Here is a 72,089-nt window from a genome sequence, read left to right as displayed (position 1 = left end):
TCATTGGCACTTATTGTGGGGTGATTGAGTAGTAGGGCCATTATAAAGTGATATTTGTCAAAGAAAAGGGAATTTTTAAGAAAAATATAAAGAATTTGCACGGCTTCTGGCCGGATTCTCCACAAAACACTATTCACTAGAAATTTTTCCCCTTTTCTTCTGCCGCGGGGCGTCACAAACTCCCCTCCTTTAAAGAATGTCGTGCTCGACATTTCAACTTGTACTAATCAGATCAAAATAGTTCTCGAAAGTCGATCACGCATTAAGAATCATGTCAATCTTGCTTATCATAATCAAATACTAATCAGATCAAATATCTCAATGGTTAATCACATACTAAGAATCAATCATCACAATCAAGTACTAAAAGTACTCCAATCCAACTTATCAAATAATCTTTGATCCAATAGATAGTCAGACGAGTAACTGGATACATATACAAAAGGCTCGAAATCGGACTTAAAGTCCCTGATATTTGGAAAAACAATCCAGAACATAACGATGTCTCAGATCAGAAATTACCCCTGGTGGTGCTTGAAAACACAACAAGCTAGCACTCAGCTATACTTCACCAGAAAGTCTCAGGAGTTTGTCCCCGGTGGTGCTTGAAAACACAACAAGCTAGCACTACGGCTAAGCTTCACCAGAGCCTCAGATGCAAGATTTTGTCTATGGCGGTGCTGGACAACACAACAGGTTAGCACAACGGCTATACCTCGCCAGAGAACCTTAGTTCAAAATTTCATCCTTGGTGGTGCTTGGAAACACAACAAGTTAGCACAACGGCTAAACTTCACCAGAGGATCTTAGCTCAAGAAATTGACCCTGGTGGTGCTTGGAAACACAACAAGTTAGCACAACGGCTAAACTTCACCAGAGAGCTTCAAGTCAAAGTTTCATCCCTGATGGTGCTTGGAAACACAACAGGTATGCCTCGCCAAAAGAATGGCGGTGCTTGGTAACACAACAGGCAATACCTCATCAGAGAGGTTCAGTTCAAGAATTTCATCCCTGATGGTGCTTGGAAACACAACAGGTATGCCTCGCCAGGAGAATGGCGGTGCTTGGTAACACAACAGGCAATACCTCATCAGAGAGGTTCAGTTCAACCGCTACAGAGGAGTAGTAGCCGGTCTACAACCAAACCAGTACGAAAATGTTTAGAAACAGAGTCAAAAGCAGGGTTCAAGTATATCGGTTCAAAAGCAGGGTCAATTATTTCAGATTCAAAGAACATGAATACGAGTAGGAACTCACTTGCCTAGCTTATGCCCAGTAATTCACACTCTCAAGCAGTCATCAAACTCAAATCCACATACAGATCATATATGAATCAAGATACTTACTCAAGAGTAAAAGAGATACCCTATTTTCAGTTAGCTCAGGTCTATCAAATGTATGTAAGGGTACACTAGCCGATTCAAATTCAAGTCTCAAATGAGCTCAGTCTAGTCGGTCTTAGACAGTTCAAATATCTCAAATCTTAACATTTACCAGTCGGGTGGTGTAACCTTAATCAAACAGGAAAAATAGAAGAAAAATATAAACCAAAACTTTTCTCAACAATTCCACCCACCACCATAATCTATCAAAACCCTAGCCAAGAATTCAAAACTAAGAAACTGTACAGCTCAGGTCGTACGCTCTCAAGCGTAATTCAACCAAATCATATCTTACACGTACCATTTTCAAGATTCACAACTGACGCTCCAAAAGAGCACTGAACGTACAAACCAATCCCACAGTCCGGCATCCTAAACTTTAAGCCTAGGATACACTACAAAGATCTGAAGCCTAAGCTCTGATACCATTTGTGACGACCCCACCCCCCCTAAGGCGTACCAGAGGGTTTGGCGGGCCGCCTGCCCACCTCTCGCCGGGATTCACTCACTTACTACATTCCTCAAATAAATTACAAGGTACAGCTCAAATAATACATCCAATTCTCCAAATTTACATATCATAAGCGAAGCGGAAACTAATTCTAAGCGTAGAATGTAGATATACATCCGATTCAATTTCAAATATTTATACAGGCCCAAAGGTACATAAACCAAAACCAAATCTAAACTATACAAGATGTACGCCATCCAGCCACACAAAGATCCAAATACAAGTTCTTCCTTTACCTCGATCCCTGTGGGGAGAAGAAGATAATAGGGGGTGAGCTAAAAGCTCAGCGAGTGACCAGTAAAATCAGCAGCCAAGTATGTTTCACAATAAAGCATTGATATGATGTCATGATGCAGTAATCAAATGTTCATTTATTGCTCATGTGAGCCAGTGAAGTTCTTGTACTTAAATATCCAACGCTCGTTTAGATCAGGTAACCGTGAAACAGAGGTAAGGAGCCATCGGGCTCCAAAGAATGTGTAAACAATAGTTGAGACATTGGTTCTAAGCACAAGACTTTCCAAGAACTCATTGGAGCCAAATTATGTCATGGCACACACCCGAACCCCAAATGATATGCAATGGAGTAATAAATGCAAGAATTAGTTCAAAGTAACTTTGGGAACAGTCGAGGGATCACTCACACAAAATATAGTGCTTCAAGTATTCACGTTCAACTATACTCCAGGTTTGAAGTCCAGCTCTGCGATAAAAATCCAATTTGAGAATTTGAAACACGAGTAAGATTCGAAACTTAAACGTTCCGTTCATTAAGAATCAACCAATTGAAATTCATTTGAAAGGCATTCGTGAAACACTTGCTCGCTTTTCAAATCATAAGGTTTTGTAGTATGGATACTTGGAAATAACACTTGAGTTGAAAGTACAAGGAAATACAAGTTTACATTGGCCATTATGTCTTTTCCTCAAGGGTGCAAGTTCGGCCAAGTCCTAATGTATAACCCTCGATAAACAAAGTAGCAAAGGTGCTTGCTAGTTCAAGTAATAATCACTTAACCTTTACACAAGTTACAAGTCTCATTTCCTAGTCCTCGAGTGTCAATTCGGACAGCATGCCCTTTGTGTTTACCTAATTTCCAGCCATTTAGGCTTCATTATTTTTCTTCAACCACAACCCAACATCACACATATAAACAATTCAAGCCAAGAGCCATTCCATAGGCTCACAATATCATAAAAACAAGATTCACAACAATCACAAGTGCAGAAATTCAACTTAGCACAAGATAGATTTGACGTACGAATGCGGAAATAACATATCCGAGGCTACGCTTATCGGATTGAGGCGTAACCTATGCCGTTTCGAAGCTAAGACACAGAGCTACAATGTTCATGAAGGTCACTTAGTCCAGTTCCTAATGTAACTTAGTCAAATCCTCAAATTACTAAACCAGAAACCAATTCGTCGGCTATATAACCGCATTACCCTGTAATGGTCATATCTCAGAGTACAAAAGTCCGAATCAGGTGTTCTTAGGGGAATTTGAAAGCTAAGTCGGAATACTACAACTTTCATGTTTTAGTAAAAAGCTAAATCAGTACGAATCCCAGTCAAAAAACGTGATAAACTGGACAAACGGATCACACGGACTGCTGGGGAAAAACATAAAACAGTAAGGGTATTTTGGACTTTTCATGACCTATGTTGATCCGATTGAGCTGAAATTTTGTAAGCACCTATAAAATACCATTCTATACAACTTTTATTCTTTGACCTAAGGCCAATTCGGCCTCCAACATACAGTTACAAAACCGGACAGAATGGAAGCAAGAATTTCCAGAAATCTGGAATTTTTAGTTTTTAATGCAATCTTCCTTAATTTCTCACTTCAATCACTACCAAAACCCCTTCTATAAACTTAATTACAACATATATGCATCATACACCAAATTGGGCAGAAATTCCTCAAACCCTAGTTCATCATATAAAAAGGGAAAAACTTCCAAAACATGATAGCATCCATGATTCCACCACAAATCAAGTTACTAAGCTTAATTTAAACAAGATTGAAAGTAAAATTTAGAGATATCATCTTCCTTACCTTGATTAGAGTTCACCAAGTGTAGCCCAAGCTTTCTCTTTCCAAAATTTCACCAACAATCACTAACTAATCACTCAAAGGTAAGTTTAATCGGTTTAGAAATTTAATTTGTCACTTGGTTGGTTAGAATCAAGAAGAAGGAATTGTTTCTTGCTCTCACTTTCTCTCTCCCTCTTGGTCGACCAGCTGCTGGAAAAATGAAGAGGAAAGTGCAGAAAATTGGTTTAAGAAGGCTAGTTAATCACTTGGCCAAGAAACTCTAGGGTGGCGACAAGTGTCGCCACCACCACCTTTCATTTTTCTCTTTCTTCCTTGCTATTTTCTAGCCTCAAATTTTCGGTCAAAGCAGCTGCCAAACAAGAAGATATTTTGCTCAAAAGTCAATAAGCTTGTATGGTAAGAAAGTGGTGGTCAAGTGGTGCGTTCAACCGGTAGTGCGCGGGACCCGCCGGTTCGCGCCGTTTTTCTTAAAAACACACGTATTAGGGTTTTTTACTTCCCATTCACTAACCTTATATCATTGCTACTAATCACATATTATTTCTCACTTAAAAGTCATTTTTGATCACCAAATTTGATCCTTACTTCGTACCGAAAATTCATCCGGCGAAAATCGCGTAAACCCTAATTTTGCTCCAATCTTGAAACCAAAAGTGAAACCCTACTTTCTAGGTTCATTGGCACTTATTGTGGGGTGATTGAGTAGTAGGGCCATTATAAAGTGATATTTGTCAAAGAAAAGGGAATTTTTAAGAAAAATATAAAGAATTTGCACGGCTTCTGGCCGGATTCTCCACAAAATACTATTCACTAGAAATTTTTCCCCTTTTCTTCTGCCGCGGGGCGTCACACCCTCAGCCAGCTGTTGGGCTCCAAGGTGAAGCTCGATGCCACCAAGTTCTCCACTAAGCAGATCTCTGCAGCCGGGCTGATAGGGACGTTGTCCAGATCCTCTGGGAGGTGGTGACCCCCGAGCCCAAACTCGACACCTGTAACGCTGGCTTTGCCCCTGTTGTATTTATAGTGCATTGTGGTTTTCTTTTTTAAACTGCCCTGCCTTTTGCTTATCTGGTTGTGTTCGTTGCAGTGAGGAAGCTCTCCAAACTGCTGGGCGCACCCACTGAGGAGGCTACCCCCACTCCCCAGCCAGAAGCAGCCAAGGAGACCGCTGGGGCCGCCTCGACACTGGGGGGCGGCCCAGCCCCCCAGAAGGAAACGCAGGACACCTCCTCCCCCTCCAAGAAGGCTGCCAACAGCAAGAAGAAGGCAGCCGGGCAGAAGAGGGGTCGAGGGGACGAGCCTTCCCAGCCCGGGAAGAAACTCGCGCTGGTTCCAGCTCAGCTCCCTCCACTCGTGCTGGCCTCGGGGGGTCCAGTCCATCTGGGCGTTGGCTCTGCCAAGGAGCATGTCCGGGAGTCGCCTCCTCCGAGCTTGTGGCACTTCCGCCACATAACTCCCTTGAAGTCGGGCCAAACCCCCACGATGCATGACCCCCGCCACTTCTGCCCGTCCTGGGAGCTCTCCATCAACGACCGAGCCCAATTTCCCGAGGTGGCTATTGAACTGCTAGTGGGCTCGGTCCTCCCTCGCGACAGGAGGTGGATGGAGCTGGCCAACTCTTCCGAGCTCCTGGACGCGTACTACACCGCCCAGGCTCAAGTAAGTCCAGCTCGTGGGTTAGTTTTGCCTCCGTGTCTTAGTTAAGTAGCGTGACATGCTGACCCGTTCTCTCCCCTCTCAGGCCAACGCCGCTGGAGCTGCCCTGGCGACCCGGTTCTCCGAGCTATCTCCCGACTTGGAGAAGTTGCAGAAGAAGAACCGGGAGGCGGAGCAGAAGCTTTCCCAGGCCCTTAAGGAGGCAAGCTCTCTTAAGGCCAAACTGGGCAAGGCCGAGAAGGAGCTGGACACAGCCCAGGTTCAGCTCGCCTCCGCTAGGTCGGAGCTCGACCAGGAAAAGGTTGGGGTGGCCAAGCTGAAGGAGGACCACGCCCTCGAGCTCTCCGGCACCGTCAGCCGGGAGCGGAAGAAGGCTGTTCGGGAGTTCCTTTCTTCCGAGCAGTTTGAGGAGGACATCGCTCTCCTTAACCTGCCCATCCTCCAGGTCGGCTTCACACGGGCCCTGGACCAGGTGAAGAAGCTCGATCCTCCTGGCCTCGACTTGGCGAACTTCAAAAACTACAACCCCGCGGTCGAGGAGAGGCTGGACTGGCTCTTTGACGGGTATCGCAAGGGGCATGCCTTGAAGGAACTGGCGGGCCGGGCCGACACCAGGGCCGTGCTGGAGGAGGTTCCCTTGGAGGAGGGCGAGTCTCCCGGCAGAGCTGCCGGGAAGGAGCCGGTGGTCTAGGGCGGCGGCCACTCCAGAAACCCTTTCCGTCTTCTTATAAGGATGTGACCATGTTCCAGTTGAAAATGCTCTTGAAGGTCCATCTGAGACGGAATGGTTCCCCCGCCTGGAAAGCCTTCACCATACGCCTCTCAGCATGTTTAAGGTGTACCTTCAACTCCTGCTCCAGACGAACTACCCGCAAGAAGAAGGCGGTCCGAGCTGTATTCTCTTCATGGCTCGGCCAGGCCTGGAAATTTTGTAATAGATAGGCAGGGAGTTTTGTAATAGATAGGCTTTGAATGCATATATAAAACTCGAAGAGAATTTCCTTGCAACTTTCGCCTGAGCGCAACGCCATGTGCCGACCTCCTGGGCCGAGCACCAAATACGTCACCCTTTTTAATCCCACAGTGGAATTGCCCAATGGCAATCAAACTATTAAAATCATGTGCCGCCCTCTCGGGTCGAGCACCAAATAGACTCATCAAGGGGAGGTGTCAGCCTCCTTGGCTGAGCCCCGAATAGACCCATCGAGGCACTACTTCGAAGCTGCAAACCGTGCCGACCTCTTGGGGTCGAGCACCAGGTTTCGAAGGCCCTTTCGCCGACCTCCTCGGCCGAGCGCCAGGCTTCCGGGTGTCCTGGTCTTGGGACCTGCCGACCTCTGAGGTCGAGCCCCTACTTCGATGCAATAACTCGTGCCGACCTCTTGGGATCGAATATCGGGCTTCGAGCTCCTCTTTCGCCGACCTCCTGGGTCGAGTGCGGAGTTTCCAGAGCCCTTCCAAGCCTCCAAGTTTTTCTCGATCGTGCCGACCTCCTGGGCCGAACACTACACCCGGATTCCAAGTTCCTGGTCGTGCCGACCTCTTGGGTCGAACACTTCACCTGGATTCCTTCTATTTCGAAGCGATAACCCGTGCCAACCTCTTGGGATCGAACATCGGGTTTCGAACTCCTTTTTCGCCGACCTCCTTGGTCGACCGCGGAGTTTCCAGAACTCTTCCAAGCTCCCAAGTTTTTTTCAATCGTGCCGACCTCCTGGGGTCGAGCATCGCCTGGAAGCTTTTAATTTGTACCGACCTCTGGGGCCGAACACTTTACCTCGATTCATTACTACCCCTAGCCCCCCACTAGGACATTTAGTGAGGGAACGCTAAGTGTGCTAGTGCAAGGTGCAAACGTTAAATCTTTAAAAGAAAGAAGTACAAGTGAAATTAAAACTGTGAAGTCGGGCTTTTATTGAATGATAAAACAAAAAATTCGGATTTCAGAGAGAACAGACAATTGAACACCCTGGTCTATCCTACGCTACAAACAGTCGCAGATTGAAGAAGTGCCAAGTACGGGGTACCTCAGACCCATCCATCTTGGCGAGCCTGCAGTAGCCAGCTCGGCTCACCTCAAGGACCTTGTATGGGCTCTCCCAGTTTGGGTCGAGCTTGTTGGAGCCGTGAGTTCGGCTGATGGAGTTCTTCCTTAGGACGAGGTCCCCCGGCTGGTACTGTATTGTTCTTACTCTGGCGTTATGATAGCGGACGAGTTGGCTTTTGTACTTAGCCATTCGTACCGCCGCTTCTTCACGCCTAGCTTCCAGTATGTCCAAGCTATACCGCAGTTCTTCATCATTGGCCACAGCAACGAAGTTCTGTGTCCGGGGCGAGGGGAGACCAATCTCCGCGGGCACCACCGCCTCTACTCCGTAAGTTAAGGAGAACGGGGTCTCGTGGGTGGCCGCCCTGGGCGTAGTGCGGTAAGCCCAGAGGACACTGGGGAGGTCATCCAACCAGCTCGATTGGGCGGACTCCAACCTAGTCTTCAACCCTTGCAGACGTGAAGTGTTGGTTGATCCCGAGCTCAGCGCACCAGCTCCGGAAGGGGTTCTCGGCGAACTGGCGGCCGTTGTCGGATATCAAGACGTGCGGGATGCCGAAGCGGTAGACGATGTTCCTCCAAAAGAATTTTTGAATCGCCTTCCCCGAAATAGAGACCAGGGGCTCTGCCTCCATCCATTTCGTGAAGTAGTCGATGGCCACAACGAGGTGCTCGTACTTTCTAGGAGCTCGGGGGAAAGGACCTAGGAGGTCTATCCCCCATTGGGCGAAAGGCCAGGGACTGTGAATGGGGATCATTTCCCGAGCTGGCTGGTGGCGCAGTGAGGCGTGCACCTGGCAAGCTCGGCATTTCTGTACCAGTTCTGTGGCGTCTCGGAAGACGGAGGGCCAATAGTAGCCCAGGAGAAGGCACTTTTTGGCCAACACTCGGGACCCCACATGTGCCGCACATATCCCTTCATGTATTTCGCGGAGGACATAGTTACCTTCCTCGGGCATCACGCACTTTAGCCAGGGAGATAAGTACAACCTCTTGTAGAGGGTTCCCCCAGCGTATGCGTACTTGGCAGCTCTGAGCTGGATCCGGCGGGCCTCGATTTTGTTCTCTGGGAGGGCACCTGAGCTGAGGAAGTCTATGAGGGGTGTCATCCAGGTGGCCGAGCTGTCCATAGCCAGGACCTGGACCTGGTCGATACTTTTCTGTTTTACCACCTCTACCAGAACCTCCTTATTCAGGTGTGCAAATGAGGAAGATGCCAGCTTTGACAGGGCGTCTGCGCGCTTGTTTTACGATCTTGGTACCCGCTCGATTTCAAAGGTATCGAACAGGGCTACCGCCTCTCGCACTTTGGCCAAATATTTTTTCATGACATCCTCCTTGGTTTCGTACTCTCCGAGGACTTGAAGGACGACGAGCTGAGAATCGCTCTTGACCTGGATCGCGGTTATCCCCATCTGGTGGGCTATCCGCAATCCGGTGAGCAGGGCCTCATACTCGGCCTCATTGTTGGACGCGGGGAAGTCCAATCGGAGGGCGTAGGTCAGCTCTTCCCCGGTGGGTGAGATGAGTAGCAGACCTGCCCCGTTTCCTTTCTTGCTGGAGGCCCCGTCTACGAACAACACCCAAGGCTCCTTCGGCCGTACCTCCTTGTGCAGGGGGCTTAGCTCGGTTAGGCTCAAGCTGGCCCCCTCAGCAAGGAAGTCTGCCAAGGCCTGGGCCTTGATGGCTGTGCGAGGCTGATAGCCGATGTCGTGCTCGGCTAGCTCGATGGCCCACTTGGTCATCCTGCCCGAGATCTCGGGTTTGGTGAGTATTTGACGCAGGGGCTGGTCAGTCAGGACTACAATGCTGTGAGCCTGGAAGTAGGGGCGGAGTTTGCGAGCAGCGTGCACCAAGGCAAGGACTAGCTTCTCCGCCAGCGTGTACCTCGTCTCTGGCCCTTGTAGAGCGCGGCTGACGTAGTACACCGGTCTCTGAACTCCTCCGACCTCCCGCACCAGGACCGCGCTGACGGCCTCGTTACAGGCGGACAGGTAAAGGAACAGAGTCTCCCCTAACTCCGGGGCGGTCAAAGTAGGCAACTCAGCCAGATAGGCCTTCAGGTTGGTGAAGGCTTTCTGGCACTCCTCTATCCAGTGGAAATCCTTAGGCGCTTTCAAGACTCGGAAGAAGGGCAGCCCCCGGACCGCGGAGCGCGAGAGGAGCCTATTCAGGGCGGCCATCCTCCCTGTGAGCCGCTGGACTTCCTTCACGTTCCTCGGAGGGGCCATATCCATGATGGTCTGGAGTTTATCCGGGTTGGCCCGGATTCCCTCTCGGGCACCAAGAAACCTAAGAACCTTCCCGATCTGACCCCAAAGGTGCACTTCTTCGGATTTAGGCGCATCCGGCTCTCTTGTAGGATGTCCAGGATCTCCCTTAGGTCGGGTATGAGCCGCTGGTCAGTTCGGCTTTTGACGATCATGTCGTCCACATAGATCTCCATGATTCTGCCGATCTGATTTTGGAATAACTTGTTGACCAGGCGCTGGTAAGTAGCTCCCGCGTTCTTCAATCCGAACGGCATGGTCCTGTAGCAGTAGGTCCCCTCCTCGGTGATGAAGGAGGTCTTATCCCGATCCTCCTCAGCCATCTCTATCTGGTGGTATCCCTTAAAGGCATCCAGAAAGCATAAAACGTCAAAACCCACGGTAGAGTCTACTAACCTGTCGATCCTTGGCAGGGGAAAATAGTCCTTTGGGCAGGCTTTGTTAAGATCCGTGAAGTCTACGCACATCCTCCAGGTCTGGTCCTCCTTCTTGACTAGGACGGGATTGGCCAACCAGGTCGGGTAGTAGACCTCCAGGATGATCTTGGACTCCAACAACTTGCCGACCTCCACCTTGATCACCTCATTCCTCTCGGGGGCGAAGCTCCTTTTCTTCTGCTTCACCGGCTTGAAGTGAGGATCCACGTCGAGGTGGTGGACTGCCAGGACCGTTGGAATCCCGGGCATGTCCTCCACCGTCCATGCGAAGATCTGGGAGTACTCCCTCAACAGGGACTTCAAGCCTTCCTTCTCCTCGGCTGGCAGCAATGCCCCGATGCGGAGGACCTGGTCGGGTCGTTCTTTTCTCAAGGGAAATTCCTCAATTTCGTCCTGTGTGCTCAACTGCTGGGTCTCGTCCCCCGGAATGTAGGGCTCCAAACAGGTAGTCTGGGCGACCACCTTCTCCGGCCCGCGGAGCGTGGCCAAGTAGCAGGCCCTGGCCACCTCTGGATCACCGTGCACCTCGGCTATCCCTCCTGGAGTGGGGAACTTCACACTGAGATGGAGGGTAGACGGAATAACTCGGAAAGCGTTCAGAACTGGCCGACCCAGAAACACGTTGTACGAGGATTGCTGCTTGACCACCACGAAATTGACAGGGATGGTCCGGCATTTGGGGGCCTGCCCTACCGTGACCATCAGGGTGATCATTCCCTCCGAGCTAATGGGTGGTCCGGTGAAGCCTACCAGAGGTGTTCGAACCGGGGTCAACTGGTCGTCCTTCAACCCGAGCTCCTTGAACAGCCGATAGAACATAATGTCAACCGCGCTATCTTGGTCGACATACACCTTCTTCACCCGATAGTTGTTGGTGACAATGTCTATCACGATGGCCTCGTGGTTCCCGGACGCTAGGGGGACCGCATCTCTTGGTCCGAAGGTGATTTCCTCGTCCATGCGCAAACGTTTCAAGGAGTCATCCCCCTCAGGGGGTGGTCGCCGGTTCTTTCGAGCTGTGTGACTGTCTCCGCCCGTGGGGCCCCCAGCGATGGTGTTTATCACCCCCGCTAGTTCTGGCCGTCCAGGTCGGGGGAGGGGTTCCGAGGAGCGTCATGCCGCTTAGGGCGGTCGCGACGCCGTCCCTCGTGCCTATCTCCGTAGTGGTTGCGCCCGAGCTCCTGACCTGGTCGGCGTACGAACCTCCCTAGAAAGTCGCGCTGGATCAGGTTCTCGATCTCCTTACGCAGGGCCCAACATCCCTCCGTGTCGTGTCCGACGTCGCGGTGAAAGGCGCAGTACCGGTCCTGGTTCCTTTTGTTCCGGGGCGTCCCAATCTTTGGCGGCCGATCTCCCAGCCCTTCCGCCTCCATAACAGCCAAGATCTGTGCTCTAGACCGTGTCAGAGGGGTGTAGCTCTTCTCCGGGAGTGGCGGCGGAGCAGGTGCCTTCTCCTTCGAGAGCCGGTCGAAGACGTTTTTCTTGGCCGGGACATCCTTGCCCTCCGGGAGGTTTGTCCGACCCTTCCGATCTCCGAGCTCACGATCTGATTCCTTCTTCAGGCGGCCTGCCTCCTCCGCATTAGCGGCCGCGTGTGCCCGGGTTAGGAGCTCCTCCAGGTTTGCGGGAGGCTTCTTGGCCAGCTCGTAGAAGAGCTCCTCCACCCTAAGCCCGTTCGTGAAGGCGGCCATTATCACTTTTTCGTCTTTGTCCCTGACCTGCAAGCTCTCCGCGTTGAAGCGGGTCATGAAGTTCCTCAGCGATTCGTCGGGCTTCTGCCTGATAGACATCAGGTGGGTGGCATTTTTCGCATAGGTCTTCGAGGAGACGAACTGGGTGACGAACTGCCTAACCAGCTCGGGGAAACTCCGGATAGACCCTGGTGCCAGACCTTGGAACCAGAGCCGAGTTTTCCCCTTCAGGAACATGGGGAAAGTCTTGCAACGGATTTCGTCCGCAGCGGTTTGCAGACGCATGTGCGTCAGGAAGACCGAGAGGTGGTCTTCCGGGTCAGTGGAGGCATCATACATCTCGATGCTCGGGATCTTGAACCTCCGAGGTAGGGGGTAGTCCTCTATCTCCCTGGGGAACGGCGAGGTGGAGTAGTTGTCCGCGTACAACTGCGGCCGCAAAATCTGCTCGAGCTCGTCCTGGACAGGCTTCAGGTGATGGTGGTCGCGCGGTCGGCTCTTGGCAGACCGGGCGGGGGAGCGGTCAAGATCATTCCTCGCAGGCCTCCTCGGTGAGGGATCCCTCGGCCTGCTCCCCGCGGACCTGTAGCGGGAGTACCTTTCGCTGTCTCCGACTACCGAGGCTCGCGGGCGAGGTGGCGTCCGTGGCAGTTTCCTCTTGGGGGGTTGGTCGCGTGACTCCTCCTCCGAGGGGTCGGGGAGTAGCTCCTTCTCCTTCCCCTTCGCCTTGGAGGTCTGTGCGCCTCCAACTCCATCCCCCTCCTTCGCCTGCCGGATGATGTCTTCCAGCATGGGGAGGTTCTCCGTCACGAACTGGAGGATCTGCTGCCTCCTTTCTCCAGAAAGGGCTGAGCCCCCAACGCCCCGAGACGTCTCGGCCTCCCTTCGCTGGGATCCCTCACCGCCTCCAGGGCCGGTGCTCTCTACCGCCCGCTTGGATCGCGTTCTGGCCATCAACACAATCTTAATTACCTTACGTTCCCACAGACGGCGCCAACTGAAGAAGCACGGAACTTTCCCGGACCGAGCTGACCTGGTGAGCTCGGCGTGCTGATGGCAAGAGCTCGGCCTGAACCTGCAAAACAAACGAGGGTGACCTTACGAGGGGGCTCTGAGGTGGTCCCCGAGGGCACTCCGACGGTCAAGTTAGTTTTCCGGCGAGTAGGGTTCACGGGAAGTAATTTGGTCAGAGTGTATGCTGCGTGTTATTTGCGTACCTTGTCAGAGTGGTGAAAGTTACCATTTATGCCTGTCGAGAGCCTGACCTCCGCACGGTGCGGGACTTGCCCAGTATAGCTTCCAATCCCACACTCAGGGGGATTATCCCCGACCTCTTCGGGACGGATTCTCACACCCTCCAGGAGCCCTAGCAGCGCGGCCCAGGACGGCTGCCCGGGGCCAAGGCCCAGCTCGGCCGCACCTGGGCTGCCACATGTCCAGGCCCAGAACGGGGCCTTTGCAACGTACAAATAAATTAAAATAAAATTGATAACAAAATTGTAAACTATACTTGGTCAGAATTTTAGTTAGCATTAATGACTCGTATTTTAACTAAATATTAATGTATTATGACTCAAAAGAAAATTGACAAAAAAATGACTAAGTTCATCCGTTCAAATTCAAATACTAATAATGCAATTTCTCTCCATTTCACAAACGTTCCATCAAACATTTCAAGGTGGACACTGGCTGTGCTGCACAGCCAGGCCTTACTAGTCTATCTACATAGTACAGCCAGGCCTTACTAGTCTATCTACATAGTATTCTTTGTCTATATCCAGGCCTTACTAGTCTATCTACATAGTATTCTTTGTCTATATCTTTTCTTGATTTATTTTGTCACTGGTCGAAATCTAATGATAAAAGAAAAAATCATGTAAGACTACCGTTATGTTTAATTCAAACTTTTGTACAACAATGCAATGTATAATAAGTTGTACTGTTGTACGAGTATCTACCAAAGCAGTATGCTACAATTTGTTGCGGATATTCAGATAACTTTAGCTTTAATAATATCCATAAATTTGATTACTTCTTTAACTCATTTCAAATGTAACAAATATCACCTAGGAAATAGCAGGTTGGACTTTTAGCTTTGTGTTTACTGACCCCTATTAATTTTTTAGGGGCCATTGAGCACCTCTTTGCTGTTAATATTTATGGTCAAATTCAACAGCCTCGAGCCCCTAAGAGCTACTAACTACTTTCTTGCTCTTGATCAAACTTCCTCAAGCCATCTGAATAAAATCAAAAGGACAAAGGGAGAGACAGTAAAATTGGAAACGTGAAAAGAGAAATACACAAATAAAACCACTAGTTTTAAATTGATAAAGGACCAAAGGAAACAAAATTAGAAAGAGGTTAATTTACAGTGACAAGCAAAACAACCCCAATTTTTAACACTTAAAATTTCATAAGTTTCTCCATTCAAGAGTTAACCTTGCACTAAATTTTGAGAATTTGGTTAACATGTTTAAAACTTAGTTTGAGAATTTGGTTAGCATGTTTAGAATTTAGTTCAAAACTTTTGGCCATGCTAATTCATCATATTGGGCTCTACCAAGGAGATAATTCGGATCCTTTAAAAATAATTTGGGGTTAATTAGGCATTTTTCGAAAGCTTGATAGAAGTTGAAGCATGAGTTGTTTTGTTGCACCTGTTTCCATACCAAATTACGAGATTTGGAGTTAGCAAATTAACATAATGCGAGGTTTTTGCTAACATGATCTTCCTATCAAAATAATCCGAAAAGTGTTTCACTTGCAAATTTTATTCCCATTCTATATTATCTATTATCATATAGGCTCAAAAGTCAAATCAGCCAAGTTCTGGCCTAGTTTTGATCAATGTGTCTGAGCCTCTCTTCTTTCCACTCCTTTCTTGTCCTTTTTCTTTTTACTTTTTTTGGGCTCTTCAAACCATGCAATTGCAGTGAGAAAACCTAATCTAAATATAGATCCAGCAAAAATTTCACAATCTATCCTTGGTTATCTTTTAGTAGATAAAAGGCTTGCACTAATTTTATACGGACCTCAAAGGTAATTCTTTTATACTTTTCTCTATTTTTTTAGTTAATAGGAAAGGACTAGAATTTAAGAAGTGAAGAGAGATAGAGAGAGTGTAGAGAAATTGGAACTCAGAACCTTTAATTCTGAAATCTTTATTCTTTTATACTTTTGTTTGTACAATGATTACAAAATTGTTTTGACATATGGAGCATTTACAAGAATTGGATGTTGACGGACAAAGCCATCCCTATGCATGCTTTGGTACAGGGATGATGGCATGCAGGGGTGAGGAGGGGGGATTTTTCTCTCTTCCCGCCTTGAATGGGGTAGGAGGCAGGGACGCATAACTCCGTCCCATCCCAGTATTAATTGAATATATATAAATAAAATTATTAATGCATCATTTTTCTATTTTTTTGCATTTTATGTTAGATTAAACTATAAGTAATAGTAATATTAATATTAATCTTTTCTAATAATAAAAGTGCCAAGAGGAGGGAGAGAGGGATAAATTGGATGATTTGAAAGAAGAGAGTGTAAGTGAGAGGTCTCGATTTCAAAACCTCCCACTTACATTTAAGAAAAAAAAAAGTACTAAGACAAAAAAATAGGGTGCTCTACATGCACCCGGAAGAGAAGTAGCCTAAGCGGGAGTTAGGACGGGAGATGGGGCAGGTGCGGGGGGTGTTATATGACAACAGGTACAAGTATGTTTATCATATTAACTACTCTATTCGTCTCATAAAGATAGGCCTATTTATTTTTTCAAATAGATTAAGAAATTTAGTTAATGCAGTTAAAATAATTATTTTTGTTCGTGAATTCCTCAAATGCCCCTTATTAATATTAGATCATTCATTCAAAATAAGAGGCACATATTACTATATTGTGTTTGGAACTTACAGTGCTTTAGTTTTTTAATGCAAGAGTCAATCTAATTAATATTACACGTTTGACTAACATGAACAACAAAAATAAAATTGTCAAACAATCAAACTTTTTCAATTTGGAGCCATTAGAAGGCAACTAATATATATTCAAAAATTTGTAATAACTATGCATATTAAATATGGGTATGTTAGTAAAATAACAAACAAACTAATTTTCAAAATTGGAAATAGGCCTATAATTTGGGACAAACAAAAAGAAAAGTGAAACTATTTTTACGGGACCAGGGGAGTATTTATCATCCTTCAAATGCCCCAAACCCTGTAACGATCCTCACTCTGCACTTTTGCTGTAAGCAGGTTTATCATATTAACTGTTTATCTTTAATCAGGTTCAAATATTGCTTTCATGGCATAGCAACCTTGAAGGCTCCTACGTATTTCAAAATCTGAAGTGGAGTGAGTAGTAAAATTATCTGTATCAACCCATTTTGTCATGATTCTATCTAAATAGTGCTACTTCTCAACTTTTTAAGCCCGAGCTCAATCTTTATCTTGGTTGATGAACACCTACTAGATATGCCTAATAATTGATCATTGATCAATGAACAAATTCTAAATAAGATTAAAGGAACTATAAATTTTCACATCGTACACATTTTTTTTTAACTAATTCATGTTTTATTTATTCCCCAAATTTACTAACGATTTCAAACACTACGGTTTTCACTTTAGATAGAAAACTTCATTGGAAGTAGATGCCACCAATCCAGGGGTCAAAAGCCAAGGAGTAATAATAAAAAAATGTTATTGGTTAAAAGCAAAAGAAAAGAAAAGAGTGAAAAAATGCATGTTTGAGACTTAAACACAATAGTTATGCTAATAATATTCCCTAGTGTTACGCATCTTTCTTAACTATTGTTTGAATAGGAGCTATATAAGAATTCTTTTTTAAAAAATTATCTAAATAATTTTTTACCAATAAAAATATTACAATAAATGAAAAAAAGTTTTTCCAAAAAATCTTCATTCATCACTCACTTCACAACTTTTGCCAAGGAGCCAACTAGACAAGAATATTTTACTGTAGTAATGTATGTGAAAAATTTTTACCGTAGATGTTTTTAAAAATATATTTTGAAAAATTTTTAAGATTTAAAATTTTAATGGGGCATTTTTAAAATTGCATAAAACCTTACTACCCCCGCCAACACCCCTTCCCTCCTTTCTCCTCCCTCTCCCCTTCACTACCACCGCTTCCCTCTCCCCCTTGGCATCACCACCTCCCTCCTCTTTTCTTCTCTCTCTCTCTCCCTCTCCCTCTCCCTCCCTTCTTCCCCTTCTCCTATCTCTTTCTCCTTCCTCCCTTTCCCCCCTCCCCTCCCCCTTAGACACACTAGGAGCTTGCTGGCGTGACCTTCCCATGACCATTCTGGTCACGATCAGATCTGGTTGCGACCAGAAGGTCACGGCGCGGCTAGCACGACCTAGTTGTGACTTGGTCTTGGGAGAAGGGAGAGTAAAGAGAAGGAGAAGGAGAGGAGGAAGGAGGGTGAAAGGAGTGGGAGATGAGAGAAGGCCTTCAGCGAGTGGCAGTGGAAGAGTGACTGTGATGCTGGAGGAGGGAAAAGGGAGTGGTAGATGGTGGTGATTCGAGGAAGAAGAAAAGGTAATATAATTTATTTTTATTTTTTGATTTTTTGTAAGTTATTTTTGAATATAAGGAGTGTTTTTGGTGGTGTTTTTGGAGTGTGTTATTGCAGATTTATAGATGAAAAATTAGTATTTGAAAAACACTCAAATCCAAATAGAGCCATAATTTTCCTATTAAGTCCAAACTTCAAGGAAAAAGTGAAAATTTATTAAAATAAATGATGAGCACGGGATATGCATATAACAATTAAAACTGATTCCACAGTTAAATTTTATATTTACAAATTTCTAAATACCCCACATGCGATTTTCTATAAGTATACAGATCGAGATTGTGTATAAGGTATAAAGAGTTAAACTCACAGGGAAGAATGGACAACAATTGGCACTACTAAATATTCTCTATTATTTAGACTATCAACAAATTGAAGGAAATAAAATTACACTAAAATGTGCTAGAATAGAGAACAAAATTTTCTTAGGTCATGGTATTCTTAATTACTCATGCAAGTGCAATTTTTGGATCATTGAGTATTACTATTTTTGTTAGTTATAGCGTAATTTCCTCATGCATATGAAACTTACTCTTGTAGTGAATCAACTATACTTATAACTAATTCATACCTACTCTTATAGTTATGAAATTAGTTACAAGTTCATTATCTCTATGAAATTATATGAAATGAATCACTAAAATCACAAGATGTACCTCTACTTTCGTGAGTGTATCCCCTAGGTTTAGCACTTTTTGAACTAGTGTTAAATCCCAATTTTCATTGTTAACTTAACACCTTAAGATTATCACGATTAATGGGCAGTTAATCATGATTAAAGGAGTAAAAGTGCTAAATAACTTGCTCAAAATAATGGCATCAAATAGCCAAGAAATCAACACAATACAACTATAGAAATTTCAACTAAAACCCAAGGCATAAACTTTAGAAACACATAATAAACATAAAATCCAAACTTGTATATTAACCAATTTTAAAATCAATTAGAAAGATAAAGAGTTGGAAAGGTAGAGTAACCCTTGTCACATGAGCTCTCTCCTTGCCTTCTTCATCCTCCAACTTTATCTTCATCTAGCTAACACAAAGAAAGGATAAATTGGCTAAAACTAACTATCCTACACTACCTAAACTAAGAGTTAAGAAACTACATTTTTGTGGTATTCCTTGCCCATCTCAAAAACTCTTTTAAAATGGAAGACACAAGCGCCTGTCTATAGAGAAATCTTTCCTCTTAGTGTCTTCCTTCCAGTGTGAACATTGGATTCAAATGTCAACAATTTTGGCTCGAAGCTAAAACTCATTATTATGGAAGAAAAAAAGTCAATATTTGTTGCTAGAATCTTCATTTTACAGCTGCAAATCTTCTGCAAATTATCCCTCCAAAGTTGTGAAAGAATGGAGGTGAAAACAAGTTATGCAAGTGGAAGCCGTCATTGTTGACTAGAATCCCTTTGCAATCCCTCCAAAATCTGGCCGGATTCCTTGGAAGATTTCTCCCTTGTTTTGTTCAAATTTTGATTCTTCAATTTAACTTCCTACCACAAATCCCTCCAAACAATTCCTCCAAAATTGGCAGGATTGTTCGAAGGGATTTGAGTCGACTTTTGCTTTCAACAAGTTTCTTCATTTTTCTTCTTTTAGTGACTAGAAATACTTTTGAAACTCATTATCCTTGTGAATTTTAGGACTTCAATCATCATAATGAAGCTTATTTCTTGTCCAAAACAAGCCCATTTCCAACTCCTACAAAAAAAAATAAAAACAAAAAATATGCAAGTATAAGGGACAAATTCTCAATTAAGCATTAGATTGCACTTAGAACCAATTCTAGCAAAAATTGATCATTTTCTTCCTATAATATTGCAAAAGTGACTAAAAGTAATATAAAATGTCATCCAAATACATTACAAAATAGTCACTTATCAATAAAAATAAAAACATTAAATGTGAAATATAATGAAGGCCAAAAATAAAAAATAGTAGATATGTGCAAAAAAAAGTTACAATAAAAGTTTGCAGAATTACAATATGTAGTGTTAGAAAAGAAAAGAGAAAAAAGATAAGTGATACAAAAAAGGGGCTAATATCTAAATCGCCAATAAACTATTAATACTGTATAGTATATTCTTTCACTAAAAGAAAATTTCAAAAACCTCTGGTTTGTAACAATTTTACTAGCTTTCTCTGAAGTTTACAAAATTACACAAACCTCGTTTGAAGTTAAGGTTTTGGTATCAAAATTAGTCCAAGTCAGAAAAAGTAACATCAAAAGGGTACTTTAAGAAGAGAGATGAAATTTTATTCCATAAATACCCCTTATGCATGTATATATGTTGTGTTAGTAAAAGAATAAAAATAATTAATACGCACATATCTTTACATTAAAAGTTCACATAAATTAGACAATATAAATAAGTAACAAAACTACACTATGATCACAAGATTCAACAAAACAGACTAGTCATCTCTTTTAACATGAGATTTACTATGATTCTTTTGATTTTGAACAATTTTTTTTTTTGAAATTTTGCCATTTTTCCCCCTCCATTCTTCTTTACTTCCATGAAATTACTTTACAACTATAACAACATTAGGAGTTTCAAAGAAAATTTCCTCATGAGTAACCTTCTTTTGCCTAGTGTTTTTTTCCTTCTACCAAAACCCTTTTTTCACATTTTGTAACTGATTTTTGGTTATTGTCAAATTCTATCAATCACAAAACAGCGCCATTTGGTGTATCAATTGGAATTATTTTCTAATTCCAAGTCATCATTCATCATCAAAGAAATTTTCAACAATTATTTCCATTAATTAGTTACTAATAGTTAATTAGCACAAGTCTCACATTGCTGGAGTACTATTATCTAGCGTAGTTGGAACTATTCCCCAATCTCCTTTTCTTTTCACATGTCCCAGCAACCAAGATTCGACATTGTACTTAATTTTGAAATAAGTTGTTCGAATTTCATCTATGTAGCTTATTTGTTCAATCAAAAAAAAAAGTTAATTAGTACTCTAATTACTCAATCATTAAATATTAGTTTGTAATAAGACATAATGTCTTAGGGTATATGAGTAAGTTCTCCCCATGTGATGTAAGTTAACTAGGATCACAATTTTGCCAAGGCAGGTAAGTGTGATTTTACAAACCTTAGGAGAGACCGGTGAAATTGTTAGAGATCTCAAGGAAGGTTTATGAAATTATCGCTTTCACTACACTATGTGTTGACCTTGGTCGATCAATCCTTGGTTTTGATGATTAACAAACCAAAATGTAGATTTGGGCTAATGTTTTTATGTGAGCAATTTGTTAGAACAGATTCTTGTGGCACAAAAGAAGAAGCAAAAACAGGGCACTCATGTCGGACGTCCGAAAGGAAGCTATCGGACGTCCGAAAGGATGAAGAACATCAAGAAGGAAACTCTGTCGGACGCTCATGAGGAAGCATCGGACGTCCGGAAGGATCGGACTCACGCCTCGGACGCACATCGATCGCATCGGACGTCCGAGAAATTTCGCAAAGATTTGATGACTCTCTGACGACGTTCGGACGCAGGGTTCGGACGTCCGACAGGTGGTTTGGACGCAGGGTTCGGACGTTCGACAGGTGGTTCGGACGTCCGACAGGCCAACGGCTAGTTTTGACAGCATTTAATATTTGACCGTTGGAGAGTCTTTTGGAGCCATTTCTCACCTTCTATAAAAACCTCAAAGCACAAGAAGACAAAAAACTTTTGCCAACACAAAATACAAGCTTACAAGTGAGATTTTTGAGTAGAAAGATTCTTTGTTGGTTGTATAAGGGGTTGGGAAAGTTGGGTTGTGAGGTTGCTCAAGTGAAGGTTACTCTCTAGGAGGAGTAAAACTTTGGTGAAGGTGAACCTATCACTTGAAGTGGTAAAACCTTGGTGAAGGTTGCCTCATTTGTATAAAATAGTTCTTAATTGGGTGAATGATCTTTCAAGTGTAGGTTGTTGAGGGTTAACTAGAATTGTTGTAAAACTCCTTGGCTCAACCAAAGAGTGTTTGGAGTGAGGAAGGAGTGAGCCTTCACTTGTACATCTTGGTTAGCATCGCCAACTATTGAAGAGGCTATTGGATTGATATTTGGTTTGCATTTCTTATCTTTTCTCTTTAATTAAGTTTTCTTTATTGTGCTTAAATTTGATATATCTTTGTGCATCATTGTGATATTGTTTGTACTCATTGGGTTGCACCAGGCCTTACAATTGGTATCAGGGCTTGGTCTTTTTTGATCAAGTTTAACCGCTTAGAGTAAAGATCATGGCAACCATAAAAGTTTCTTTTTTAGAAGGGCAATCTATTGATAGACCACCTATGTTTAATGGTTCTCATTTTAGCATGTGGAAACAAAGAATGATGATTTTCTTACAATCCGTTTATATTGAATTATGGTATGTGGTAGAAGATGGTCCTTATGAAGCCAGAATAATTGACTCTACCACTAATTTGAGTAGATTAAAGACTAGACAAGAATTGAATGAAAAAGACAAGATATATCTTTCTTTGAATGCCAAGGCCATGTATATATTGTGCATTGCATTAGATGTAAATGAATCTAGTAGGATTAAAGGTTGTAAATCAGCTAAAGACATTTGGGATAAATTGTGTGAATTTCATGAAGGTAACCAAGATATTAAAGAACAAAAGAAATCTTTACTTGTTTCTCAATATGAATTTTTCAAAATGCATCCTCTTGAAAATGTTGATAAGATGTGTAGTAGATTTTGTGACATTATTGAAGATCTTAAATTGCTTGGAAAAGAATATTCTTTGGGTGAGAAAAATAGAAAGATTTTGAATGCCTTGCCAAAAGAATGGGAAAACAAAATAAATGCTATAGAAGAGGTAAAGGATTTAAATTCTATGTCCATTGAATCTCTTGTGAATTCCCTAACCTCTTATGAATTAAAGCTGAAATTCAAAGTGCAAGAGAAAGAAAATGCAAGAATGTATAAGAGAGGCATAGCTTTTAAAGCATCTCAAGTGGGGGATAACCCATCCTTCATGGGTAATGAAAACATGGAAGTGGACAATGATATAACTCCTCACATCAAAAGTTTCAAGAAGATTTTCAACAAGAGAAGTTCAAGAGGAGATTGCAAAATTACATGGAATGAATGCAATTCAAAAAGAGAAAAAGAAGAGTTGGCACAAATGGCACTAATGGCCTTTGGAGAAGATGAGGTAAATTCTTATCACTCTTCTTGTGATGAAAATAATGAAGATGATGATGTGAAAATTCTTATGATTAAAATGCATAAAAGTTTGAGAAAATCTTATGCTAAAAATAAAGATTTGAAAACAAAAATAAATGATTTGTTGGAAGAAAACTCCAAATTTTTTCAAGAAAACAAATGTTTGAGAATGGAAAATGATGATTTAAAAAATCAAAAAAAGGTTTTTGATTGCAAAAATAATTTGAAAAAGAAGTTGGAAGAGAAAACAAAGTTTTATGAAAAAATGTTGGAGGAACAAAATGTGTTAAGGAAAAGAATTAATGACTTGAACGAGTTTCTCCAAAATGAAAAACAAAAGTTTTCTCAAACAAAAGAAAGAAAATATTTTCAAGGCACAAATAAGTTTGCTATGATAAGAGGTAAGAAAATTAGCTGCATTAAATCCACCTATGTGCAAAATACTTCTATCATGTGTCACTTTTGTTGCAAATTTGGACATATGCAAAATGATTGCTATGTAAAGAAAAATATGAGAAAAGGCATGAAATCCATGTGGATTGCTAGATCATGTCGTATTAACTCCCAAGGACCCTATAAAGAAAGGGTACCAAATGAAATTTCTCATATTTAGGTATATCATGAAGATTTGATCCAAAAAGTGCTATATGGTTGTAAGTACAATTGAAAATTTTGATATTCAATATGGTCTTGATTTGAAAAATAAAGGGGGAGTTTGTTTTTTTGATTGATGCCAAAAGGGGGAGTAGGATTTATTGACATTTCTTTGTATGTTGGCACTTTCTAAGGGGGAGCTTTATTTGAACTTATTTGATAAAAGAAATCTTCATTTTGTTTGTCATCATCAAAAAGGGGGAGATTGTTGACCTTGGTCGATCAATCCTTGGTTTTGATGATTAACAAACCAAAATGTAGATTTGGACTAATGTTTTTATGTGAGCAATTTGTTAGAACAGATTCTTGTGGCACAAAAGAAGAAGCAAAAACAGGGCACTCATGTCGGACGTCCGAAAGGAAGCTATCGGACGTCTGAAAGGATGAAGAACATCAATAAGGAAACTCTGTCGGACGCTCATGAGGAAGCATCGGACGTCCGGAAGGATCGAACTCACGCCTCGGACGCACATCGATCGCATCGGACGTCCGAGAAATTTCGCAAAGATTTGATGACTCTCTGACGACGTTCGGACGCAGGGTTCGGACGTCCGACAGGTGGTTTGGACGCAGGGTTTGGACGTTCGACAGGTGGTTCGGACGTCCGACAGGCCAACGGCTAGTTTTGACAGCATTTAATATTTGACCGTTGGAGAGTCTTTTGGAGCCATTTCTCACCTTCTATAAAAACCCCAAAGCACAAGAAGACAAAAAACTTTTGCCAACACAAAATACAAGCTTACAAGTGAGATTTTTGAGTAGAAAGATTCTTTGTTGGTTGTACAAGGGGTTGGGAAAGTTGGGTTGTGAGGTTGCTCAAGTGAAGGTTACTCTCTAGGAGGAGTAAAACCTTGGTGAAGGTGAACCTATCACTTGAAGTGGTAAAATCTTGGTGAAGGTTGCCTCATTTGTATAAAATAGTTCTTAATTGGGTGAGTGATCTTTCAAGTGTAGGTTGTTGAGGGTTAACTAGAATTGTTGTAAAACTCCTTGGCTCAACCAAAGAGTGTTTGGGGTGAGGAAGGAGTGAGTTTTCACTTGTACATCTTGGTTAGCATCGCCATCTATTGAAGAGGCTATTGGATTGATATTTGGTTTGCATTTCTTATCTTTTCTCTTTAATTAAGTTTTCTTTATTGTACTTAAATTTGATATATCTTTGTGCATCATTGTGATATTGTTTGTACTCATTGGGTTGCACCAGGCCTTACACTATGTTCATTTTATAATTGTTTGGTAAATATTTCAATTATGAAGTCAATTTTAATAGCTTATATTACAGCTTTTGCCTAAGATTAGGTCATCATTTTTTTTTTACTTAACCCTAAAATTAAATGGTTACCAAGAGCCTTTCTTCTTGTGGTGCGAGAAATGCTAAATCCTAGATAAATTCTTGTAGTCAAGACATGGCAATATTATGCTGTAAATCTTCCTCACTATTGAATGGATTGAAACTAATTTTTAAAAAGATTTTCTCAAGGTTTTCTAAACCCGTTTCTACGAATTTTTTTTATATTTTCAAATGTATTTTTATCTCACAAATACCATATCATAATAAGTTTTACTATAATTAAAACTAATTTTTTCCAAGTAAACTTCAATTGTCAATGACTCATTTGAACAGTTTTTACCATGGAGGTTACTAGACATGAAAAGAAAAACTAATTTTCCCAAATAAGTTTCAAATTGTCAAACACTCGCTCCAAAATTTTTTTGCCACGGAGGCAAGTGAAGATTAAGAGAAAAACAATTTTCTTATTTAGTCCGATTTTTGGTATGGTGAAAGATGGAAGTTTAAAAAAATAACAAACAAAAATATATTGGATGTTTGCTATAATAATTTGCAACTTATGCAGAATATTAGAAATTTCAAATGTTGATCGTTCATTGTACTGATGTTTATAACTCTCTACTAGGGGAAAAAGCCCGCGCCATGCGCGGGAGTTTAGTACCTATAATTAAAGATAGTTAATAATTATTATTTAGTATTTTGTAGTATAAGAATTGAAGTATGATAATTTTATTATGTGATATTAAACAGAAAAATCATAAATTACATATTGAGTAAAAAATATAATATGCACTGAAATATAATTATAAAACACAATTAACCACTTTGCATCTAATCTAATAGAATAAAAGATCTACTTATATCTGCTCATGTACTTTAGGGATATTAAAATTTGTTGTTTAGTTTGAATTTGATTTTGATATGAGGGCAATCCAGGGCAATCCACCTCATTATCTTGTCATATAAGTGAGATTTGAACAATTAGCATACTTGAAGAAATCATTGCTAGTGGAATTTCGATTTTTGCAAGCCAAATTCTTTGATTTATATTGATTCCAAGGGCATATCATCATGAAACAGCTACATTGACCAATCAATCAATTATGATTTATTGTATGATCCATGACATATAGCAAAGCATCTCCTTCTCATAGGGGTTCCAATCACAAAACATCAGTTTTTGACCTAGTTGCAAAGATATACAATAACTAACATGCTAATCTAGATGAATAATTACCTCAAAAAAGTACTAAAACATCTTAATCCACTCAATTCAAGAAAACAATTAAAAGTAATGAAGTACATACTTTGGATCTACAGGTAGGCAAATCAAATGAAGTGAAAAATTGCCTAAATGGAATCATCAATAAAGTAACAAACAATTTAAAAATTACCGTAACTAATAGTTAAAACAACAAAAGAAGTAGATGCAATCTATAAATGAAAATTTTTATGATGATAAACTTATTCTAAACCACAAATAACAATTATAAATGTGATCTCCTCCCTATCAAGCCTATCTAACATGGGCAATTGAATTAAAACACTAAAAAAAGTGTTGCACATACAACTTGTAAGATTACAGATTTCTTACAACCAAAAAAGTAGATTAGCTAAAGAAAACATACCTATTGAAAAAGATGTTGCAAAATGGGAAAGAGGAGTAACTAATATAGCAACATCTGAATTCAATAGACTACATGATTGTAGTGGAACAAAGTTGTAAGTAAATGAAATGAATTTGAATAGATGGGGGTTACTATGGTAACGGCCAAGAAACCAAACTTCTCTACTAATCAGTATTAATTGTGTCTTAACATCTATATATCATAAGTTTGCAAATAACTGATGAGAAAGGCTTTAAGAAATGAAGAGACTTGGATGTTAATCCAATTAAATGATTAAAAGGATTTTTATGTAATTTCACTAAAACACAAGCTGAATTCAATTGTACCCAATGTTTAATCGGATATCGAATATTGCCACATGTTAAACTTACCCATAACTTTAAATGTCTGACAGAACATTTAAGTAATTATAAAAAAATCAAATTAGCTATAATAATTCATATTCAATACTTTAATTGCACTTCAAATATTCTCATATTCCCAAAGTAGCCCCACCCTTGCGGTTGAAATCTTTGTCCTAAACTCATTCTTATATAGTATAAGGATATAGTATTCTTTGTCTATATCATTTCTGGATTTACTTTGTCATAGGTAACAGAATCTAATGATAAAAAGAAAAAATCATGTAAGACTAATAAGACTACCATTATTGTATAATAAGTTGTAACGTTGTACGAAAATTTACTAAAGCAGTATGTTACAATTTGTTTCAGATGTAATGAATTCAATTCTGAAAAATAATAACAACTTTAACTTTAAGAATATCCATAGATTTGATTACTTCTTTAACTCATTTCAAATGTAACAAATATCACCTAGGAAATAGCAGGTTGGACTTCCAGCTTTGTGTTTACTGCCCTCTATTAATTATTTAGAGGCCATTGAGCTCCTCCTTGCTGTTAATATTTATGGTCAAATTCAATGGCCTCAAGCTCGAGCCCTTAAGAATCACTAACTACTTTCTTGCTCTTGATCAAAGCTCCCGAATTATCTCCTTAACTGAATTTTAAAGAACTTTAGGGATGCTAATTATCATCAGGACTGCATGCAAATCAACATCTGTAGTTTATTATAATCCCTTATTCAATTCTGGAGTTAACAAATTTTTTTCCCTAAAAAGTTGCTTCAACACCTTAGTAGTCGCATGTACTCCAAGGGTCAATTTACATTGCTGGAAAGTGGTTGAGGAAAATTGAACAGATCATTCTACACAAATGTTTCCGCTTCAGTATTCTGTTGTTCTTCTGTTATCACCCTGGCGTGTTACTAAGGTTGCATATTACTAGCAGAAGTTCGGACTTTTTGCAAGTGGTAGAACACAAAGCTGGTTATGAGCACTAAAAGTTGTATCCATACCTGTTTTACCATAAATTGTTCATAAAAAACCGACAGGAAACTGGTCATGAGTTCTACAAGTTTTGCTGATTATAATTTGTTGAGATTCTTAATGTCTCAAGGGATAAAGCGTTAGTCATGCTTCGCTGCTTCATTAGCTACAAAAATATCGTTCTTTCAACTAAAAATGACGATGCTTCGGTGCTTGCTGTGAGGTTTCTCTGGCAATTCAAATGGTTCATGACTTTTAGACCATGGAAGTGGCCTAAAAGGAGACAGAGGACAAGAGCATACACAACATCAAGAAAATCTTGAGCCATCTCAAATCATAAACAGTTCTGCATCACCATATGCTCGATGTATAAGCAATTAAACACGACAAATAAAAAGCAACCTCAACATAACAAAATCACAACAAAATCTAGTCATTAACAAGCTCCCGTTTTCCATGTCCCGATCCAAAAGCAAGATATGAAAATTGCACATTGCCATAGTTACGTAATTTCCCTAGCTATTACTAGTATCCAGAACTACTTTCAACCTGCGTTTTGTCACTATTACTAGCAACTATTCTGGAGTTGGATTATGTTATTTCCTTGGAACGGCATCAACTACTCCCCATTGGCCGATCACAATTTATTCAAACATTTTCCCAAGCTTCACCAGCAGACCTCCAAACATTTTTTATGTGAACACAATCTGGCAGTCGTTATTGCATCTCTTGAATGACAATATTTTGCTGCGAGCTCCAAAGTGTCCAAGCACACCAACAGTCATCTTTTTTAAAGCTTTCACATTCTGCAAAATATAGTCAATGAGCTTGAATTCATATTCCTTGCCATTGAATTTTCTGATTTTTACTTCCCTCAGATGTTTCGGCAAGCATAATGGAACAGGCTCTGTAGAAAGATACTCAAATTTCTTGTCTTCAGCAGAGGATTCAATCCTGTCATCCCAAAACACCTGCCATTTGGAGAAGAATTACGGACTGGAATATCTAATCGAATACATTGGTGTGAGAAAAAAGGATCATTGGGACTCACTTCATCAAAGACCAGCACTTGAAGATTAGGTGCACTCTCAAGTAACCAAGATAACATCTTCCAGCACGAGTATGCTTATCATAATATTTGCAGACTTAGCTCAAGATAAGTCAGCTTTTCAAAAGTTGGCAGCAACTTTTGAAAATAAAAGGGTAACTTCAGGAAGAAATGAGAAATTTGATTAGACAAATAAACACTTGGAAATTTGAAGCTCCAGTCATTCTCCAAATCATAAAAAAAATAATTTGAGTTATGCAATAACCAAAGAAAAGAAAAGAAACTACCTCCACCGTGGTATCCAGCAAATAAAGTGATACCACACTTTGTGACCAATTCATAAGCTCAAATGCAACCTCACAGCGCAATAATTGTTCTTGATCTGATGTTTTCACAATATAAGGGCAAGAAACTGATATTCTGGCTTCGACAAGCCACTTGTGGTTTGGAAGAATGTGTACTTCAACTACATTGCCATCAAAGTTCAAATGTTGAAGCTTTGGGGCATTTATACTTGTTTTACTCTCTCCATCAACGTCGCATTCCAAATTTACAGCACTGGGGATGCCCAGAACAATGTCCCAATCATCAGACATACAACGGAGGCAGAGTTTTTGCAGGGAAGGGCTTTTTATCAAAAGGGTCTTAACTTGATCCTCTGGAAATGTTAAACAGTCAAAAGACAGTTCTATGAGCACGGGACAACCCTGAATGAGCCTGGGAGTAGACAGCTCATCTGTCAATATATATTGTGCCAAATGCAGAACCTTAAGATTCGGCAAAGAAACTGTTTCCGGCACATAGAAAACAGTAAAGCGAATTTCCAGCTTCATTTCTACAAGTGTTTTGCAACTGAAAATTGCTGGACACGACAAAATTCCCGGAGGAGACAATGCATAGGAACGATCATGTCCCACAAAAACCTCAAGTTGTTGGACTCCACAGGAAATTGCTGCACATATCAGAGAGTCAATTGCCACCCGAAAAATCTCAAGAAACTCTTTCAGGGAAAGATGGAATTTTCTCAAACAATACGGTTTTCGCTGAAGAATCAATCGATGACAACAATCTACCAATCGATCAAACCGTTGATAATTGGGACCCATAATGTCTCGAAAAGAGTGATCAAATTCCAGATGAATATTGGGAAGTAAAGTGAAAAGGTAACGCCATCGAGTGGATAGGATGGAGGTGGCTGCAGCTTTCTTTGTTGGAAGAAAGGAAAGGATATGACAGAGAAGGTCATTTGGAAGAGCACTTATCCGATCAACATGATCAACTTTGACATGATTTTGCGACTGGACTTTGACAGTTTTTTTCCTTCGATTGCTCCGAATTCTTGGAGCAAAAAAGGATCTCCGGATACGAGACATTTCTAGCTACATATAATTTGACCAAAAAGAAAGTGCGAAGATATGTGAAAGCTAACTCGAAAAAGAAAACTCAAAAGAATTCAGGGGTAGCATTCTCTAGTTGTTTTGTACAATCCAAAAATTCGCTTCAACATTTATAGGCACTCTCGTATTAATGTTTCTAATCCGCTTTGTCTTCTCTGTTACGGGGAACTGAAGAGCTCACATCACAAAAATGTGGAAATATGTGACTGTTATTGATTTTTCACAAGCACAACTGCATGATATATTAACTGCAATGTATAGTTTAGCCTTACATTTAATGTAGCTCAACTATGTAATTGCAATGTGAAAGTGCAATTATGTATGCCTTCCCCCAACCACCCGGGGAAGTTTTGAGATTCTATTTTATATTCCCTAGGAAATTTTGAAATTTTTTATCGAGGGTACTTCTCTTGCCCCCTTAGATTTTGATAGAATTCCATTTGCTCCACTACACCTAACTTTCGGATTATAACAAATTTAAACTACGAAGTTCAATTTGTCATTAATTGTATTAGGTTTACATGTTGACTTGTTAAAATTTTTTCTATTATGTCAACAAAAAATTTGTTCAAAACTAAACTATATGCACATTTCAATTTACTATTTAACTTTTTGATTTACAAAATTTTAAATTAAAGCACTTTGTCCTGAATGCAGATGATCCGTTATATATGAATTTGAAGCTAATAATTAAGTTTGTATAATTTCTAAAGTTCTTTTCTTAAACATATAAAACCAATATATATCTAATTAGCAATATTATATGAATATTTTTTTAGTTGCATTTTCTCATAAATGATTGCTTTTCAAATTTGGGATTAGAGAACACTAAAATTATTCTTTTTAGAAAAAACAAAGTGAATAGTATTTTTTTTGTTCTTAAGATTGTAACAGCAAGAAGATAAAAAATTGAGTAGTAAATCACATTTTAATTACTGAAAATGCTAGACCCAAGACCTTGGCCAGTGGAGTCAAGATTATATAGGATTATTACTATTCAGTTTAAATTATATATAATGTACTTTTTTTTTATTTTTTTGCTTTGATCTTATCAATTTTTTGGTTTAATAACAGTAAAACAAATTGTATCAAAAGAGAGAGTTTGACAGATGTTGGGATTTAGGAATGGCATGTAATAAGAGGTGAGGACTTTTCAAAAAATTAGGGGGCCAATGAAAAAAATAGGGGTGTTTTTTTACAATATTGGAGGGGGATGGGAATTGACTTGTTGACATACAAATTTGATTTAATTTTTTTGATTCTTTACTTTGAGTTGCAATCAACTATCAAGTTTGGATAGTTAACTCAAAAAAAATAAAATAAAAGAATGGTAGTGACTGAAGCTAAAACAGGCCACCCAAATTTTTTTAGGACAAAAAAATGGCCAAAAATTAAGAATTACACTTGAAAGTGATAATTCTTTATACATAAAGTGGCCCCCTCCATAGAAAAAAATTCTTGGCTCTGTGACTGGTGGCAATACATCTATTGCATCTCGCATATCTCATTTTTGTAACTATTAATAGCATGTTGCTTTGAAAAGTAAATAAATTGAATGAAAATTTATTTATCTATTTATATATTAATATAACTTTGAATATTAGGTAAAGTGTACCTCTTTTGGTACTTTCTTCCAAATTTTTTCTAATCTACCTTTTATACTTTATTTATTTATTTTTGGTTTAGGCATAATTATTAAAGTTAATATTATAAACACTAGCAATATATATAGTGTCATAGTTGGATGATACTTTTGCAAAATTTAGATTTTAAATTTAATTTCAGATTAATTGTTACACATCTAATGGAGATAGTATACACATTGCTAATGCATGGAAGATTAATCCTTATTATTAAGCATAACAATCACTAATATCATAAATAAGCCATATTGAAATATAACATTTTAAAATCCTCTAAATAATCAAACTTTAAATAATTCAAACATTTGTTCAATAGTGAAGTCTAATTCCAACTTTAATCAATACTGAGTTTTTTATAATCAATGGAGAAATCTTTGATAACAATGAATATGGATTGTGTTCAATCAATACCATGGTGAAAATCAGCAATACTTCATTGCACAATTCTTTCTTATTAATCGCTTAACCATGATTTTAAGTTACCAAGCAAATTTTCACACACAAAAAGAAAAGAAACAATATACAACTTTTTATCACCATAGTTTAGTTGATGTTGCTATCAACGTTTTGCTCAGCAAATTATTTGTACATATAATTTCTTTCCTATACGAGTGTTGCTCGGATCCTTCATTAAAGTCAATCAACTATAGTTGTTCAAAGCAAAACTGATTTTGTAGCCTCGCAACTCATGAATTTGTTTTTCCTCTTTATGGAATATCTACTATGTCTAAAATCCTTTATATCAAGAGTTGAAAAGTACACTAAGTATTATTTCTTAAATTTATGATCAATTTTTTTACTTAGTTTTAATTGCCTTAGTTAGATGAAATAGTAGTGTTTCGAGTTTTGTATATCAATTTTATAACTTTCATTTGGTACATATAAAACTTACAACCACAATAGGAGTGTTTAAAAGATTATATAATTCCTTGTGCATAAGGTATACAGGAAACTTTTTCCATTCTAATTTGGTATTAAGTTTTACAATCTAAGTGCAAACTCAATTATCTATTTAGTCATAAGGTGTAGAGATAGTAAATTGAGCAAGTTATGAGAATCTTTTATTAATATTATAATTATTTCTATTTTGTAGATATATTTCAGCATTGATTTTCATATATTTTTCTTTCTGAGTATTTGCAAATAAAATAAACTGCATTAAAAGATTCTCGTTGCGTGTTAAAATGAAGTATAAACATTAAAACGAATTTATTTACACACTAAAATGCATCATTTATACTCTTACCCCTATGGTTGCTCATTGATATTTTGCAACCTAAATTTTTTCATTTTTTCGCAATCTTTGAATTTCAAACGTTAAAGATCACATGATATTTGTTGTTATCTTGACCGATTCAACTTCTTTCTCCCACTTGGCAATAATCTCGATGCATATTAATTATGCATTTATCTTCCACTATAAACTTATAAATCCAATTTGAATGGCTATCTAAACATGGTTTCAAACACTTATTACATTCACATTAGTATATCATAGCATATACTCCCTCCGTCCCACTTTGATAGTTCTATTTTTCTTATTTGTCTGTCCCAAATTGTAGTCCACTTTCCGATTGAAGAATGTAGCTGTATTTTAATTTCTCTAAAATACCCTTATTCAATGTAAGTTGTTACTATAAACCTGCTACATTTAATACATTTAGATTTTCCAAGCTTATTTATATCAGGAGGGAAACAAACTATGTCATCATTAGCTACAAACCATGAGTGAAAATTTCCAAAACCAACCATATTCCCACAATTTTTCTAATGAAACTCCAACAAAAGAATATGATTTCGAGTTCCCATAAAGTTGTACTCTAATTAATGTGAGGGTATTTTAGAAAAATAGCTACCTAAATTGATTGTTCCAACAAAGTTAACTACCTTTTCTTAGACTGTGTGAAAAAAAAATCAGGACTATCAAAATGGAACGGGGGAGTACAATATTAGCATAAAGAACAACTTGTTCTAAGCTTTCATTTCTGACAATTAACCCACAATGGTTGGATAAATAATACCTTCTTAAAGTTACGACTGACATGATTACTGTATCAACTCCTGTTTCTAATCTATCATGTCAAGTCCTCCTCTTTTTTTTTTTTCACCTTTTGCGTTATAATTGTAATTTGAAATTTCTACTTCAAGATTACTAGTAAATTTAGGCAACTTTTAGTTGCTGCTGATTTGTCTATACTTATGTTCGAGTTGCTTTATAATGACACGTACTGTTTTTTTCAAACATCATTGGAGAGCCACCAAACTTTTCATTTTTAATTTTTTATTATTCATGTAGAAACCAAAAATTCTATAGAAAAATATGGGAGATATATTTCACAAATTCAATATGATGAAAGGCAATTTATGTGACGACCGCACCTCCTCCCAAGGCATACTCAAGGGTTTGGTAGATCGCCTGCCTAACTCTCGCCAGAACTCATTCATTCATTCAATCAACTTTCAAGATTAACCATTCAAACCTCCAAAATAACATTTAAGTTTTACAATTCAACCAAAATGCAAACTTATTTACAACCCAAAAGCCAAATGTGTGATACAACATCAAATGTCAAAATACATCATATCTACCAAAAGAATAAGTACAAAAGGGTTATGCACTCTAGTTCACACTTAATTGCTCCGGACCTCCACTTCTGTAAGGAAAACAAAACTAAAGGAATGAGTTAAAAACCTAAAAGCCCAGTGAGGTTCCCAAACAAGCAATCAGGTAGAGAAACCATGAAAGTATTGCATTCAACAGTTTGAACATTTTGCACAATAATAAACAGTCATTCAAGAAGTAAAAATTCATTCATTGGAAGGATACATGCTCATTTGGAGCCATTCATTCAGTTATTCAGTCTCCGGACATTTCTCTTATTCTTCCGACATTTGAAAACATTTAAAGTGAAAACTCCTTCAGTATTCATTTCATTCAGTCGGTCATTTCATTTATTGCATTTCATTCACTGGCCAATTCTCCACCAGATTTCATGGTCATACTCGAGTATACCAAAACACTATTCCAGGGTCACCAGTCGCCTGACCGAGTCCGCTTCTAACTCAAGCCGACTTGCAACGAAGGGCAAGGGCCCAGTACAGCCAAAGGCTTATATTCATGCACAAGTAACATTCAATCATTTGATCATTAAAAATTTCACGTTCACTTAGGTCGAGTGCGATAAAATACACACTCGCCTATTGAAAATTCATTTAATGACCATTGAAAAGCATTTAACATTCAAGTAAGCATTTAAAACAATCCACATAGACATTGGAAGCATAACATGCAAGGAACACTCACCTTTTAAAGTAGAGCAATGCTAAACGCTCAACTCTGGGTCATGGTCGTTCCCACCGTTAAACCCTAATAGTAACTAAGACAAGATGTCATGGTCTGATCATTCAAAACTTAGGTTAATAAGGTGCTCACTTGCCTTAATCATGAGCCATACGTCTATCTAAATTCGACCTCTCAAAACACACCGGGTTCAAGGACAAATTTGAAAGTGCAACTCAAGGAAAAAAAAATCTAAGTGTATTCTAAAAGTGAGGAGAGCAATTTAAGCATCCAAAATCTCACAAAAATAAGGTTTAAAACCCAGAAAATGTTTTCCAAGTCCCATTCAATCCATTTGATAAAATTTCCAACTATGGTGACGTTCTTTGAAAAAGCATAACTTGAGTTCCGTAGGTCAAAAAATCACAACACCACTAGAAAATAGACCCAAAATACTAATGGATTTTAGAAGATATTTTCATGAAATTTAGCTCATAGGTTAGTCCAATTTCAGTTCAAACTCACTGCTGTTTCATGTGCAAAGACAGAACAGTCATGGGTTTTCAAGAAACTTTGCATATTTTCTGGTATTTATAGGAGTTGAACCAACCCTTGATTTTTATATCGTTGAAAGCCCTATGAGTCTAGTTTCAAACCCAAGAAACGGAACTCAATTCCGACTTTCCTATACGAAGTTATAGTTAATTTCCAAAAGCGGCGCAAGGCTTCTTGCGAAAATTTTCCAGCAAACTATTAGTTTAAAAAACTAGGTTTTTCTTTTCTTAAACCTCTTTGTTTTGGCTCAAACTAACACACATACAAAGAAATAGCTTGTAACAAGTGTTTTGAGTAAAATCTTATGCAAGAGGAAGACAAAAATGCCCTAAATTCACACATCAAAATCAATTCCACTCACATGAACAACAAGAAAAAACGGCAAGCATCTCCCCTATTTTTTCCTAATTTTTCCTTCAATTTCCCAGGTTAAGCTCCATGGCAAAACAACCCAAACAAAGTCCACAAGTTATAAGGAAAAAGGGGTTCTTATACTAGGCCACCAAACCAACTAATTTAATCTCATCTGTAACATATAAACATCACATATCAAGGCTGGAAAATTTTCTACTAAAGTTGGAATTTTAGAACTAAAGCTGGAAATTCCTATTTGGAAGCTTAAAAGTCACAATAAAGCTACAAATCTTCATACAAGTCCACAACAAAGCTAGATACCATCATACCATAGGTGAAAATTAAAACCTTAGGCTAGAAATTTCACCAATCTTCACAAATCTAGGTTATCTTCCATAAAATTTCCAATTTCAAGTCATCTTCCCAATAAATTGCAAGATAAGAAAGATAAAGAAAGTTTTCCAACTTAATACCTTCAAACCTCCAAGAGAAAATGAAAAACCAAGGCTTTTCTCTCCAAGCAACTCCACTACAAGCTTCCTTAGCTCCTTGTTGCAACTTTGTTCAGAGTAAATTAGTGATTTCTATTGATTCCTCACTCAAGCAAGACAAAATCAAGATAAAACTTGAAACTGTCTTCTCTCTTTTTTCTCTCTTTTGGTCGGCCAACAAGGAAGAAATATGAAGGGAAGTTTTATGATAGGAAAGATAAAGATGGAAGGAAAGCTTTGGTAAAAAAAAAAAACCTTGATTGCCAACACTTGGCAATCAACCAATTTTCCTCTTTTTTTTTTTTTTCTTTTCCTCCCTTTTCTTGGTCAATAATTTTGGCCAACCCTAGGATAAAATTAGAGAAAGCAAAATGAAAGGAAAATAAGAAGAATAGGGAAAGAAAGTCTTGGTCAAATGGCATCTTCGACAAGTAACAAACGGCGCGAGTCGGTTCAACCCTATTTCTTTGCCTTTCTTGTACTTTTGTTTCAACTTATGATTTACTAATGTACTATTAGCACTTTTAATCACATACTTTCTCCTACTTAATACCCGCTCTTATCTATCAAATTTAGTACATACATCTCACCAATTGATCACACTACCACAATGTACCAAACCCTAACTTACACTAATTTTAAAAGTAAAAGTAAAACTCTCGACTTTATTATTTATTACAACTAGTAATGGAAGTAATTAGTATTAACAAAATTATAAATTAACTTTTTCAAAATAAAAGAGACTTATAAGAAAATATAAACAAATTTTCAAGTCATCACAATTTACACATATAAAAATATGTGTGGGAGAAGAGGAACAATACCAACAATAATCTATTAATTACATCATAAGAACAAAACTCTTAATCCTTACTATTCTCAATTAAACACAATAATATAACTTCATATTTATAAACTAGATGACTTGATAAACAGGTCTTATACCACGAGAAAGTTCCTAATAAGATACCAATTCCTAAACAATAGAACTACTATAATTTGACTCCAATAGAATTACTAAAACCCTAATTTGACTAAAACTCTACTAAACAATAATATGAAAATTTCTAATTATGAGTTTTGATTTAACATACCAACGTTGTCTCCCTTAAATCAAACTCTCTAATGGATCAGTTTCACCACCATTACAGAGAGATCAGGTTCACCACCATCACAATCAATAATCTCCCTTGATTTTTGGGGCCGTAATATTCCACGCACCTGTATAAATTTATCTCATCACTCAACATATTTTTCACTTGTAAAAATAATCCACACTTTTGGATAGACTATTTTCGTCACCCAATTTGATGTTAATTTATTGACAATTCACTTTGTGATTTTTATAATCACAATTCAATTGATAGGATTTTTGTTCGATTTCTATCGTAACATCCACAATCAATCAATCAATCAGACTACTCTCGAACTAATCTTATGATCCAATCCTTACAAACTAGACACTCCATGACCAACCATGTGATCTAACTCGATCAACGAATTTTTTTGCAACAATTTTTATACTCTAACTCTGATAGCGGAAAACAACCAGAACTAACGCTCATAATCGAGTCAATTTTTCAGCATCTACAGGCACCACAAGGTCAATTTCTTGAAACTAGGGCTCTGATACCAGATTTAGAATCCAAAAATTCTATTAGAAAAATACAGGAGATATATTTGATAAAATCAATATGAGGGGAGGCAATTCACACATATAAAAATACGTATGGGAGTAGAGGAATAATACCAACAATAATCTATTAATTATATTATGAGAACAAGGCTCGCAATCCTGACCATTCTCAATTAAACACTGATGGGTATTTTACATACATGCAAGTTAAAAAACCGAATTACACCCGTTCACTGCAAGTATACAGATCAACTAGTAGTTTAGGGTATATATCAGGTCGATCCCACAAGGAAGATTGCAATTACCGGTACTACTAAAGCTTCTCTATTATTTAGACTATCAATGAATTATAACAAATTTTACCTACTCAAATTATACAAAATAACAAATAAAAGCTCCTTAGGTTGTGGTATCCCTAACTACTCATGCAAGTGCTATATTTGGATCATTAATTACTACATTTAGGCTAATTATGGTGTAATTTCCTTATGCATTTGAATCCTACTTTCGTAGTGAATCAATTATACCTATAACTAATCCATACCTATTTTCATGGTTATGAAATTAGCTACAAGTTCATTTCTTCAATGAAATTACATGATATGAATCACTAAAAACCACATAAGTGCACCTCTACTTTCGTGAGTGTACTCCTTATGTTTAGCACTTCTTGAACTAGTGTTAAATCTCAATTTTCATTGCAGAAACAACACCTTAGATCATCACAATCAATGGTACCAGATTAATCATGATTTAAGAAGCCAAAGTGCTAAATAACTTGCTCAAATCATAGCAATCAAATAACCAAATAATAAACACTAACAATCATAGAAAGTTCAACCAAACCCAAGGTATAAACTTTAAAAACACATATTAAACACAAAATCCAGAACTTGTATATTAACTAAACTTGGAATCAAATACAAAGATAAAGAGTTTGGAAGGAATACAACCCTTGTCACATGAGCTTTCTTCCTTGCCTTCTTCATCCTAATCTAGATAATAAACAAGAATGGATGAACTATACTACTCTATACTAAGCTAAACTAATACTAGGAAGATGAAAGAGCTACATTTCTGCAGACTCCAAGCTTCTCCCGTATGTCTCTCTATCTCTTACTCTATCATCCCCTCTCCCATTTTGCAATGAATTTGGCTATTTAATGATGAAAGGTGGTCAAGAAATGAAGCTTTACACTTTCTCCTTACAGCTGGTAATGTCTCTCACATGTCTAGCATCACATGTGAGTTGGTGGAGGTGAAATTGAGTTTTACGCGTATAAAGCAGCCTTTTCTGACCAGTGATCCGAGCTGCTACAGTGCCTCGGATCCACTAACCCAGAAACAGCCGAGGGTTCGGATGAATAGTGGATCCGAGTGTGGATCACTTGCTCTGTTTTTGGCCCAACTTCAACCGATCTTTTCTTGATGTTAGAGGCTGAACCAGCTCATGTGTAAAACACGAAAGTTGTAGCTTTTTGAGTTATCTTTCCAATGCATCAAGAATCACCTCATTTGGATCTGTGTAGGCTGAGATATGACTAAAATACCCTTGTCTGCTCATTGCCCTGTTTCAGCTTCGACCAACAGAAATTAGCTAATGTAATTCGGCTTTTTGATTTTGAAAACCTTCAAACTGGATTCAGATGTCTTCACCAAAGTTGTAGATCTATCTCTTATCTTCAAATGGGTTCAAGAATCATCCCAATCCGATCATTGTAACTCAAGTTATAGCCGAAATACGAAAATGTGTCAAAACTGTCAAAATACACAAAATCCAAGTAAAAAGTGATAAAAACCTCATTTAATCACTTAAAAGCATTTTTCACCAATTATAACCAAAATGATTCATATTCTTCCAATAATATAACCAAAGTGACTAAAAATAATATATAATGTCATACAATTATTACGTAAATTAGTCACTTATCAAACACAATAATATGACTTCCTATTTATAGTCTAGATGACTTGATAAACAGGTCTTACATCACAACAAAGTTCCTAATAATATACAACTTCCTAAATAAAAACTGCCATAATTTGGCTCCAATAGAATTATTAAAACCCTAACTTGATTAATACTCTACTAAATAATTATATGAAAATTTCTAATTTTGAGTCTTGATTTAATATGCCAACATTGCCTCCCTTAAATCAAACTCTCTATTGGATCAGGTTCACCACTATCACGGAGAGATTAGATTCACCACCAACAAAATCAATAATTACCAATGATTTTTGCTGCTATAATATTCCATGCACCTAGACAAATTTATCTCATCACTAAACTTACTTTTCACTTGCGAAAATAATTGAAACTTCTGGATATACTGTTTCCGTCACCTAATTTGATATCAATTTATTGACAATTCTTTTTGTGATTTTCATAATCACAATCCAATGACAGCATTTTCTCTGATTTTTGTCGTAACATCCGCAATCAATCAATCTAATAATTCTCGAATCAATCTTATGATTTAATCCTCACAAACTAGACACTCAATGACCAACCTTGAGGTCTAACTTGATCAACTAATTTCTTTGGAACAAATTTTATACTCTAACTCTGATAGCGGAAAACAATCACAATTAACCCTCATAATTGGGTGAATTCTTCAATGTCTACAGCCACCTCAAGATCAATTTTTTGAACCTAGCGCTCTGATACCATATGTAGAACCCAAAAATTCCACTAGAAAAATATGAGAGATATATTTGACAAAGCTAATATGAGGGGTAGGCAATTTACATACATTAAAATATGTGTGGGAGAAGAGAAATAATACCAACAATAATCTATTAATTACATCATAAGAACAAGACTCCCAACCCTCATTCTTTTCAACTAAATACAACAATGTGACTTCTGACTGATTTATAGACTAGATGACTTGATAAATAAATCTTACACCACAAGAAAGTTTCTAATAAAATACTAATTTCTAAACAATAAAACTACCATAACCAGACTCCAATAGAATTATTAAAATCCTAACTTGACTAAAACAGTACTGAATAATAATATCGAAATTTCTAATTTTGAATCTTGATTTAATATGCCAACATTATCTCCTTTAAATCAAGCTCTCTATTGGATCAGGTTCACCACCATCACAGAGAGATCAGGTTCAGCACCATCACAATAATCTCCCCTAGCTTTTGCTATTTTAACATTGCATGCAACTGAACAAATTTATCTCGTCACTCATCATATTTTTCACTTACAAAAATAATCTAAACTTCTGAATAGACTGTTTGCATTGCCTAATTTGATGTCAATTTATTGACAATTCACTTTGTGATTTTCATAATCACAATTCAACTAACAGGATTCTTTTCCGATCTTAGTCCTAACATCTGCAATCAACCAATCTAACAATTCTCGAATCAATCTTGTGATCCAATCCTCACAAATGAGACACTCCAAGACCAACCTTGTGGTCTAATTCGATTAACTAATTTTTTCACAACAATTTTTCTACTCTAACTTTGACAGCGAAAAATAGCCATAATTAACAATCACAATCGAGTCAATTCTTCAATGTCTACATGCACCCCAGGATCAATTGCTTGAACCTGGAGCTCTGATACTAGATGTAGAACTAAAAAATTCTACTCAAATAATATGGCAGATCTATTTGACAAAACCAATATATGGAGGAGGCAATTTACACAGATAAAAATATTTGTGGGAGAAGAGAAATAATACCAACAATAATCTATTAATTACATCATAAGAACAAGACCCTCACTCCTCACTCTTCTCAACTAAACATAATAATATGACTTCCTATTTATAGACTAGATGACTTGATAAACAAGTCTTACACCACAAAAAGTTCCTAATAAGATACTAATTTCTAAATAATAAAACTAACATAACTTGATTCCAATAGAATTATTAAAACCCACACTTGACTAAAAAACTAGTAAATAATAATATGAAAATTTCTAATTTTGAGTCTTGATTTAATATGCCAAAATTGCCTCCCTTAAATCAAACTCTCCATTGGATCAGGTTTACCACCATCACAGAGAAATCAAGTTCACAACCATCACAATCAGTAATCTCCCTTGATTTTTGCTGCTTTAATATTACACGCACCTAGACAAATGTATCTCGTCACTCATCATTTTTTCACTTGTGAAAATAATCCAAACTTCTGGATAGACTATTTGCATTGCCGAATTTGATGTCAATTTATTGGCAATTCACTTTGTGATTTTCATAATCACAATTCAATTGATCGGATTCTTTTCAGATCTTTGTCGTAACGTCTGCAATCAACCAATCTAATAATTCTTGAATCAATCTTATGATCCAATCCTCACAAATGAGACACTCCAAGACCAACCTTGTGGTCTAATGTGATCAACTAATTTCAATTTTTATACTCTAATTCTGATAGCGAAAAATAGCCATAATTAACACTCATAATCGAGTCAATTCTTCAATGTCTACAGGCACCTAAGGATCAATTTCTTGAACTTGAGGCTCTGATACCAAATGTAGAACTCAAAAATTCTACTAAAATAATATGGAAGATATATTTGCCAAAACCAATATAAGGAGGAGGCAATTTATATACATAAAAGTATTTGTGGGAGAAGAGGAATAATATCAACAATAATCTATTAATTACATCATAAGAACAAGACTCTCAATCCCCACTCTTCTCAACTAAACACAACAATATAACTTCCTATTTATGAACTAGATGACTTGATAAACAAGTCCTGCACCACAAAAAAATTTCTAATAAGATACTAATTTCTAAACAATAAAACTAACATAACTTGATTCCAATAGAATTATTAAAATTCTAACTTGACTAAAACACTACTAAATAATAATATGAAAATTTCTTATTTTGAGTCTTGATTTAAGATGCCAACATTGCCTCCCTTAAATCAAGCTCTCTATTAAATCAGATTCACCACTATCATAGAGAGATTAGGTACACCACCATCAGAATAAAAAATTTCCCTTGATTTTTGCTGCTTTAACATTCCACGCACTTGGATAAATTTATCTTGTCAGTCATCTTATTTTTTACTTACGAAAATAATCTAAACTTTTGGATAGTCTGTTTTCGCCACCCAATTTGATGTCAATTTATTGACAATTTACTTTGTGATTTTCATAATTACAATTCAACTGATAGGATTCTTCTCTGATTTCTGTAATAACATTTGCAATCAATCAATCTAACAATTCTCGAATCAATCTTATGGTCCAATCCAGACAAACTAGACACTCCATGACCAACTGGTTGATCTACAAAGGAGTGATTAGGGCAATAAAGGGGAGAAAAGAGCTGAATTGAGAAGGAAGTTGGTTGAGGCATATAGAAGAGAGGAGGTGTATTGGGTTCAAAAGGCTAGAAGCAACTGGTTAAAAGAGAGGGATAAAAATACAATGTATTTTCTTGCCATTGTTGAGGGTAGAAGGAAGATGAATAATAGCTCAACACTGCAAAAAAGTGATGGAAACTAGTGAAATTCTATGGAGAAGGTTGAGGGAGCGATTGAGGAGTATTTCAAGAGTCTATTCACTTTTTTCTAATCCTCAGAATTTTGATTCCATTTTGGATGGAATTCCTCAGTTAATTACAAACCAAATGAATTCAAAGCTCATGAGGCCTATATCTGAAGTGCAAAATAGAAAAGCTGTGTTCTCCCTGAAACCAAATAAAGCTGGACCAGATGGTATGGCTCCTATTTTCTTTCAACAGTTTTGGCAAACCATCAAGGTTGCTGTTATGAATGCCATTTCCAGCTTCTTTTATTCAAGAAACCTTTTAAGTGCCATTAATGATACCATGATAAATCTCATCCCTACAGTTGATCACCCTATTTTTGTGTCTCAATTCAGACCAATCAATCTATGTAATGTGGTTTATGGAATCATCTCAAAGATACTAATTAATAGACTAAAACCTCTGCTGAAATTTTGCATTAGTATGAACCAATCTGCCTTTATCCCAAGAAGACAGATCATTGATAATATCATAGTTGCACATGAGTCTATTCATTGTTTGAACAATATGAGGAGTGAATCTAATGCTTTTATGGCCTTAAAACTTGATATGTCCAAGGCTTATGATAGAGTGAAATGGCTGTTTGTGGTGAAAATAATGGAACAAATGGGTTTTTGTCAAACTTGGATCAGGTGGATGTTAAAATGCATGTCTTCTGTGACTTATTCTTTTAATATCAATGGTGAGAGGAGAGGCTTTGTGAAACCAACTAGAGGAATTAGGCAAGGAGATCCCTTATCTCCTTGCCTATTTCTTTTAGTTACTAAAGGTTTTTCTAACCTATTGAGAAAAGGAATGCTAGAGCACAGGTTGACTAGTCTCAAAGTAGCACATTCTTGTCCTACTCTGTCTCACCTATTTTTTTACGGATGGCACAGTTATTTTTTGTAGAGCTAATAAGAAAGAGGTTGAAGAAGTGATGCAAATACTAAAACTATATGGGGAAGCTTCTGGACAAATTGTCAATGCTGAGAAATCCTCAGTCTTTTTTTGTAAGAATATAGAGGAGAATAGGAAACAAGAGATATTGAGTATGTTAGGGGGTATGAAATTAGTAAAACAAAGCAAATATTTGGGTCTCCCTGTGGTTATTGGAAGATCAAAGAGACAGGCTTTTAGTTATATCAAAGAGAAAGTGGTTAGCTGAATGGGAGAGTGGAAGGAGAAATTTCTATGTCAAGCAGGAAAAGAAGTTATGTTGAAATCAGTTATATTGGCTCTTCCTACTTATGCAAGGAGTTGCTGTAAATTGCCAAAAACATTATGTATGGATATCTGTAGAGAAATGGCAAAATTCTGGTGGGGTGATAGTGAGGAGGCAAAGAAAATCCATTGGATTGAATGGGAAAAACAGTCTGAAGTTAAAGGAAAAGGGGGATTAGGGCTCAGAGACATTCAGTGTTTTAATAAGAGGCTATGTTAGCTAAGCAGCTTTAGAGATTGTTCACAAATCCAAATCTTCCTATTAGTAGGGTGATTAAGGGTAGATATTTTAAAGGAGCATCTATAGGCAAGATAAAGGAAAGAGGTAGGGATTCTTGGACGTGAAAAAGTATTCTCAGTGCTAGGGACCTAATAGAAAAAGGAGTAAGAAAGAGAGTTAGAGATGGAAGCACCAGTAATTTTTGGAAGGATAAATGGATAATGAATAGTGGGAATGGAATGGTGCAATCCACTAAACCAGAAGGATGTCAGATATCAAAAGTGTAGGAGATAGGGCAAATGGAATAAGGACTTGATGCAGACATTGTTTAGTGTGGAAGATTGTTCTAGGATAAGGAGTATCCCACCTAGTACATGTGGAAGCAAGGATAGACTAGTTTGGCCAAGGTCTAAATCTGGCCAATACACAGTCAAGACTGGTTATGTGCTGGCTAAGGAGATGAAAGACAGGAAAGGGAAGATACAGTACGAGAGGGGAAATAACAGCAGAAATGAGGAAAACTCTGGTGCATGGAAATTTTTATGGAGCTTAAACATCAAATGTAAACTGAAACATTTTATATGGAAATGTTTATGGAGAATACTGCCAGTTAATGAGGTTGTAAAAAGGAGAACTGGGCAAGGAGATGACAAATATGTATGCTGTGAAGAAAAGACAAACTTTGGAACATATGTTGTTTTTTTGTAGGCACGCAAAATTAATCTGGAAAGCTGCACCTATTAGATGGGATGGATTACAGGACTTCAGACATAACTTTTGGCATTGGTGGAACAGTCTTATGGAAGCCAAAAAGAGGGTTGAGGGAAGGGACCACAAAGCTCTCTCTATAAATATTCTCTGGTAGGTGTGGAAGTCTAGAAATGTTATCCAGTTTAATAGGGAGGAAAGGTGTTCAGGGAAAGCTGTGAATAAGGCAATACAGGAATGGTTAGAGTATAAGAATGTTGGTACTGAAAATGGTATTAACAAAGAAACAAGAGAAGGTAAAGCTATGGAGGGTGGTAGGTGGACACCACCACCCAAAGGCTACATAATGATGAATACTGATGTAGGTTTGAACACACAGACAGGGAGAGTTGGCTGGGGGATTGTTGCTAGAAAGGAGGATGGGGGTTCGATTGGAGCCCGGGTAGCAAGTGAAAGCAAGCTTGGTGAACCACCTGTGGAGGAAGCATTGGTGATCAAATAGACTTTAAACATAGCAAAGCAAAATGGTTGGAGAAAGATTATGATACAATCAGATTGCAAAGGAATAATTAACAAGATTACTGCAAAAAGTGCAGAGGATCCAAGCACCGAAGTCATTCTGTTTGATATCTTAAAGATCAGTCAAGTTTTCACTGAATGTTCCTTCTCCTTTATCAAGAGAGAAGGTAACTATGTAGCTCACCACTTGGCAAAGTTTGCCATTAACCTGATTGGTGAAATTGTGTGGAAGGAATCCTTTCCTGAATTGCTGACCAGTTTAGCTAGAAATGATGTAGGAGCAAGTGCTCCAGATATGTAACCTTATGTTTGTGATCAATGAATTTGTTATCGTTTGGAAAAAAAATACTATGCCTAAATTTCATACTCCAATTTGCTTAAGAACAAACATCAACAACTTATAAAACAAAAAAAGACTAAAAATACGATATGTCTAAACGATAGATACCAATATGGGAACACCTAAATATCTGGAGAATGGATCATGTTTTAACTTGTATCCCTCCTTGCATGTTTTAACCTTTCTTAAAGGAATAAACAATAGTAAACACAGCAGATTTTCCACCAGGTTTTTGAATCCATTTCATTATTATGCTAGCTGAATCACAGTTAAAACCATATGTTGGAAATTTGAGACTTTGTCGCACATTTTTCAATCCTTCGATTAGTTTGGTTTTCAAAAAGCTCAGTGTTGCTAAAGTCAATCTTGCACTTCCCGTTAAGATGCTCTGTTGATATTAAACAATCCTTTTATTTGGATCTAATTGAACAAAGAGGGACGAAGAAGAAAGTTTCTTCCCATGGTGTCAAATCTAAAACCCCCAGTACTTATGGGTGAACTGCATTTTGTATCTGAATCATATGATAGCATTAATCACAAAATACATATTTTTCTAGTCATACTTGTAAATACCGAATTTTTTTGACTTTGTTGTCTTCGTTAATAACCTGAATTGGTAGATTTAACATGATGTTAGTTTCCATTCGCTCCTTTTGTTTCAAATTTCTTGTCTTGACATCAATCCTATGGGTCACAATTACTATCGTTCAGTAGCGCACCCAAAAAAAAATTTGTGTAAAGATAGCCAAACACAAAATACATCAAAACGAATTAATGCACTATCTATTTTAGTACATGCTTGTATACACTAAGGAATGAAAAAACACAATCTTTTTTATGAGAAAGAATCCTTCCTTCACCCTTAGGTATGAGAAAAAGATAGAACTCAAACAAAGAAAATAAAGTGTGATAGAGAAGGCAATCATACATTTTGATTCTATATTTCTTTGTAGAAATGAATGGATGGACTGACTTTCTTCTAAGTTATGAAGAGAATGAGTATAGTAAAGTAGTTATATAAAGGTTATTATAACTTTATCCCCTTTCAACTATATCATTACTATCAATTTACCCCATAACATTACCTTTTAGTCTTTTCACTCCATAAGTAATTCAATTCAGCATGCTAATAAATTTGGGATAAAAATATACATTTGTTTTATAGTATTACTACATTGTTATTATCACTTTATCCCTTTAAATTATAATGATGAATTCACCTTATTTTCTAGACATTAGACCTCATTGTTAACCTAACATGTATGTTCAAAAATTTTAAATGTGTTTATCCTTTTTATATATAATTAAAAATAAAAGTTGAAGAGGTTATTTTTCCTTTCTTTTCACTTTAAGAGTTGCAGAAACGTAAAAAATAAAAGGATTTTCTCAAATTTCTTTTTTCACACTTATTAATACTAGAAAAAGAAAAAGAGATAGGAGAGAAGGTGACAGAAAATTAGATTTTGTAAAGAAAAAAGAAAGAAAGAATGTAATATTATCATATTACTTTAACATTGTTGGGACTAGGATTAGAATTGGGTGGTAAACAGAAAAGTAAAGTAATTTTAAAATAATAAAAATATCAAATTCTTCTTATTTCTATTTTTTTGAAAAAAAATAATTGACCTCTCTCTCTCTCTCTCTCTCTCTCTCTCTCTCTTTCTCTCTCTCTCTCTCTCTCTCTCTCTCTCTCTCTCTCTTTCTCTCTCTCTCTTCCTCCCTCCCTCCCTCTCTATCCCCCCTCCTTCCCTATGTTTCTATTTTTTTTTTCAATATTAATAAGATTACCGAAAAGAAAGAGATTAATGTTTGAATTTTTTATTTCTTGACACTAAAATTGAGAAGAGTCACTCAAAATTTTTTATTATTTTCATTATACAGAAGGCAGGGCACTTTCTTCAAAATTTTTAACTTACTAAGTTGGTTTAGTGGTGGGATATATTGTTTAAAAAATAACACTAGAGAGTAAATTGATAATAAGGCTATACTTGTGGGGATAAATTGATAATAATTTTAAAGGCTAAACAGGTTTTTTCAATTGAAATAACAAATTATATCAAAATTGGCCATTAGTTTAGTAGTAAAGTGACTAAAAAGTAATTTTAAAGGAGAAATTAATAGTGGCACTAAATCTTAAGGGGTAAAGTGATAATAACCCATTAAGGAAAAGAGAAATTGAATCAAGAGAAATTGAATTTTACAACTTAATTTTTCCATCAATTTTGATAGTTTTCGTTCATGATAGTTGCCAAATGAGGTTTGGAATTGTTATAGGTGATGACTAGAACCAACCCACATGACAGGTGATAATTGGAAACTGATTTCATTCATGATAGTATGTTAAATGAGGCTTGGAAATTATTGCAGTGATAATTGGAAGTAACTTGTGACACTGGCCACCAAATTCCACCATTGAAATTGTAACTTTTTCTACTTTGTTCAGCCTGTATTCATGAATGCACGATTATAGATATAGAATATTGGATTAGTTCATTGCCAGAAAACTCCATTTGCCAAAGACATCCTGAATATATGTCATTAATGCGATGGATTGGTTTTCCAATTTATAGCTATACTACAATAAAAGTACGATTTCACATTTGATGATACCTTGACCATATATTTTAATGACGGTTGTGCGTGTAAACATAAACCCCTTTTCAATATAGTTCAAACTAATTACATATTATGAACATTGTGTTTCTAGTTTAGAAATATACATATTTTTAATTTTTTAATAAATAAAATATCAAAATTGAAAGGAAATTATATGATTATTGAAATTTATACGGCAATGCTTTAGAAAACTAAATGAAGAATGGAAGAAGAAATTTGTTTTCTTGATCATAACTCCTAGGAATTTTTTCGAAAAAGCTTTTGATGAAAATTCCCTATTTAAGTATAGGAAATTTTCTTATTAACCAAGAAGGGAAAGAAACTATTGGTGAAATTTTTAGAAAATAATGAAGAATAGGAAAAAAGTTTCTTATTCATGGATAAATGTTTATTTTCTTTAGAAACTTAATAATGCATGCTTAATTAAATACTATCAAAGTCAATACTTTTATTTTCTCTTTTCAAGTCTTAACAAAGTATGGATTGAAAATTATTTTGCAAGATTACATGTAGACAGACATGCTTTTATTGATCACACGACTATTGCAAAACCATTACACTTTGTCATTGATCAGACAACCACTGTAATAATCCGGGATTCGTTTTCTATCTTTGAATGTCGTAGGACGAAGAAACAAGTAATAATTTCAAAACTCAAAAGTAAAGTTTCAAGGCATATGCATTACTATACAATTTTTACTTGGATCAATTTCCAAGCCTCAATAAAATCTCCAATTATACTTGACTAAAAAAAAAATTCTTTGAATTACAAAGTTTAACAAAATGAATGCAAAATTAGGTGGAAAAAATTTGTGGGATTAGTATTACAGCACAAATATTTTTGTACCCAGGGTGCGTTCTCTGTTTCTTGAATTTATTGTTTTTCATGTGTGTTTGATACTTTTACTATATTCTATTTTCTTGAGAATTCGAAAAGAGAATTCGTCTATTCAATTTTCTTGAGAGTTCAAAAGACAATTGGTCCAATTTCTCCGTTCTTTAGTTTCTTCTCTGTCTTCTCTTTTCTTCAACTTCAATCAAAGATAAAGAAATATAGGACCAAAACATCCCATTGCCTATTCTATCTCCTCTCTAATATGCCTAGGAGTAAGTCTTTTTTTTTTTTTTTGAAATTATCTTTTCTGTTTTATTTTCTAATACATGCTAGCATAGGGGTGCAAACGAATCGAATCGATTCCGAGTAGTGCTATGCTTGAACTTGCACTTGACTTGATATAGCACTGTCAAGACCGAGCTGGACTCGGTTGAGTTTCAAATTCTATAGTTTGAGTCCGATTTGTTAAGGTTTCTGAGATGTTCAAATTCAACTCGTTTTGGCTCAATCAACCTCGAGCCTACTCGATAAGGCTTGATGAATTATCAAGCTTAAGTAAACATGATCGATACTTGACTCATTTGATTAAACAAACCACTCAAGAACGACTTCAACTCGGTCAATGTTGAGTCGAATTGATCATTTGATCAATTAGTTTGCAAACTGTTTGGTTCATTTGCACTCCTATGCTAGCATGTGCTGAACGTGAGGATGCATTGATTTGGATTTTTTTAATTTTGTGTTTAGCTATTTGTAGACACAATTTTTTAGTTGCTGTTTCAATTTACTTGGTTGGCTATTGGAGAGTGGCTACCGTGATCAAACTAATTCAAACTTTGGTCAGTTCATTATCCTTGTTGCTGAATTTTAAATCAGTACAAAATCAGCTTTTTTCTGTATAATTCATGTATTTTCAGTCCCTCTTTTAGGCAGAGAATCCAGAGTCCATTCTCTCCTTGTTACTCTTGTTATGGTTCATATTATTGTGCTGAAATCTGTACTACAACGTTGAGAGATCATCTGAAGAAGTACTAAAATTCTGGAAAGTATCAATAAAACTCAAAGAAACTGGGCAAGTTCCAATGGACACAAAGGACTCATCGCGTCTACAAATTACACCTAATAGGCAAGAAAGAAGAGATTCTTCCAGTTCAATTGCTGCGAGACTCAAGGATGAGGGGAAAACTGATATGAATAGTATATGACTAGTCCAATGGACACCAAGGACTCATTGAATAGGACCAAGAGCAATTTGAGCAAGCCTCTGAGTTCATGGTCTTGTTTGGCTCGAAAATCTTCACAGGTCACTTGTGGTGCTTGACGTGCATGCGGTATACATATTTTAAGGGCTCATTCCACAATCAAGTTTTACATTTATAACATTCTAAATATCTCACACGCAATTTTTCTGCAAGTATACAGGTCGTAAGCGAGTAAAGGGTATTAAGGGTCGAACCCATTTAGACCATCACAAGTACAAGAAATTAAGTCTACACTATAAACATGAAGTAAAAGTAATAAAAATAATACCAGAAAACTCCTAGAGGTATGGAATTTCTTACCACTCTTGCAAATGAAGTTACTAGTTAAATGAATGTTATTATCTAGGCTAGTCATAGCGTAATTACCTAATATATATGAAACTTACTCTCGTAATGAATCAACTATACTTGTAATTAAGCCATACCTACTCTCGTGGTTATGGAATTAACTATAAATTCATTTCTTCTATGAAATTACATGAAACAAGTCATTAAAGCCACAAAGGTGCTCCTCTACTCCCGTGCATGAACTCCCTAGGTTTATTACTTTCTTGAACTAGTGTTAAATTCCAATTCTCGTTACAAACTTAAGACCTTTAGATAATCATAACTAATGGCCGGTTAATCATGATTAGAAAAACGAAAGTGATAAATAACTTGCTCAAAATGATGATTAAATAACCAAGTAAACATCACAAATAAGATACAGAAAGTTCATCCATAAATCTAGGTATAAACTTTAACTACACATGAAAAACATGAAAGAAAAGACCATACTTGTGTTATAACTAAACATAAGATTTAAATATAAGAGTTAAAGAGTTGAAGAGATGGAACCCCTGTGAGGATCCAAAAATTTTCTTATTTTATCTCATATTATTGGTTTATTTAAATATTTATTCACCTGTTTTCTCCAAATAATTTATTTCAACCATTTTAAAACCATTTACATGGAACTATGCCTTACTTAGATTTTTAAAACGTCTCGTTAGCAAATTTAATTTTCGGAAGTTCGTTTAATAAGAAATAGTGAAAACACATTTTTCGAGGCTGTATTCGATCTGAGAGTACAATGATCTTGGAGAATTGAGGACTCATGCGTTCATATTAAAATAGTGATTTTAAAGATTAATTACCCTAGTATAAGTTACTTATCTTATCTTTACAAGAATTTCTTTTAAGTTTTGGTTTATCGCGCGCGAATTGGAAGTTCGCGTATATCGAGCTGGAACGGCTAAGTGGAGATTTAAGAAACTAATACTAAAATACTAAGAGTGGATAATTATAATGTTAAAGGTAGTACATTAGAGGTTTAGTGCACAAGTGAAACAAACCCAAGAGAAAACGGACACGAAACGCGTGCGCGTTCATAGTTGAATTTTGCTTAATTTTAACCACAAAACCCTCAAGCTTCTCCAAGAAGCTTCACTCATCAGCTCACCCTCTCTCTCCTCTCACCAAGACTGGCTGAAATTCTCCAAGGGAAGAAGAAGGAAAGCTCTTCACATTTTCACTTCCATTCTTGTATCAAATCCTTCACAAATCATCATACAACTTCTAAACCACTTGAAGATTCACTTAAGCTAGAAGAGGGACTTCATCTTGCCAGTTTTCTTAGGAGTTTTTGGAACAAAAATTTCTGGTTTTTCTCTTAAAGCTAGGAGGTAATCATCCAACCTTTTATCCTTGGCTTTAATAGGTTTTAATCTTAGCTTTGGAGCTTGTAGCTTCATTATTGTTGTTGTTGCTTGGATTGGAATGGTTGATGTGGGCTCTATGAATTCCCACCTTGGTTGTATGGGCTGATATGATGAGTTAATGCTTGATTTGAGTTGTTTAAGTGTTGGTTAGGATGATTATGGATATAGAATCAAAGGAAAGTTGAAGGAAAATTTCATAGGAAAGATGATTGAAATCTGTCCTGTTCTTGCCGTGGTTTTAGTTTGAATTTTTGATGCTCAAATGACCTTGAAATTGATTTATATATGTTGTGTATGGTGTGTATAAAGTTTCTACCAAAAATCATTCAAATTGGTTGGATAAAAATTGAATTTTGGCAAGAACAAATCTGGAAATTTGTGTAACAGTGGTCCTCTAGCAGTGTTCTTTGAATGAACATATCTCTCTGTCCGGAAGTCAGAATTGAGTGCTGTTAGAGGCATTCAAAACTAGATATTCGTAGTTTTCTAATGGTATAAAATTCACTTTCTGGTTCGAAGTGAGTGAGCCATAGTGAGCCGGCAAAATTAGTGCCCTGTTCTGTTAGCTTATCCGAGAGAAAGGTAGAAACTGCATTTTGTGGCTCTATTTTCTCTCACTTAGAAATTGATTTTGAAAATGGCTTGTTCTGATGAAATGTAACCTTATGATTCTAGTTTCCAATGCCACTAACCAATCTTAATTCTAAGTTGTACCGAGTGAGATATGGTTTAATTTTTGAACTGCGACAAAACTAGGAAACCCTTCTTTTTGACTGCCCAACTGATTTGGTTGCTTGTGGGAGTTTTATTTTGAAATTTTGATGTCAACCAACTGCCAATTGCTTATAAAATGTTTCTTGGACTTTGGTTTCACAAATGAACCAAAATGGGACTGATTTTATAGGGTAAAGTGTTTGAAAAGTAAAGAAAATCAGAAGGCAAATTTGCCTTGGGAGATTTCTTGAACTTTGGTAATTTAGTTAACTACCTTCTTGTATGAGTTTTTACATGAAATTTATATAGAATTAGCCCTCATATGGAAGTTAAATTTTACCAAATTTGGTGTTATTCTAAGACTATTTCGATACCCAAATGATGTCCCAAAGTTCACTTTCAAATATGGAAAAATTCACTGTTTAGTAGTGGCAATTTACCAACTTTGAGCTGCTATATTTTGGCACTCAAAAATCCAAATTTAGTTCCATTTGTTGAGTTTGAAACTTTGTTTAGAACTCTTATTGTAGTATGAATTTCAGAGGCTAGTTCACTTTCTGTAAATTTTGCCGAATTTCCAAAATTTGCCAAAAAAAAAGACTAAAACTGTCTTGTGTGCTTATAGCAGCCAATTTTGAGCTGAAATTTGAATGTCTTCCTTTTAGAATCTTGGAAAGGTATCTTACAAGAACTTTTAGTATTTTAAACCAAGATTCCAAGGGTATAAAGTTTTTCAATTTTGGACCTATCGAGTGCAAGTTCTGATTTTTCTAATTTAGCCGTGCAAAACTGAAATTTTCTGATTCGATGGGAAATGAGTTTTTGGAAACTCTTTCCTATCTTTTGATATTGATTGACTGTTTTAAACTTGGTATCATGAAGGAAATCAGTTTTTCCTTGTATTATTAAACCCCACTTTTGAGCCCCGATTTACAAGTAATTAAGATTCTCTTTTATGATATTTTCTTAGTATTGTACAAGTGTACAATCTTCCTTGTTAATAAAGGGTTTATAAGTGATAGTGCGTGATCGTAAATAATTATTTACTCAGGCGCTCAAGGGAACCTTCAAGAGGATCTCGAAGTGGATGCTTAAGAGTTATTCGAGCACTTATCCCCTACTTTGACTTAGTGAGTGTCAAGTGTGTGAAAAATTGCTACGTGCTTAATTGTTATTATTGATTGAGTATTTTGAAAATGCCGAGTCGAGTGTGTACTTTATCGCACTCGTTCTCGTTTAAGTGAAGTGTAATTGAATTGCTTGAAGTGAATTGTCAAGTGTATTAAGTGAAGTGTTGAAATGGTTAAAATTGCTATGGTTGCATATGTCGTTGGAGTGAATCTCCTGACTTATAACTGAACTGCTTGCATGTCGTTGGAGTGAATCTCCTCGACTTATAACTGAACTGCTTGCATGTCATTAGATTGAATCTCCTCGACCTATAACTAAACTGTGGGGATGCCCAAATCTCAATTGACCGACCTTACGACTCGAGCCAGCAAGGGATTGGTCGAGAAGCTTGGTGAACCATGAGATAATTGTAAGGTAGATCTATTGAGAGATCTGGCTTGGCTTACTCACGTAGTAGTGCCTTTTATTGATGTTCGGGTCGGGTGCGGTGTATGGTGGACGGAATTGACGTGTAAGTGGAGTTCTACGAATTTAAATACCAACCCGGTTGACAGAGTGTCATCGCGGGGAGGTAATTGATTGAAGCTTGGCAAAGCTAGTGGAACTTAGAGCCTGTTTGTAACTTGAGTTTTTTTGGAGTTTGTCTAAAACTTTACTGTAGTGCATTGTAGAAGTTTTTGAAAAAATTTTGTAGAAGTTTTTGTAAGGTGAAAATTTTTTTTTTCTTTTTTTCTTTCTCTTTCTTTTTCTTTTTCTTTCTTTCCTTTTTCTTTTCTTTCCTCTTATCTTCTTCTTCTTCTTCCTTCCCCCTCCCCCTTCCCCGTAACCTCTCCTCTGCCTCCCACCTCTAGCACCTCCGCCAGCACCACCTCTGTTCTTTTTTTTTTTTGTTGCTTTTCTCCTCTCCCCCCTCCATCTCCCTCCCCCGCCACCGCTTTCTTCCCCTCTCCCCGGCCACTCCCAAACTTTTCCACCATTCCTTTCCTCTCCCCTCTGCCCACCACCCTCCTAGGCCCTGTGACGACCCCACCTCTCCCTAAGGCGTACCAGAGGGTTCGGCGGACCGCCTGCCCAGCTCTCGCCAGGACTCACTCACTATCTCAATCGAATCATATACATACATCCATGAACCATAAATAACATTCACAATTCAAACTTATGATTTACATGATAGGAGTCGGGTACAAAGTCTTAATACACCACACTAATTCAAAACGTATACAATCCAGGTACAAAATGTTCCATTCGAGGAATAGCGCGAGTACAAAAACCAAAATTCAAAAGTCAAAACAAAAGGCTACACTAGTCTTTTACAAGTCTCTCGCGTTACTCGTACCCCTGTAAGGAAAACAAACTAACGGGGTGAGCCAAAGCTCAGTGAAGTTCCCAAATATCAAATTGGTCAGCAACCAAGTTATAGCAAAATAAAAGTGAAGTGGCGAGCAAACAAGTCAAATCAAGGCAATAGTACTTCAGCTAGTCAAGTAGTATTAGATGCACATTCACATATAAGGATATGGTATTCATGTTACGGCTCCATTCCAGCTTGGTCAAGTGGTAGTTGACACTCCGTCAACTTTCAAGTAATTCCAAGTCCAAATAAACTCCGCTACACGCCAATTTCCGTCCACCGATCAACCCCCTATTCCGGGCCCGCACGCCATATAAACATGGGTGGTAATACTCGAGTATACCGTTAGTCGAGGAGATAACACTCCACTCGACATTACAAGTGACCCAGGGTTTGTTATCTAATCGACCAGGCCCTTGCCGGCTCGACTCGATTAACTAGCCACAGGGTTTCTGGAATTCCAGGCAAGATATAATTCAAGTACATGTACAACAAGTCAAGTATAATCAATAGCAAGAACAGGTCATATTAGGGCAAGTGCGATAAAGTACACCCTTGCCCTTTCATTCATTGTCATGTAATCACGCAAGTCAAGTAGGGAGTACACATATCAAGTACAATCGGATATTTGGAAGCACTCACCAAAATAGTGCTTCTAGTGCTCGTGTCTTGGTGGTACTCCGAGTTGGGAGTCCAAATCTGCGATAAAACTTAACTTGAGAACTTTGAAAATCAACCAAGGTTTGAAACTTAAGTGTTTCGTTCAATAAGAATCAAGAAATTGAAATTCACTTGAGAAGAGTCGTGAAATAGTTGCTCGCTCTTTAAACTGAAAAATTTAATAACATTTTTGCTTGAAGATGACTCTTGAGTCAAAAGTGCAAGTAAAACGGTTTCATAGTGTTTCATATCGCTTTCCTAAGGGTACAAGTTCGGCCAAGTCCTAACATATAACCCTCGATAAACAGGTGGCAAAGGTCCTCGATAGTTCAAGTGATAATCACTTAACCTATACTCAAGTCGCAAAGATAGTTTTCTAGACCTCGAATAAAAATTTGGGCAGCATGCCCTTTGTGTTTACCTAATTTCCAGCCATTTAGGCTTCAATATTTTTCTTCAACAACATCCCAACATCATACAAATAAGCAATTTATGTCAAGAGCCGTTCCATAGGCTCACAATATCACAATAACAAGAATCGTATTAAGTACAAGTGCAGAAACGCAATTTAGTTCAAGACAGATTTGACGTACAAATGCGGTAATACCATACCCGAGGCTACGCTTTTCGGATTAAAACGAAACCTACGCCGTTTCGAAGCTAAGACACAGAGCTATAACATTCATGAAGATCACCTAGTCCATTTCCTAATGTAACTTAGTCAAAATCTCAGATTACTAAACCGGAAACCAATTCACCGGCAGTTTAAACGCATTATGCTGTAACGGACCTAACTCAGTGTACACAAGTCCGAATCAGGTTTTCTTTGAGGCGTTTTAAAGCTACTTCAGAACACTACAACTTTTATGTTTTGGCCCAGAGCTAAATCAGAATGGATCCTGATCAAAAATCGTGATAAACTGGACTGAACTGAAGAAACGGACTGCTGGGAAATTCTTAAAACAGTAGGGGTATTTTGGACTTTTCACGTTCTGCGTTGCTCCGATTGAGCTGAAATGTTATAGGCACCTATAAAACATCATTTCCTACAACTTTCCTTCTTTGACCAAAGGCCAATTCGGCCTCTAACATATAGATACAATTTCGGACAGAATGCTTGGGAAATTTTCCAGAAATCTGGAATTTTTAGCTCTAAGTGTAATTTCCTCAAATTTCTGGTTCTAATCACCACTAAACAACCTTATATAACTTTAATTGCAACATTCATGCATCATACATCAACTTGAGAAGAAAATCAGCAACCCTAGTTCATCAACTAAATTGGGGAAAACTACTAAAACTTGCTAATCATCCATAATCTCACCACTATAATCAACTACTAAACTTAATTTAACAAGATTAGATGTAAAACTTGGAGAGATAAACTCTCTTACCTTGATTAGAAGTCCCTAAGAGCAGCCCCAAGCTTTCTCTTCCCAAATTTCCACCACCAATCACTAGATAATCACTCAAGAGTAGGTTTAATCGGTTTACTTTGTGGATTTTCTCACTAAGTTGTTGGATTTGGAGGTGAAATGAAGAAATCTTCCTTGGTGTTTTTCTCCAAGCTAAGTTCGGCCAGCACCAGCAGAAATAAGGAAGAAATGGCTAAGTCTTGAGGTTATATGGATGGAGTTTGGTCTTGGTAAGAAGCCATGAGGTGGTGACAAGTGTCACCACCACCACCCTTTCTTTTTTTCTCTTTCTTTCTTGCCTTTCTTAGCCACCAATTTTCGGTCAACATGCTGCCAAGAGAGAAGATATTATGTACAAAAGTCAACAAATTTGTTGGGTAAGAAAATGGTGGTCAAGTGGTGCGTTCAATCGGCAATGCGCGGGACCCGCCGGTTCGCGCCGTTTTTCTTAAAACTCACGTACTAGGGTTTTTACCTCCCATTTACTAACCTTATATCATTGCTACTACTCACATCTTATTTCTCACTTAAAAGTCACTTTTACTCATCAAATTGATCCTCGGCCAGTACCGAAAATTCATCCGGCGGAAAAATCGCAGAAACCCTAATTTTGCTCAAAACTGAAAACCAAAGCGTAAAACCTTATTTTCTAGGTTTACTTACACTTAGTGTGATATAATGAGGTAGGGGGCCTTAATAAATAATAATTTTCAAATAAAAGGCATTTTTGAGGAAAAATGTAGGAAAGTTGCGGGTCCTCACATCCTCTCCCCCTTAAAAGAATTTCGACCTCGAAATTCATACCTTTTGTCGCGAACAGGCCAGGATACTTTTCTTGCATATCCGTTTCTAACTCCCAAGTTGCTTCTTCCACTTCATGATGCTTCCATAGTACCTTTACTAAAGGAATCTGCTTGTTTCTCAAGTCCTTCACCTTTCGATCCAGTATTTGAATAGGTCGTTCTTCATAGGTTAAAGACTCGTCAAGTTCAACATCTTCGGGTGGCAAAATATGAGTCGGATCCGGATGGTATTTCTTAAGCAAAGCAACGTGGAAAACGTCATGGATCCTAGATAAGCTAGCTGGTAACTCAAGTCGATAAGCCACCTTTCCTATTCGTCGTAGCACATTGAAAGGTCCTATATATCGTGGTTGCAACTTTTTCCCTTTTCCGGATCTAATCTTTCCCTTCAATGGTGTGATCCGAAGAAACACCTTATCTCCTATTTCAAACTCCAAGTCTTTCCTCCTATGATCGGCATAGCTTTTCTGACGGCTTTGGGCGGTTTGAAGTCTCTGGCGGATCACTTTCACCTTTTCATAGGCTTCCTCAACCCATGGTATAGTAGCTGGATCTATGACTTTTCTCTCCCCTACTTCATCCCAATGGATTGGAGATCGACATCGTCGTCCGTACAAAGCTTCATATGGAGCCATTTGAATAGAGGAATGATAACTGTTGTTATACGCGAATTCAACCAAAGTCAAGTATTGGCTCCAACTTCCTTTAAAATCCACAATACAGGCTCTCAGCATATCCTCAAGAGTTTGAATAGTTCTCTCAGATTGTCCATCAGTTTGCGGGTGATACGCTGTGCTATAACTCAGCTTAGTTCCTAGAGCCTCTTGTAATTTCTGCCAGAATCGGGATACAAACCTAGGGTCTCTATCAGATACAATGCTCACTGGTACCCCATGTAGTCTCACTACCTCATCCATGTAAATTTTAGCAAGTTTCTCCAAAGGATATTTCATATTTACTGGCAAGAAATGTGCAGTCTTAGTCAATCGATCCACTATTACCCAAATGGCATCATGCCCCTTTTGTGTTCGTGGCAATCCTGACACAAAATCCATCGTTATGTGCTCCCACTTCCACTCAGGGATCTCTAAAGGCTGTAACAAACCTGACGGCTTTTGATGCTCAGCTTTTACCTGTTGGCACGTAAGACATTTTTGCACAAACTGGGCAATCTCCGCCTTCATTTTCTCCCACCAATACAGATTCCTAAGATCTTGGTACATTTTATTATTCCCTGGGTGCACCGTATACCTAGAGCAATGTGATTCCTCTAAAATCTCCCTTTTCAATTCCTCATCCCTAGGTACCACGACACGATTTCGAAACTTTAAAATTCCATCAGGGCTTAGATTAAAATTAGGTAACTCCCCTTTCTTCACTCTCTCTACCCACTTCTGCACTATTGGATCCTTCACTTGGCCCTCTTTGATTCGTTCCATCATTGCCGATTTCGCCTCAATATTTCCAAAAACCACATTTTCCGGTTCCAAACGAGGTTTCCACTCACATACATCTTCCAATAGGCTCCACTCTCTCACTATAGAACTTGCTAGTTGAGCCTTCCGGCTTAAAGCATCTGCTACAACGTTGGCCTTTCCAGGATGATAGTTAATTGTACAGTCATAGTCCTCCAAGAACTCTACCCACCGACGTTGTCTTAGATTCAACTCCTTCTGGGAAAACAGATACTTAAGACTTTTATGATCCGTAAAAACCTCAAAAGTTACACCATAAAGATAATGTCGCCATTTCTTCAAAGCGAACACTACAGCTGCAAGTTCTAAGTCATGGGTCGGATAATTTTGCTCATGAGTTTTTAACTTTCGGGATGCGTAAGCAATCACATTCCTATTCTGCATCAACACACATCCTAGCCCTTCTTTCGAAGCATCGGTATAAACCGTATAACTATCCTTCCCACTGGGCAAAGCTAAAATTGGAGCCATCGTCAATTGTTTCTTAAGTTCTTGGAAACCATTTTCACACTTAACGTCCCAAATATACTTTCCTTGTTTCTTGGTCAGGTTAGTCAAGGGTCCTGCAATTCTCGAGAAATTCTTTATAAATCTGCGGTAGTATCCTGCTAGACCTAGAAAACTTCGCACCTCGGTGGGATTTTCTGGCCGTTTCCATTTAGCCACAGCTTCCACTTTTGCCGGGTCTACCGCAAGGCCATCTTTCGAAATTATATGACCTAAAAACGCCACCTCTTCCAACCAAAATTCACACTTACTGAACTTAGCAAACAGCTGGTGCTCTCTTAGGGTTTGCAATACTATCCGCAAATGTTGTTCATGCTCCTCCATTGACCTCGAATACACCAAGATATCATCAATGAACACCACTACAAACCTATCCAAGTAAGGTTTGAACACTCGATGCATCATGTCCATGAATGCTGCTGGGGCATTGGTTAACCCAAAAGGCATCACAGCGAACTCAAAATGCCCATATCGAGTGTTAAATGCCGTTTTTGGCACATCCTCCTTTCTAATTCTCAACTGATAGTACCCTTGTCGCAGATCCAACTTGGAAAACACTACAGCCCCTTGTAATTGATCAAATAACTCATCTATGTGGGGCAAGGGATATTTATTCTTAATGGTTACTGCATTCAATCCTCGATAGTCAATGCACAACCTTAAACTCCCGTCTTTTTTCTTAACAAATAGAACTGGAGCTCCCCATGGAGACTCGCTCTCATGAATAAACCCTCGTTCTAGCAAATCTTGCAGTTGCACCTTCAACTCCTTGAGCTCAGCAGGTGCCATACGATAAGGAGTTTTAGAGATGGGAGTGGTTTCGGGTACTAAATCAACCTTAAATTCAATCTCCCTTTCGGGTGGCAAAGACTCCAATTCTTCCGGAAATACGTCCGGGTATTCACTGATTACTGGCATGTCTTCCAACTTAGTCTTTTCTCCCGGAGTGTTAATTAGGAAAGCTAGGTAACCACGAGCCCCACGACTAAGCAATTTCCTAGCCCTTATACCCGAAAGAAGTGCAGAAGAGGCTATCATACCCCTCACATCAAGCTTTAGAGTTGCCTCCCCTGGTATACAAAATTCGACCACTTTCATCTTACAATCTACCCGAGCATGATAGTGAGCTAGCCAGTCCATACCTAGGATAACATCGTACCCCTTAATGGCTAGACTAATGAGATCCACTACCAATTTCCGTTCGCCAATCCAAATATCACAACTCCTATACACCTCATTCGCAAGCAAAGTTTGATTACCTGTAGGTGTTCTTACCTCTAAGTCATAAGGTAACCTTTCAACTTTCGAGTCAATTCCAAGCATAAATGCAGGATTAACAAAAGAGTGAGTAGCACCAGGGTCTATTAAAATTCTAGCTAACCGGTGAAAAACAGGGATTGTACCTTCTACCACCTTGGTTGGTTCAAGCACAGTTGTTTGATCTAGCGAGTACACTCTGGCCGGTACCCTCGACCTAGCCCCTCCAGCAGTAGTCGGCTTTGGGTTTGACCTGGCAGTCGACTGAGTGTCACTGATTAGCGGACAGTTGACCATCTGATGATCCGCACTTCCGCACCTCAAGCACTTCCGAGCCTTTCTCCAGCACTCGTCTTCAGTGTGGTTCAATTTTCCACAATACCCACATGTCACTCGGGGAGTGGAGGTTTGACCTCCCTGAGTAAAACCTCTACCTTGACCTCTACCACCTTGGCCTCCCCTCTGGGCATTCCCTCTCGGAGCACTACCCCTAAACGTGCTTGAGAATCGTCCACCTCCAGCTCCACGACCGGATTTAGCAGGTGGCACGCTCCGCTCGCTTCGTACCGACCCTTGGGCTCCACTAGGTGCCCCTTTCCGCTTAGCGTGGAAATTCCTTACTTGCGTCCTAGCAGTTTCTATCCTCATGGCCTTCTCCAAAACCTCCGTAAAAGTATTGATTTGGACCGCTGCTAAGGCTTCTTGTAACTCCACATTTAATCCTTATATAAACCTCCGTACTTTTCTCGGCTCCGTAGCTATCAGTTCGGGAGCAAATTTAGACAATTTGGTAAACTGAGTCTCATACTCAGTTACACTCATCAGCCCTTGACGGAGTTTAATAAATTCATCCTCTCTCTTCTCCTGGACGATGGGTGGAAGGTATTTTTCGTTGAAGTCCCGCACAAAGTTTAGCCAAGTCCATGCAGTTCCCTCTCTCTCCCACTTGGCCCTTACCACATTCCACCAGGCCCTAGCTGGCCCCTCGAACTGGAATACAGCAAATTGAACTTGTCTCTCCTCAGCATAGTTTAGGGCAGCAAAGATATTTATCATGGCCTCCAGCCATTTCTCAGCCTCATATGGGTCTGGTCCTCCTAAGAATTTGGGTGGAGAGAATTTCTGGAATCTCTCCAAGGCTCTATCTTGCCCCGAATCAGGGTCTCTAGGTTGATTTACAGACCCTTGACCCTGTTGCTCCACCAATCGAGTCAAAATATTGGTCATCTGTTGGATGGCAGTGGCCACCTGATCTTCCCCGGCAGTCTGGGGTTCAGGTTGCTGTTCAACCGCTGCCTCCCTCTCCTCTATCGGTTCAGGCACCGGTTCCTGTACTTGTTCACCCTCACGGCCTCGCCTAGAACCGCGTTCTCGATTAGTTTTCTTGGTCCGACTCCTTTTATCTTCCATGTTGAGAGTTACCCAACTAGAAACATGTAAACGGGGTAAGGTACGACTCATATATCGTGTTGCAACAATATAACTAGAGGCAAATAAACACGTAAGAAACAAGCACTTTATTTACATATCAAACAAGTCATATATACAGGCCAACAAGTCGCATAGTCAAAGGCTATAACAGCCAAGGAACATAGAACAAAAGATATTTACATCCACCAGGACACGTCTAAAACAAAAACAAAAGAAGACGTGTCGTCCCACTATGTTCCTAACTAACCCACAAAAACTCCTAAAACCTCCATCCTAACAAGTGGTCTGGCTAGACGCCGACCCAACTGACTCCGAGGACGCGCTCGGCTCCTCCTCCATGTCCTCCTCAGGATCCTCCTCTGGATCCTCCTCAGGGGCACCGGGAGCGGCAGGAGCTACAGGTGCTTGGCCTTCCTCGGCCAAGTCCTGGATCACGTCCTCAACAAGTGCCTCGCACTCGGTTAGGATGTGGTCAGTCCGGTCTCGTATGTGTCCAACTATGTGCGTCAAACGTCCAGTCACCGCATGAGCCTGATCACGGTAAGCATCAGACTGCTGCTGCTCTGCCAGAACTGCGGCCTCCAACTCGCGTATCCGAGCTCCCTGATCTCGGAGAGTGGCCTGGAGACGCTCTATCTCCGCAAAGCACCTACGATTGGTGCTACCCAATCATCTCCGATCGTCATCTATAGCAAGCACTACTCGGTCAGGGTAAGAGTAGATCTTCCAGCAATCGCAGCGCCGGATCTTGCGCGCTGGGGACCACCGCTGCACTGGCCCGCCGGGAACCTCCTGGTATGTGATCACACGGCATACAGGGCCCGCTAGATATGGCTCGACCACGGGAGCGTCAGTAGGTGCGTCAGTAGGCACCTCAGGCACCTCAGTAGGTATCTCGGTCGGTATGTCAGTAGGTGCAGGCTGGGACGGTCCAGCACCCCCAGAAGAGTCAGTGTCTGCCATCACCTAAGTTTGCAAATAACATTGCAAAGGTAAGTACACATCAAGCACAAAACAAGGCTAAGGCTAAACTCGATAATAAAACCCTAGCCTATCAAGTCAAGCACTCAAACTATCCAGATCAATTCAAGCCTAAGCTCTGATACCACCTGTGACGACCCCACCTCTCCCTAAGGCGTACCAGAGGGTTCGGCGGACCGCCTGCCCAGCTCTCGCCAGGACTCACTCACTATCTCAATCGAATCATATACATACATCCATGAACCATAAATAACATTCACAATTCAAACTTATGATTTACATGATAGGAGTCGGGTACAAAGTCTTAATACACCACACTAATTCAAAACGTATACAATCCAGGTACAAAATGTTCCATTCGAGGAATAGCGCGAGTATAAAAACCAAAATTCAAAAGTCAAAACAAAAGGCTACACTAGTCTTTTACAAGTCTCTCGCGTTACTCGTACCCCTGTAAGGAAAACAAACTAACGGGGTGAGCCAAAGCTCAGTGAAGTTCCCAAATATCAAATTGGTCAGCAACCAAGTTATAGCAAAATAAAAGTGAAGTGGCGAGCAAACAAGTCAAATCAAGGCAATAGTACTTCAGCTAGTCAAGTAGTATTAGATGCACATTCACATATAAGGATACGGTATTCATGTTACGGCTCCATTCCAGCGTGGTCAAGTGGTAGTTGACACTCCGTCAACTTTCAAGTAATTCCAAGTCCAAATAAACTCCGCTACACGCCAATTTCCGTCCACCGATCAACCCCCTATTCCGGGCCCGCACGCCATATAAACATGGGTGGTAATACTCGAGTATACCGTTAGTCGAGGAGATAACACTCCACTCGACATTACAAGTGACCCAGGGTTTGTTATCTAATCGACCAGGCCCTTGCCGGCTCGACTCGATTAACTAGCCACAGGGTTTCTGGAATTCCAGGCAAGATATAATTCAAGTACATGTACAACAAGTCAAGTATAATCAATAGCAAGAACAGGTCATATTAGGGCAAGTGCGATAAAGTACACCCTTGCCCTTTCATTCATTGTCATGTAATCACGCAAGTCAAGTAGGGAGTACACATATCAAGTACAATCGGATATTTGGAAGCACTCACCAAAATAGTGCTTCTAGTGCTCGTGTCTTGGTGGTACTCCGTGTTGGGAGTCCAAATCTGCGATAAAACTTAACTTGAGAACTTTGAAAATCAACCAAGGTTTGAAACTTAAGTGTTTCGTTCAATAAGAATCAAGAAATTGAAATTCACTTGAGAAGAGTCGTGAAATAGTTGCTCGCTCTTTAAACTGAAAAATTTAATAACATTTTTGCTTGAAGATGACTCTTGAGTCAAAAGTGCAAGTAAAACGGTTTCATAGTGTTTCATATCGCTTTCCTAAGGGTACAAGTTCGGCCAAGTCCTAACATATAACCCTCGATAAACAGGTGGCAAAGGTCCTCGATAGTTCAAGTGATAATCACTTAACCTATACTCAAGTCGCAAAGATAGTTTTCTAGACCTCGAATAAAAATTTGGGCAGCATGCCCTTTGTGTTTACCTAATTTCCAGCCATTTAGGCTTCAATATTTTTCTTCAACAACATCCCAACATCATACAAATAAGCAATTTATGTCAAGAGCCGTTCCATAGGCTCACAATATCACAATAACAAGAATCGTATTAAGTACAAGTGCAGAAACGCAATTTAGTTCAAGACAGATTTGACGTACAAATGCGGTAATACCATACCCGAGGCTACGCTTTTCGGATTAAAACGAAACCTACGCCGTTTCGAAGCTAAGACACAGAGCTATAACATTCATGAAGATCACCTAGTCCATTTCCTAATGTAACTTAGTCAAAATCTCAGATTACTAAACCGGAAACCAATTCACCGGCAGTTTAAATGCATTATGCTGTAACGGACCTAACTCAGTGTACACAAGTCCGAATCAGGTTTTCTTTGAGGCATTTTAAAGCTACTTCAGAACACTACAACTTTTATGTTTTGGCCCAGAGCTAAATCAGAATGGATCCTGATCAAAAATCGTGATAAACTGGACTGAACTGAAGAAACGGACTGCTGGGAAATTCTTAAAACAGTAGGGGTATTTTGGACTTTTCACGTTCTGCGTTGCTCCGATTGAGCTGAAATTTTATAGACACCTATAAAACATCATTTCCTACAACTTTCCTTCTTTGACCAAAGGCCAATTCGGCCTCTAACATATAGATACAATTTCGGACAGAATGCTTGGGAAATTTTCCAGAAATCTGGAATTTTTAGCTCTAAGTGTAATTTCCTCAAATTTCTGGTTCTAATCACCACTAAACAACCTTATATAACTTTAATTGCAACATTCATGCATCATACATCAACTTGAGAAGAAAATCAGCAACCCTAGTTCATCAACTAAATTGGGGAAAACTACTAAAACTTGCTAATCATCCATAATCTCACCACTATAATCAACTACTAAACTTAATTTAACAAGATTAGATGTAAAACTTGGAGAGATAAACTCTCTTACCTTGATTAGAAGTCCCTAAGAGCAGCCCCAAGCTTTCTCTTCCCAAATTTCCACCACCAATCACTAGATAATCACTCAAGAGTAGGTTTAATCGGTTTACTTTGTGGATTTTCTCACTAAGTTGTTGGATTTGGAGGTGAAATGAAGAAATCTTCCTTGGTGTTTTTCTCCAAGCTAAGTTCGGCCAGCACCAGCAGAAATAAGGAAGAAATGGCTAAGTCTTGAGGTTATATGGATGGAGTTTGGTCTTGGTAAGAAGCCATGAGGTGGTGACAAGTGTCACCACCACCACCCTTTCTTTTTTTCTCTTTCTTTCTTGCCTTTCTTAGCCACCAATTTTCGGTCAACATGCTGCCAAGAGAGAAGATATTATGTACAAAAGTCAACAAATTTGTTGGGTAAGAAAATGGTGGTCAAGTGGTGCGTTCAATCGGCAATGCGCGGGACCCGCCGGTTCGCGCCGTTTTTCTTAAAACTCACGTACTAGGGTTTTTACCTCCCATTTACTAACCTTATATCATTGCTACTACTCACATCTTATTTCTCACTTAAAAGTCACTTTTACTCATCAAATTGATCCTCGGCCAGTACCGAAAATTCATCCGGCGGAAAAATCGCAGAAACCCTAATTTTGCTCAAAACTGAAAACCAAAGCGTAAAACCTTATTTTCTAGGTTTACTTACACTTAGTGTGATATAATGAGGTAGGGGGCCTTAATAAATAATAATTTTCAAATAAAAGGCATTTTTGAGGAAAAATGTAGGAAAGTTGCGGGTCCTCACAGGCCCGCCACCCTCTCTGCCCACTCTCCCCCTTTCCTCCCCTCTTCCCTCTCCCTCTCCTCTCCCCTCTCCCTCGCATTCCGTCGCCCAAGGAAGGCCGGCAGTTGTGCATTATTTTTTTTTTGCTTTTTCTCTCCCTCCCTCCCCTACCCTCTTCCCCTCTCCCTCCTCCGCCACTCTCCCCCTCTCTGCTCTGCGATCTGGGACCAGACCGCGACCAGATTGCAGCCCCCTCCCCCTCCCTCTTTGCGATCTGGTCGTGCGACCAGATCGCACATAGCAGGAGGGGAAAGGTGATGGGGGAGGGAGAGGGGAAGAGGGGAGGGGGTGAGGGTGAGGAGCTCAAAAAATTTTTTTTTTTTAGGTTACCGGCGCCGAGAGAGGTGGTGGCTTGTGTGGTGGGTTGGGTAAGAGAGGAAGAAAAATTTTTGAGAAATTTTTTGTGTAAGATTTTTGAAGTGTATAGATAAAAAACTTTGGAAAGTTTTTTAGGGTTCTTGTAACAAAAGTTGTTAAAAAACTAGTAGCTAAAAAACTTGGTAAAAAACTAGGGTGCCAAATAGGCCCTTAGCTCTTGAGAGCTCCTGTATCCTCATTGAATGTGTTAAATTGAAATTTGTGAATTGCTTGAATGTTACAGCTTTAATTCTTGCTTTAATGCCATTGTTACTTGAACTACATGTTATGCATGTTTTTCTTGGCCTCACGAGCATCCGCTCACCCCGTTAGATTTATTTTTCTTAACAGGGACTGATATGGAAGGTGACGTGTGCACGAGCCTCGGCCCACACAATGACCCAGTCCGAGTCCCATTGGGTCCAATCACACATGCACGGGCCAAACTCTTCAAACAATTACTCCAAACCCTAGTTAGAGTCGTCCAAGACCAACACGGAGTTCACAAAGATATTGAGGGCTTGGAGAGAGACAATCGAGTCATTTACACCATGATCCAAACCCACGAAGAGTGAAGCGGACCACCAAGAGAATAAGGCCTTAGGCCCCATCAATTAGTTAGCAATTAGTTAATGATTAAGTAAGAGCATGGGCCGACTTTTTCCTTTTCCTAGCCTTTAGGGTTTTAGTCACTTTAGCCTATAAATAGCTTGCTTTGTAAGGTTTGAGGGTCAGAACTTTTATCAATAAAAATTGTCTTATTTTCGTTCCTTCTTCTAAGAAGAGTGTTCGAGCCTTTTACTTGCTTTGGCAAGGATTTTGAGCAATCTTGCGTCTCGTCCCAGATTGTTCTACCGACCTATCTCGTGGAGTAGTCACCTTCTGTGACGACCCCACCTCCCCCTAAGGCGTACCAGAGGGTTCGGCGGGCAGCCTGCCCAGCTCTCGCCGGGACTCAGTCGTTCTTTAATCAAATCCAGAACAAATCACAAGAATAAATAGGGCAGCAATCCAAACTTAAAGTGGAACTTATATACATTACTATCTCAAAAGGAAGTACAACCATCAAATGTACAAAGGTTCTCACTTCACCATACAACTACCCAATGCCAAGCACTAGGGCGAGAACCATTACAAAAGAAACAAAAGACCTAGACTAGGCTAGTCTATGCTCTCATCCTGCTCGCCGTCCTCTGTTAAGGAAAACAAAACTAAAGGGGTGAGCTAAAAGCTCAGTGAGGTTCCAAACAGATAATCAAACAATCAAACAATCAATTCAATACATTAAACATGGAGTATCAATAATTCAAGAAACATTTACAATGGAAAGCAATAGTAACATTCATTAAAAGGATACGGCTCACAAGGAGCAATTCGTTCATTCGTTCTCCTGACATTTCCCCTTATTCCTCCAATCATTTGAAAATGCATTTCTCGTTTATCAATAAACCCTCGTTCGTTCATTCATTCATTCACCCCCCCGTCCTGGCCGTTGGCCAGTCTCCACCAACCTACACGGTAATACTCGAGTATACCAAACGTTCACCCAAGTCCCTAATCGCCCGACCGAGTCCGCTTCTGGCTCGAGACGACCGGTAACAAGGGGCAATGGCCAGTTCAGCCCAAAAGGCTTACATTCATGCGCAAGTAACATTTCAATCATTAAATCCTTGAAAATTGCACAGTTATTTAGGTCGAGTGTGATAAAGTACACACTCGCCTAGAAAGCTCGTTTTGGAAATCATTAAAAGCAATTAACACATTAGCAAATGATAATAACAAGCCATAAAGTCAAATAAGGAACACTCACCTAGATATGCAAAATAATGTGCAAAATATCCTTCCGGATATTACCCTTAGTCACCAATGAAACCTAAGGTTGAACAAGAGAACATATTACAGTTTATCGAGCAAAACATTTAAGGGAAACAAAGAAACCCGACTAATTAAGAGTAAAACGTGTAAAGATGACTTTCAAGTAAAAAGAGGGTTGTTTGAACCCAAGAATGAAAAATCATGTTTTAAAATGGAAAACCGGTCATGGTATTGGCCTAACAAAAGTATACAAGTTCAAATAGAAACCTAGCCCTCGGGCGAAAATTTGGGCAGCACGCCCTTTGTGTTTACCTAATTTTCCAGCCATTTTGGCTTCATTATTTTTCTTCAACCACAACCCAACATCACACATAAGCAATTGAAGTCAAGAGCCGTTCCATAGGCTCACAATATCATAAGAATAAGAATTACAACAATCACAAGTGCAGAAATTCAACTTAGCACAAGACAGATTTGACGTACGAATGCGGAAATAACATATCCGAAGCTACGCTTATCGGATTGAGACAAAACCTATACCGTTTCGAAGCTAAGACATAGAGCTACAACATTCATGAAGGTCACTTAGTCCAGTTCCTAATGTAACTTAGTCAAATTCTCAAATTACTAAACCAGAAACCAATTCGTTGGCTGTTTAAATGCTGAACACTGTAATGGACATATCTCAGAGTACACAAGTCCGAATCAGGTGTTCTTAGAGGCATTTGAAAGCTAATTCAGAATACTACAACTTTTATGTTTTGGCAAAAAGCTAAATCAGAATGGATCCTAGTCGAAAAATGTGATAAACTGGACTTAACTGATCACACGGACTGCTTGGGAAATACTTAAAGCAGTAAGGGTATTTTGGACTTTTCACATCCTACGTTGCTCCGATTGAGCTGAAAATTTGTAGGCACCTATAAAATACCATTCTCTACAACTTTTCTTCTTTGACCTAAGGCCAAATTGACCTCTAACATACAGATATAAATTCGGACAGAAAGTTGGGGAAATTTTCCAGATTCTGGAATTTTTTGTAAACAATGGAACTTTCTTTAATTTCTTGGTCTAATCACTACCAAAGCCTCTCTTATAACCTTAATTTCAACATATATACTTCATACAACAAATTGGGCAGAAATTCATCAAGCCCTAGTTCATCATATAAATTGGGAAAAACTTCCAAATTCATCACACCCACTTGCATAATCATGAAATCAAGCCAAAACTTAAGCTAAAACACATCTTAAAGCAAGATTCAAAGCAACAAAGATCATGATCAAATGTTGGTACCTCAAAAGCAAGGCTTGGTAGAGTGATCCTTCACCCCCTTTGATATTTCTTGGTTCTTCAAGCTTCCCAACTCACACTTAGTACTTTAATCGGTTTAGAATTGGATTTCTTACTTGGGTTGAAGCAAATCAAGAAGGAAATTTTGTTTATCTTGCTCTCCTTTTCTCTCTCCCTTAGCTCAGCACTTAGCAAGAAAAAATGAGGGAAGATGGAGCTTAGTTATCTTATAGGAAGACAAGAAGATTAGAGCTAATTGTGACCACAATTTTTGACCAACACTTGGCCTAATCTTGACCACAAAATTTTTCTCTTTCTTTCCCTTGCATATGAGCCACAATTTCGGTCAAACTTGCTGCCAAGAGAAAAGATATTTTGCTCAAGTTCAATAAATTTGTTTGGTGAGAAAAATGGTGATCAAGTGGTGCGTTCAATCGGTAGTGCGCGGGACCCGCCGGTTCGCGCCGTT

General features: G+C 38.6%; 1 protein-coding gene and 1 long non-coding RNA gene across 2 annotated transcripts; both read right to left on the bottom strand.

Moving 5' to 3' along the window:
• Nucleotides 1-28,432: 28,432 nt before the first annotated feature.
• On the bottom strand, nt 28,433-30,161 carry LOC113699938 (putative FBD-associated F-box protein At5g56440). The gene is made up of 2 exons (XM_027220288.1): nt 29,076-30,161; nt 28,433-28,711 (listed from the first exon to the last, which is right to left on the bottom strand). The coding sequence occupies exons 1-2, from the start codon at nt 30,159-30,161 to the stop codon at nt 28,433-28,435; spliced, it is 1,365 nt and encodes a 454-aa protein (XP_027076089.1).
• Nucleotides 30,162-56,068: 25,907 nt separating this feature from the next.
• Nucleotides 56,069-58,524, bottom strand: LOC140010197 (uncharacterized). Its single transcript, XR_011817472.1, has 3 exons — nt 58,341-58,524; nt 56,929-56,985; nt 56,069-56,273 (listed from the first exon to the last, which is right to left on the bottom strand). It is a non-coding gene; the product is annotated as an uncharacterized lncRNA (long non-coding RNA).
• Between the last annotated feature and the right edge of the window lie 13,565 nt (nt 58,525-72,089).

The sequence above is a fragment of the Coffea arabica genome, chromosome 7c (genome assembly GCF_036785885.1).
Source record: "Coffea arabica cultivar ET-39 chromosome 7c, Coffea Arabica ET-39 HiFi, whole genome shotgun sequence".
Lineage (NCBI taxonomy): Eukaryota > Viridiplantae > Streptophyta > Magnoliopsida > Gentianales > Rubiaceae > Coffea > Coffea arabica.
The sequence above is the reverse complement of the archived record's forward strand: the minus strand, read 5'-3'. Positions and strand labels throughout refer to the sequence as shown.

Excerpts from the sequence above, each read along its gene's own strand:
- LOC113699938 (XM_027220288.1), bottom strand. The coding sequence starts at position 30,161 with ATGTCTCGTATCCGGAGATCCTTTTTTGCTCCAAGAATTCGGAGCAAT. Across the intron at positions 28,712-29,075 it reads TGCTGGATACCACGGTGGAG|GTGTTTTGGGATGACAGGAT; the intron begins GTAGTTTCTTTT and ends TCCAAATGGCAG.